This window comes from Falco rusticolus, chromosome 2 (assembly GCF_015220075.1).
Source record: "Falco rusticolus isolate bFalRus1 chromosome 2, bFalRus1.pri, whole genome shotgun sequence".
Lineage (NCBI taxonomy): Eukaryota > Metazoa > Chordata > Aves > Falconiformes > Falconidae > Falco > Falco rusticolus.
The window spans coordinates 45,918,008-45,978,955 of NC_051188.1; the positions used below are offsets into that span (position 1 = coordinate 45,918,008).

Here is a 60,948-nt window from a genome sequence, read left to right on the forward strand (position 1 = left end):
ACCTGGACAAAGGAGCACAGTGCGCCTGCAGCAGGTTCACAGAGGATACAAAACTGGGCAGACTGGCTGATGTTCCAGGTAGTTGTGCCATCATTCATGGGGACCTTGACAAGCTGGAAAACAGGGCAGAGAGGAATCTCATCAACTTCTACAATGGTAAAGCTAAAGTCTTACATCTGTGGAGTAATAACCCCAGGCACCAGTACATGCTGGGGGCCCACTGGTTGGAAATTTGCTTTGTTCAGAAGGTCCTGGGAGTCAAAGTTGTCCAGCAAGTGGACAACAAGATGACCATGAGGCAGCAATGCACCCTCCTTAGCTGCCTTAGTAAAAGCATTGCCAACAAGTAGAGGGAGGTGATTCTTCTCTTCAGCATGGTGAGGCCACACCTGGAGTACTGCATCCAGTTCTGAACTACCCAGTACAAGAAATATATGGACTTACTGGAGCAAGTCCGGTGCAGAACCACAAAGATGATTAAGGAACTTGATCACTTTTTATATGAGAGGCTGAGAGAGCTGGGACCATTCAGCCTGGAGAAGAGAAGGTTTACAGGGATCTCATCAGGGGAGGGAATGAAGGAGAGGCAGCCAGAGTCTTCTCCACAGTGCCCACTAAAAGACAAGAGGTAATGGACATGAATCAGAAATCATTAAATTCCACCTGAACACAAGAAAACACTTCTTCACTGCAGGGTTGATCAAGCACTGAATCAGATCGTCCAGAGAGGCTGTGGAGCCTCCATCCTTGTAGATATTCAAAGTCCAGCAGGACACAATCCCAGGCAAGATAATCTAGCTGATCATGTTTGAACAGGGGCATTGGACTACATGATCATAAGAGGTCCCTTTGAACCTCAAAACTTTTGTGATTTTGTGAATTGAACCTATTATGTGATTAACGGTTGTGTTGTGGGTTAACACCAGTATGCAGCTAAACACCATACAGCCACTTGCTCACTCCCTTGATGGTGGGATGTGGAAGAAAATCCGAAGGGTAAAAGTGGAGTAACAGTGAGAAAACTCATGGGTTAAGACAAGGAGAGTTTAACAGGTAAAGCAAAGCTTTGCTTTGCGTACACAAGCAAAGCAAAATAAGGATTTCATTCACTGAGCAAAGAGCATTAGATTCATAAAGATTCATTCATCAAAGAGTGTTAATATTAAAACAAACGCTGAGATCATAAAATGTTATTCCATATGGAAAGGAAGATGAATGGGTAATAATTGGCAAATTATCCATATTACCCAATTATATTTTTAATAGATTTTCCCATATGTGTGTGAAGAGATTTGAGCAAGGTGTGATTTGTAGAAGAGAGGAAAGCCAATGGAGTACTTCGAGAAACTTAGAACATACTCTGAAAGTGTTGGCAAGTCCATTTAATTGAAAACCTGTAGCAGACTTCTCTTGTATTAAAAAATCTGTAGCTGTTAGAGCAGGGAAATCACTGTAGTGAAGGGAAATAACTAGTAACAATATGCGTGAATTTACAGAGAGGTTAGAATACTGATTCTGAGGCATGAACTGCCTTTTTGTTTCAGTAGTTGCTACATTAGGATGGTAACTTTAAGAGCTGATTTCCTGACGTGTACACTACCAAATAGCACACTACAATGATGGGGTGGTCTTTCCCTACCCTGTATCTTTTTTTTTTTTTTTAATATGCTTTTTTTCAGTTCTTTGGATCATGAGACTTGCAGTGAATTGGATCATGACATTTGCTGATCTGACAGAGGAAATCTAAGGGACTAAGGAGGAAGCACAGGCAAGGGCAGGACAGGCAAAGCATAACTGTTCCTTTTGGTGGGAATGTGGTAACAGATCAGTTTAAACGCATGACGAAACCACATCCTTGCTGTTCACTGCAAAACCTATTGTCAACACCCGTTTGCTGGATCATTGCACTGTACAGTTACATAAATGACAGAGATGTTGATTCATGACAATCTCTGTGGTGCTTCCGGAATGGGTATCTCCTGCAGTTACACCTCTGACTGTTTTGGAGGCTGACCTCACAAAACCCTAACAAAAATTGTATTAAGAGGCTATGAATGAACTTGCCCTTCTGCATGAACCTCAGAGGGTTGCTCGTTTGTGGTACTGTCTTCAAATCCCTTCATTCCCTTGTTTGCAGCTGAGCAACCATCCTTTCTCATCCTGTGTGTTTGCCTTTATTTGGTCCTTCTGCAGCATAATTCAGATGTTAATCTGTCCCAATCACAAACCATGTGGAAGGAATAGCTGACATGCCATGCATTGTTCATGACATAGTTTTCATGCAACATCACTGCTCATCCTGCCTCTCTTAATTTGATTGCAGTTTTTCTAAAATGTAAGATTTCTGGGGAAAGTGTTGTTCTATTTTTTATACAAACACTTCTATCATCGCTTAAAAAATAGTAGGAAACATTAATCTTCATATACATGGATACAGTTTCAAAACCCTTCATGAGCACTGCTCTGTAGGATTTACATTGTCAGTATATGAGATCAGACAGATCTTTGACCTTCTATATCCTTTTCTGCTTGCATCCATTTTCTCTTTGACATCTTCCTCCTTCATCTTTATTTCAGCTCCTCTTTGGTTACTTTTCCAGCTACTTTCAAATTTCAGGCTCTATCTGCTCTGCTTCTTCCAAACAGTGGCACCTGCAAGTCATGTTCACACTCTCTTCTTCTAATGAACTAAATTTTGTTCTGTCTAACAATGATTTTTTTACGTATCATGGTGCTCTCTTGTTACCTTTGGAAGGGGGAATTTAAAAGTATTTTCTCAAATAACTAAATACTGGAACTTTTGGCATCAAATGTTTCTATTATACAGCACAATGTATACCACTGTGGGTTCTATAGTGTAACACCATAGGAGAGATCCAAAATTTGACATACTTACCAGCAGGGCAAAAAAAAAAAAAAAAAAAAGTGATTGAATCTTTCCAAACAAAGACTTCAGTAATCTTTGCAATAATGGCAGGCTGAAGTTTGTACATACATTGTGCTCTCCTAATTCTATGCTCCTATACTAAGCAAGGAATTGAAATGAATATTCCAGTCATCTCTTGTGAAATCTGTTGAAGAAAGATTGCTCTTTTTCAGTTGCAATTATCCTTAGTTCCAGCAGGATACCCAGAAGGGGAAAATACCCAGCAGTTCTCCAAGGCTCAAAGCCAATGCTATGTATATAAAAGATTTTAAATTATGTCTGTTCTCCATGCAAAACTTCTGAGAAACAAGAAAATTCTGGTTCAAAATCATGTGACCTTTTCCAAGATTTCTAGGAACTTGCAGCCCAGACATTGGGCTGGGGTATTTCAGACCTTAAAGTGGTGGCCCCAGCAACACTAGGAAATAACATCTGTACCACTTTGAATGGAGAAGTAGTTTGATCCAAGTGTTGCTTGTCCACAACACAGCTATTTTTTAAGAAAACCACAAGATTTTACTGGCTGAACTTGATGGCATGGTTGTCTCACAAATGGAGTTCATTACCTGGTGTGCAAAGACCCAATCTCACACAGAAGGCCAAGATAGCATTTATTGCAAGTTTGTGTGCTAGGGTTGGTCAACTACAGCATGTGAATTCTGCTCTCCAAGGAGAGCAAAGAACAGCAGTTCTGGCAGTTTCATTTCCTAACTGATGGCAAAAAAAAAAGGGGAAAAAAGACAGAGAGAGCAATCAGTGTGACACATAACTGCTACACGGGATTTTGTGGTATCACTTAAATAGAGAGGCAGGGTGCAGCTCAGCTGTTCGTAGCCACAGAAACAGAAAATGTTATTTGGAAGGAAGAAGGAAGTACACCAAATCTACTATGTCTCAAACCTGACAGTGTCTCTTTAAAATGTTCTTAAACCTGTTTAACACACCCTTAATTTTCACCACTCCCTGGGAACATGCACCTCTTATAGTAACTTGTAAATCAAGAAAAACCAAACCCAGCAATTTATTCTCCAGTGTGTGGTGGCTATTTTCACACACCCAGCCTGGCCGTATAATTAAGCTACAACATAGCTTGCTAACTTGGAGCTTTTTGCTTCAACCTAAAATGAGTTTAGCACTATAAGCTTAAAAGTAGTTTAGCACTATAAGCTTAAAAGTTTCAAGTATTCTGGAGCAGAATTGCATATTTCAAAATGAAAATTAAATGCCCAGCCTTGTTTACGTGGCACTTAACAACAGCAACAAAAACAAATGGAAAAATCTTCTTTGTGTACTGAATATTAAAACTCATGTAAAGGATTGTTTCTACTAACATTCTTCCTAAAGTACTCACAATTTTAAAAACAATTATTCAGAAGAATATAATTTACTCAGAATAAAAGGGAAGAAAGATAAAGAATTCAAAGATCATGATTCAGGCATAACACTATGGAGGTTCTGCTCAGAGGTTCATAAAAGATGCCAAACCTCATTTATACTGGGTTGTCTGCAGCTCAGTGATCTGAACAGAATGAATACAGTTATCTACAAGGAAAGCACCTAAACCCCAAAATTCAAGTCTTACTGTTGCTATAGCTAAAGGGTTCAAATCCAGAAAGATCCAACACACTCCTTCTAAAAATAGAAGGAATACTTTGTACCAATGAATGAAAGGGATGGAATTGCCAGGAAAGCACAATGATTTTTTTAGTTTCTCTCTCTCCTCTTATCTGGCAGTTTCTCTGTGGATCAGATTCCCACATGGCCAGATTATAATTTCCTTGTCATACTTTTTGTGTAATTGGCCACAGCATACGGAAGCTGTGTTTTACAATGCATCACAGTACATGCAGTTTGCTTGAGAATTAGACAAATTTTGATGTTGTATAGATGCAGTGCTGCTGAGGCTGCAGAATGAGCTTTGCGACTTGAATTTTGGCCAGTCACAGAGAAAAAAAAAAAAAATAGCTGCATGTTTGTTTCCTTTTCCTTTTAATTTGGCAAGAAGTCATTGCATTCTGCAAGTGGAAAAAAATTATTTCAAATCCTGCCATTACATGGGATCCATCTGACATGTCTAGGTGTTTACAGTGTAGATGTCTACTTCTGACTTGTCATCTTAGGCTCCCTTTCAAGACAGTGGAGAGAAATAGTAACTTCTAGAGCCCAATGCTCTGACCTACTTTAGTCATCTACATTAGAGCGAGATTACATTAGGGATGTCTTGGGTGACAAATGTGGTAGGAGCCTAGCTTTTGATGTAGCCTAGCTTTTTTGTTAAATAGGGCCCGCGATGGAAAGTCTCGCCCAGCTCCAGAGGAAACAAGTGTTTGAAAATAGCTGCCACCAGTTTGACTTATCCTTTCATTGAGTAGAATTCAGATTATTTACTTAGACGTTAATTGGCATTTAGTTTTCTCAGGCTAATAGACTGGATGAGGATTCAGAGCAGCCCATACTTGAAATTACCAGGTTCTTCACAGTATGCTCTTAGAGCACTGTGGCAGCATCTGGAACTTCAGAAACTGATCTGGGACTCCATGATTACATCCAGATAATTATAATAATTCTGTTCTGACTCTTTCCCTTGTAATATCACACAAATTATTTTGAAATCATCCTGTTTTAAAGCCCAGCCTTGTTTACATTGCACTTAACAACAGCAACAAAAATAAATGAAAAAAAACCAGCTCAGTTCTTTGTGTACTGAACATTAAAACTCATGTAAAAGATTGTTTCTGCCAACATTCTTCCCAAAGTACTCATAGTTTTGAAAACAATCATTCAGAAGAATATAATTTACTCAGAATAAAAGGGAAGAAGAAGTTGATATTTAAAATGTACTATCTTCCTCACCATTGTAACAGTCTGTTGGCCAGTTTATATAAAAGGACAAGGATTTTGTAAAGACAAGATGAGAGCTCATCGTTTTTTCTGCTTCTCAGCCCATGCAGCCCTACTTGCAGATGTGTCAGTTTAGGAAATATGTTCTCCTTTCTTTCACATAGTTCTGTTCGTGATTGAAATCTGCACCTGAAATGTATTCCTTGGCACGTGTTTGGAAATGGTATGAATCCTTCTACTTTACTCAGATAAAGGAGGACAATGAGACAACTGAGTTTTCCTCCAGAGAAGCTGGGAGGGGAACATGGAAGGAAGATGCCACTTCTGTGATACGATTTTCTATTTTACTCCTACAGATGACCTACATTTCAACACATATCATAAATCTGCCTTGCTATTTTATTTATTTGAACAGGTGAGCAATTTTATTTGACTGCAAAGGTATTTATTAGTAAGGAAAGGGTCTTGAACATGTGCAAACAAAATACAGTGCTCTCTATATTTACATATATACATGCTTTCCACATTTGTCATGTAATTAGAGAAGAACTTCAGTCTGAAGAAAATAAAATGACAATGCTGAATGACTGTCAGCTGAGGGGCTGAATGACAGCCCCTTCACTAAGGAGACTGGGTTATTTTAATCCCTAAAACATCAACATTCTACAGACATTTAATATCACCTAATTGTTTACATCAACATCAAAGAATTAGGAAATAATTTTCATGCATACAAATTTTGACCATAGGGGAATAACATAGGAGCAGCAGTCCTTGTTCAGCCCAAAGGTCTATTTAGCCCAATATTCTGTCTCCAACAGTAGCCAAAAGCAGATGCTCAGGGAAAAGTGGAAGAACAGGGAAAGTATGTAAGCTGCTTTCCCTAACTGTCCTTACAGTCTCTATCAGTTTGCATGTTAGGGTCTTTTGTAACCAAATGTAGTTTCGGTTTACTTAGTAACCATCAATGGATATCTCTTCCACTAGCTTGCCTTCCTTGTCATTGAACTGTTTTATGTTTGGGTACACACACATGTATACAGAAGTATTTATGTACATACACACAAGTACAGATATACACATTATAAATAAGCTTTTGCATGTCATAAAATGTTGGAAAAACAGCTTCCTGCAGCAAGGACAGCTTACATACATATTGTAGGAAGAAACACCTCTTCCCCCCGCCCCCCCCCCCCCTTTTTTTTTTTTTCCCTTCCTACTAGGTTAATTTTGATGCCACATAGCTCTTGTACTGGGAGAGAATTGAAATACACCCTTCTCATACTGTTTGTGATTTTTTAGACCACTTATACGTCCTTTTAGATATCCCTTCACCACACTAAAAGGGGCTTAGCTGATGCATTTGTTCTTTATGTGGAGAAGTAATTTTGTCTCTCTGACCATCTTTTTTTTCCTTCTCTGAACCTTTTTAAGTTCAATGCCATACTTTCTGATTCCCATTTTTGGCCTTTCTCTTACTTATTTTGGAACATATTTCCTAACAACTCTTCTACAGGAAGCCATTCTGTGCTAACTGTACCACAGCCTGCATCTTCCAGGAATGCAGAAATACCTACCTTTCTTCCATGCTCATATTCAGCTTTGATGTGGATAGAGAACAGGATCACAATCTGTTACATTTGGCTGGCATGCAGTGCAGATATGTGTGCCGATAACACTAGTGTGGAACCCACCTGTCATTCATTAAATAGGTCAGATACTGGTTCACTGGGTGTTTTTTTGATTTTTCAAAATGGTAATCAAGGTTTTCAAATGGTAATCAAGTTCTCAATCAATTAATTTGATCCAAATAACAAAAGAAACCATCATTGCAAGAGAAAAGGCTGCTTAGCCCTAGCAGATAATCCCAGCACAATACCAGGACAAGGAGAGAAACCCAGTCTTATCAAATAAGTGTAATTTGAAGTTCCTCATGTATATAATTTTAAAAGGCAGATATATCTCCTTATTTGCACCATAAAAATAACATCCTGTTGGGTTGTCGCCTATGTATTAACAGTGCCTATGATCAATTAATCACTATAAGAAAATTTCAGATAGGGAGCAGGAAGAAACTTTCCTCCCCTTAACTTCTTCTCCTCTAACATCTTTTAATAAGATGGCTTTCCCTGAGATCATCACTGTTGGTTCTTTCTCAGAGCTCTCTCCGTGGGGATTTTTAAGTGATGGAGATATAAAGTCTTTCTTATTCTTTAATGAAAAAAACACGACTAATTCTAATTCTCACACTCCCACTACTACTGGTCAGAATGTGATTTTCATTTTTTTTAGCCACTCAGATGAATATTCTTGGTTAATTCAGATGGTGGTAACACATTAACAAATAAGCTATTTATCAATAACATAAGCTACAGAACTGGTTACAGCCATTCAGCTGGTACCACGCAGATGTCACTTGACCTAGATTTACAGTACAATTTTCCTTAGATAACTGATTTTATCAGTAACTCTTTGTGTTCTTTAGTAAGGTGGTAATGGTACTGATGCAGCATGAAGATACACAATTTTAACATACTATGGACCAGACTTTCAGGGAAATCTGCAAGATATTTCACTCATTTGCAGAGTAGAGAGGTATGCAAATTGTGGGAAAATCAGGCCCACTAACACTGAAGATTATGTAGCTCCATGAAATGTGCTGGCATCTGCTATGATTAGCATTTTTCTCTGCCAAGCAATTTTAGAGGAAAACATAAGACACTGTTCAGCCATTTTCTGCAGCAACTAGAAGCAATAAAAAGATTTAGACATTTTGCATACTATTTATAGCAATTTTTTCTTCCTTCTTTCGTGTATGAACCTTGCCACACCTTTTGGGAGAACAATGGGCTGCCAAATACATCTGCATTGTCACTAAGTTTTTCTTAGCATTTAAAAAATGCATACAAAAAATCTCTGAGAGTGTTCCTTCCTGTATTCAGGAAGGTGTGGTTAAACAGCCAGATTGCATACCTTACTTTAATCAGCTGAAAGGTCTTCCCCAGGAACAGCAACCTGCAATGGCAATAGGAAATGTGAGTTGGGCTGGTAAAAATTAATCCGTAAAGCACAACATTATCCCTGATGCATTCTGGTATTTCATATCAGACTTACTGAAAAGTACTCACTTTAACGATAACATAATCTAGTGAAAGTGGCTTTAAATTGTTCTGCCTCTGCACAACAGCTGTTGCTACATGATATTACAGAATTATTCTTCTATCTGTTTTAATCACCCAAGTGATAAAATTCTGAAAAATACAGCATAAAATGAAAAAGGAGAATTCAATGTATAATGTCTAAATATTAATTTAGACTGTGGTGAGACCAATATCTTTATGTCATAGTAAAAGGGCTGTAGTGTTATTCTCTCTCCAGTAAAATATTTACATTTTAGGGAGGTAGAAAAACTGTGGTAATTGTGTTCCCTCCCACAAAAAAAATATCTTATAACTCAGTGGTAAAAGTAGTCTGCTGGTAAAAACGGGCTGCTGTCAAAAGGGGGAATTATTTGTACTTGTGTTTAGCCATAGGCTAAGTGGCTCTTCCAATTGGAAGGCTGTTGCTTTCTCATCCTCTCCTTTGAAAGGGTTAGGCATGCTTGAAGATAAGCTTTGCATGTGGATTAGGCAAAGGAATTCTGACTTTTTGAGCACCAAGGGGAGAACAAAGTTGTTAAAAAGGACCCCAGGTGCTTGGCATTGCCAGTAGTTGCCCTTTGCAAGGCTGCACAGGACATTGCTTATCTACATTTAAAACCCACATCTCAGTATGAGCTAGGATGCCCATGGAGAAAGGGGGTTTCCATCTCACATCAGATCAGTAGTTTATTTTATTTTGAGGTGTCTCTCTAGGAGCAGGAGGAGCAGAATCTTCAGAGGAAAGTTACAGAAACCCCATGGGAGTCTAATGATAGAATAACCCGCCTGCGGAAAAAAATCATAGTCCTTACTTCTCCCTCTCCTCTCTGTTGCAGTCATGAATACTACTGCAATTCACACAACCGTTTCTAGTCTGAGTCATACATACCTCTTGGTAAGGGTGTACCCATAGGCAATATGTTTCCTTGGTTAATTATTTTGACCAGGGGTGAAAAGTACCTCTGTACATAGAGGCAGTGCAAATCCCAAGCATTCCCTTATTTTATGTAGGGCTGGACCGGGAATTAAGGTCCTTGTGTTAGTCACCTTCAAGGAGAAGGTGTCACCCTATACATGAGTACCACTTCCTTTTCTATGTTAAGTAGTAGTATATTTGCTGCAGTGGGTTCTTTTTTCCCTGAATGACCCTTCCCCTTTTGACTTAACCTGTTAGAACTGCTGCCTACATATATAGGTGATCTTAGATCAAGCTGAAGCAAGAGAAATGTATGGGCGGCGCAGATGCGCAACCCACTTCCCAGATAAATGTTAAAATAACTAGCTGAGTCTGCCTGCTAAATGCTGCCTGGCAGCTGGCCATCATCCACTGCTGACACCTATGTTTTAGAGTGTTTAGTTTTAGTCATCTTTTGACATGAGTTATGTCAAACACAATTCACTTTGGAAAAATCAGGTCCAATGAGTAGGACTATACTAGTTAAGTAAGGGTAGGACCTGGGCTTGAGCAATATCCTCTGTTTGCCCGTGCTATTACTGTGCACGATCCTTGACACAGTTTTGTTATTTCTGAAAAAAACCTTGGGCATGGATCTCTCTATCACAAACCCAGGACTGTTTCCAGTAAGAGTGTGGATGAGGCCACATAGTTCTTTTTGGAAAGTGAGTTTAGTGATACAGATAAAAACCATGCTGTGCCACTTGTCCTCAGGCCAGAGGCTCAGCTTTGGTATGTTTAACTTAATAGGATAAACGTAGCTTTTTTATCTATATCTTGAAACTAAAAACTTTGCACAGCATTTGCTAGAATGTCTTTAAATATTTTGGGCACAACAGTTATAATAATAGCATCTTCTAACCCAGAATACAATAGTTTACCAATCTTACTCGGAAAGTCTGAAGTATTAAAGGATTTTTCATTAGGGGGACTGAGTGTATGGAAAAAATGTATTCAGTAGTATTAATTCCTTTTTGGGAGGAGTCACAGAATGGTATTTGTCCAAAAAGTGGCCTGATGAGTCATTGTTCATTCCCATCTCTCCCTTGTGAATCTACACAAAAACTCAACAGGGCTAGGTTACATTATGCTATTTTCATGATTGCCATCTTTATAAACCTTAAAAAGGATGTGGAGGTAGCACAATATTTTGCAATATGTTATGCACATAAAAATGGAAACTCAACAAAAACTGAGGAGAAAATCATGCAGAGAAAATGCATCTTACTAGCTATCAAGGGACATAAACTTTGCAGAAAATTATAAACTAAAGCTAAGTACACAGAACACAACCATGTTGTTCAGAGCACAGCAGGAATTGGGAAGTATGATAATGTATGGCCAATGTAAGGTGCTACATGTGTTTGACTTTAGCAACACTGAATAAGCCAGTCAAATCTAAGTGATGGCATTTATGTACTCGTTATGTTCACTTTTCTACCACTGCTATTGTATTTTAAATGTCAACATCCCATACCGGCAGTTTCTTAGGAGGCATTTTAAGAATTCTTTGGATGACAAAGAAGCATAAGCCTCCATTGCTCGTGGGGTTATTTAAATTGAGATGGATAGAAATGGCTCCTGAAATATGCTGCAAGTCTAAGCAGCAAGAGACAGTGACCTCTGATTACTAATCAGTAATGTGTCCCTATTGCTTGTTATTAAACTAAAAAGAGGAGTTAATGTAGGGACGAATTCTAAGATATTGTTTTCTCTCATAAATCATGTCAGGCCATGCACTCTGCAATATAAATCAAGCTATCAGCATGATTTCAGTGGCATTATATCCCATTACATCAGCTAGGGATGTGACCATTTATGTTTGCATCTATTTTTCAGAGAAGTTCCTTATTTTCTTGAGAGAATGGCAAGTATTTAACTAACTCCCAAGGAGGAGATTACATGGACATTTGGTGATAGGTAAATATGAAATGAGTTACTGTCATCACCAAAGCACCTTTATGGTTGAACTAAAAAAAAGTATTCCTTCAACTCTGATAATAATAGTAAAGCATGGCCCAATGCAGTGATTAGGTAAATTACATTCTTTGATTAAAAGTCATTGGTTGTCAATGCAGAGGCATATACTCGCTTGTATTTTTTGTTTTGCTCTTTTTTTGACACTGCTGAAAAATATGTCCAGAATACTATCTGTCTGTGCTTCAACTGGGGAATTTTCTGGGGAGTGAGAAAGGAAATAAGGGAGGCAGCATTCAAATGTTGATATAGTATGACCAATTAAATGTCACTGTTTCTATATTTCTGTCCCTTCTTCAGTTAAATAAGGACTTTAAACTAGAGAATGAAAATAAAACTGTTCTCTAAATGTGACTGCTGAACAGTTCACACAATATGGGGATGGCTGGATTTGTGATACATTTTACCTGTTATACTTAGATCCAGAGGAAGAGTTCGAGTTCCCCTGAATTTCTGAAAGCTGAGTTTCTTCAGAGTATGAGAAGTTTCTTCATGGAAAATAGTTACAGCTCACTTTCACTGTATGCTTATGCTGAAATGTTCTATTTCTGATACATGGCACTGCATCATGTATTCTTTATTCACCAGGAACAACACTCGCATGTGATTACCATACAGAAAATGAGACAGAATGATTAGGAGTAAGTCAGATTTGCTTTAATCTGGGGGGAAAAAAAAAATGTTTTACAAATTTTTTCCAGCTTTGAAATATTAAGTAATCAGCATAACTAACAAAAAATTCACCATACATTTAATACACCGGTTGTTGCAGATCAGTCAATTAAAGATAGCTGGCCTGCTTTATTCTTAAGCTAAGTAAGTACCATTGTTAGAATTTCTTCTATGTGTGCATTTTCCTGTAGAGGGTCTCTTCTGTCATGCCAGCCACTAAAGAGTTAGCCATGACTGTCATGGAATAAGCCTCAGGCTTACTTGGAGTAGCAGAACCTGCTTGCTGGGCCCCATAGTTTCTTCTCTGTGTTCAAAGGTTATAAGTACAGGAAAATATCAATTTAATTTGTCCAAACTCTATTGATTGCATCTCTATTTCCGTTCCTCAAATATTTTAGCTGAAGAAGGCGGCATTGTGAGACAGGCTAAGCTTATCTCTGACTTACAAGCAGAACTCTTTTTTGTTGAATATAAAATGATAACAAATTAATATCATCTAACATCTGGATTGTAAAAGAAAAATGCTTCAAAAACAGAAAGATGTTCTTAGTCTCAGGTTTTCTTATTACAAATCAAAGCTATATGTCCATTTCAAGTCAAAGTGTATGTAGATCTTTTTTAAGCTAATTCCCATGGGCATTTCTCATGAGGAAAGACATCTGTTTCATTTGGGCGGCATGTGTGTTAAAACTGTAAAATCCCAATATGTCTGTAAAGGGATGCATTCACAAAATTTTCTTCTTTGTCATAAAAAGATAAACATATAATACGGTTTACCTGAATATGCCAGGACTGCTAGTAGTTAGTAGTTTATACTTTGTGTTTTCTTGTCTGCTGCTCTGCTTCATCAGCTGTATTTCATCAGATATAACCAATGTTTAGACAATAACCTCATGCTGCTAAGTACCAAGCCTATGAAGAGGTAGCCATCAGCAAAAATAAGAATTAGAAATATGGCTAAAGAGACATGTTAATTTCTGTCAGAGTTTTCTTTTTTGTTGTTGAAAGAAATTCTTAACTTTCACAAAAGACAACTGGGCTAAATGATACCTGGCATCTCACATAACGGCGTCTCATGTAATTCATTACCAAAGCTCCCCAAATATAAAATAAATGTTGGCTTGTATAAGATACATTAGAAACAGACTCTGTATCTTAAACAGAACCATAGGGTTGTATGCAGCATTCCTATAAGGAAGTTATTGATTCCATGCTACTTTATTTATTAACAGTAAACCAGTTCTTAGCCTACACAGAAACATATTGCAGCCATTTTAAAGGGAAAAAAGTGAAGGCAGTCTCTTCTTTCCTTGCTGTTTATTACTCGCTGTACTGAAGGAGAACCCAAATGTGCACAGATAAGAGAGACTTGTAACAAGATCTCATGTGGGAGGGCTTTCCCCTCCAGATTTTTGTCTCTGCCCACATACTCAAGCAGCGCAAACAATGTGTATCAGATTCTGATGTGTGTTCCCCGTGTAACATTTCTGCAGAATTTTCCTCTGATGAAATACGGTGTTTCTTCATGTTCACCTGTATAAATACCTGAAACCCTGAAGCTGAGAGGCAACCCTATAGCTCTGCAATGTATATTTCTGTGAAAAATCCAAATGAGTGTAGTATATTTTTTCAAATAGGAATTGCTTGGGTTTCTGTTTCAAGGACTGCAAAAGCATTTCATTCCATGAAACCCAGCCCTGCTGCACTTGAAAAGTAAACCAAGCACAGGAGTGTAACAGGTCACTGGTACTTTTAATTGATCTGGTATTTCTACAAGGTGCCACCCTTTTCCACACCTCCTACCTCCTCCTTAAGTGACTCAGCCTCTAAAGGAGAAATCTCTTGACTTTTCAGACAGCTGTATGGGGAAAAACAGTTCAGCTCTCTGACTGCTTTGGCTGTACCTCACTTCCAGGTGTCCCCAGGTTGACTTATCACACTGAGCCACACTAGGACACTAACTTCTACCATACCCAGGTAAGGACATTTACTTTTCCGGGGTTTTATACCATGTATGGAGAGTCCTATATTTTCAGATGTTTTGTGATTTCTTCGTGTTCAATTTAGGGTCCCGCTCCAAAGGATCTGATTTTCAAGAAGTGTGGAGAACTTGACTATGAAAATCCAGCTCTTAAAATGTTTTAGTTTAGGTGTTCAGATTTCCTGGACCTTTCTGAAATCTCTTGTCCTTACTATCTTAATTACTTCACTATTGACAATATATTGCTAATCCTACTTTATTCTAGTGCTATTTTTCTGATGATAAACTCACTGTTCAGACCCCTCTTCATGAATGGCTGTTTTAATATAATTTCTGCTCTTTGGTTGGTTTTATTGTTTCTTTATTCTTTCTTTGGATTTTTATCTGAAAATAAAGAGTACTAAAATCTCATTTACTTGAATTTTCTTCAAGTATATTATTTTGGAAAAAAAAAAAAAAGCAATACTTTGCTTTCATTTTCACCTTTGCAAAAGGTGTAGCAAAAATACCCATTCTGGTTTGATACAAAGACTTATCTATACCACGAATTTAAACCATGTATAAACAGGAAAAATTCTTCATTAAAAATCTAGCAAAGTGAAAGGAAAGAGTTGAATAAAAAAAATAATTAAATTATTACCCCCTTACCCCCTTCTACAGTCAGTTAAAAAAAGAAGTCTTTTAAACCTCATATGTTTCTAATTTGAAAACACTACAAATTTTGGTTCCTAGCAGCTGATTTTACATTAGTGACAGTTCCAAAGCTTAATTTCGTTCAAAACAGAATCTCCTCCACCCACGTCTTGAAAAACCAGTTTTGAGAGCTCTTTCAGCTACAAATAGATGAATGATTTCTGTTGTACGTTCATGTGTTCTCTAGTTCTACCCTGCCTTTTCTAACCTTGCCTGTTTTCTCTTTTACAAACATACACATTATTCCTACTCTCTGTGAGAGTTGTTATTAATTCTGTGGCCTAAATTTTAGAGTGGAATACTTATTTAAACACAATGTATTATTTATAGACATTTACAAATGCATTATGTAGTTATTGCTCTGATACATAACTCTTGAAAAAAATTTCATTCTAGGAACATGTTTTTGTTGTTCTTTGATGTCTGTAAAATAAATGTAGATATTTTTATATGTAGTCCTCAGCAAAAGGATAAAAGCCTAACTAATTGCCAAATAAAGAGAATTGTGTTACTTTTAATTCTGTTTAACTCAAGTGTTTATTCATTAAGTTCTGAATACACACTTGGTAATGTGCTGAGTTAGCAGCACCACTGTTCTTTCTATTTCATGTCCTGACCTAAAGTCTTGAGTGATGGCAGTGGATACTGTTGACCATTTTTTAGGGAATAAAGTACAGCACCAGTTATACATACAGATCTGCACCTGACAGAGTGAGCCTTTAGGGCTATTGTGGAGATCATATGCTTGACTGAAATAGCAAGGTTGGAAGTGTGAAGGATGGTATGGCCTGGGCTGTTGATTTGAAAACCAGCCTTTATCTGCAATCAAGAAGTAAAGCAATGCTTAGAAATACAAATTATTATTTCAGTTGAAGTATAGGTGGACAGATCTGACAGCCCAGTCACAGCACTTCTGATATTTGAGGGAAGAAAAGATGGATGTAGAGAACAGCAAAATTGGTATTGACTTCCAAACAAGAAAAATTTCACCTCACATACTTATGGAAGTCTATCTAGAATAACTGTAATGATGTATCTTCCCAGTGCCTTATTTCTAAGGCTTGGAGATCTTCATCCTGTACCAATTCAGAATTACTTTAATCAGTTGCTTGCTCACACATCTAGGTCTTACTATATTCAAGAGAAATGATGGAGAAAATAACAAAGATTGCTGACCTGACATGAAAGTAGTTAACTGAAGACAAGGAAATACTGTAGTGTGCTTCATAATTGTGATTAAGTAGGATCAAATGTGTTTTTGTTTAAAATGTCATAATCTCCACATTCATCTCATAAAAATGAAAGATAAGCCATGTAGTATAGAATTGACATTAACAGTTAAAATGGAAAAAAACCCCAAGACCAAATCCAAAAAGTAAAGCTGAAGTAAGCCTTCATTTTATTCTCTCACTAATAGTTATTCTATTCAAAATTCCTCCTGGACTGCAGTGAAAGCAAGCAAATGGGTCAAAACACGAAGGATGTGGAAAATTATTTCCTAACCTTTTATTAGCTTTGTAATGGAAAAATTCTAAAATATTGAGCTCTGGTTAGTCACAAGATAATGATGTTCAGCTTAATTTAGAGCAGAATAGTCCTTCTAAAAGATGAATTTTTGGTGGAAAGTTTCATATTTGGGATAAGGAAAGAACAAAGTATGTCTATTTTCTTTTTCATATGGTAGATATTAGATGTTTCTGAAAAGCTGGAACTGTAAGGATGAGGAGCAAACAGTAGTGAGCAAGCTGTGGCTATGCAGTACCATGTATAAGAAACCTGTTTGTTCCAGCTGGCATTTTATGTGGACATGCCAAACTCTGTGGTTTCTATACCCCCCAGGCTGCTTTAGCAATGCAGTATGAGAATCTGGAAGACAGGAAAATTCTGGAACTTTTTTGTTTTAAACTATTTGTTCATCTACAACGTTTTGTATCATCCAGTTCATTAATAATAGTAGGAATGTTGATATGTTAGATGTTTGGCAATGCTTTATATGAAAAACTCCCCTATAAAAACAAATGGTTTGACTTTTAAGAGAAGGTCTACCTTCCTTGACACTCCCTCAACATCTACTGTGTTGAATTACCTATTATACAGTGTGGTGATATGCGGTACCTCTAAGCTGTGGAAAGAAATATTGTTTATTAAAAGCAAAATATATATAAACTGAATATTTATAAATAAGATCTTAATCACTGTTGTAGCTAGAAGCCAAAGAACAAAGACTTGGTTGTTAACTAGTTCAATCTGATGTGGAAAACATGATTCTTACAGGAAATATTTGTATCATTCTTACAGATTTTTTTTTTAATACAGCAATGTATATATGTGAAACTTAGTAACATGGAAAGCTACAGCCAAGAACAGAAGAAGGAAGGCAAGAGGACTCTGTTGGAAGAATGGGTGTGTTCAGACCAGCTGAAAACTAGAAGGTCTAGCTTTGAGAATTTAAGGCAGGTGTAAGGTCTTCTGCTGATTGGCCACTACAGGATGTGGAAAGGAGATGTAGAAGTGTGAATCTGGATATTTGTGATAAAAATAGAATTGGAGGCCTGTGCTGCTTTCTGAATAACTTGCTACCAGTTTGGAGGGGCATTTCGCTTTCCCTGAAGTCATGTCTGAATTTTTTTCTGGATTTCTTTGGGATTGTATTTGGATTTCATAAAAAATGGGGGAGGGTCTGAATCCAGGATTGCATGTCTTAAAACTTTTTGGGAACTGCTCATCGGACTGGCTGGGGCAGTTTTAATTTTCTTTTAAAGTTTCCTGACGCTGTTTTTAAATTCAAATTACACTGGAGCTACATTCCTGTTTGTTTTTGTTTTGCATTCCAGCTGAGTTGTTTTGCTTCAGTGGCTGAGTTCTTATTAAGAATGCCAGAGCATAATTTACTACTATAGTATACTATAGAAGCCTATAACTCCTTTCTCACATTTTCATTTACAAAGTTAAAACATATTTTTTTTATCTTCCTTGAACTATCGGCTAAAGATAAGCAGTTCACTGACCTGTGTGAATAATGTGACGGTTCCAGTTTTTTATGAGCTGAAGTTTTTAAACTAATGTGGTTCTCACAGTCTTCTGTCCATTTCCCTTTCCATGTACACAGACACACACACAAGTCACAATAGTGAAGCCCAAAAAAAGAGTGCTTGGATGAGTTGTATCTGCCTCTACAAAAGAGTCTTTTTATTTCTAATATCTGAAAATTTAAATCTTACCCTGACGATTCTTGATTGTCTGTGCTAGAGATTAAAGTAGGATATTTTTTAATGTGTGATTTAAATTTTAATGGATTAATCTTTGATATATAACTTGAAAGTTTGGAAGCAAAAAGTCAACCTTGAGGACAATATGGCAGTATTCTGTAGGACTAAAATGTCTGGGTGTAAAATTTCAGAATACCTGGCACATTTGCAGTGTTGACTGTAAAAGGGAGTGTGCCTGTTTTTTATATTCATTTACAAATACTACTTGCAGACTGCAAGACTAGGTAGTAGTTTATTCTGGATGCTGTACATATGTGCAACAGAAATCTTGTTTTGCTCTAAAAACATTTAAAAATGAATATAGGATAAGAGACAGAACACAGTTTTAATTAAATTATGGAGGATGAAACAAACACAATTGCTGGACTTTCTTCTGTCATTCATGGATAGAAACGGCTGTTGCAAACCTGCTTTCCAGTTGCTTTTCAGGGTCTTAGTGTCATTAATGAATCTGTGGTTATTCTGTACATTTTAAAGACAAGCCTCAAAATGTATGGCTTTTTTACTTTGGTGAAAAATTGTATTTCAGAACAAAAGTCTGAGGCTTTCTTGTTTAATTTTGACAAAGGTGTATGATACTACCTTGCCAGTTCTGTGAGAAATTTCTGTTTCCATCATGAATCTATAAAAAGGAAGGCTATAGTGTAACATGAAGTCTACGTAGGAGTTTCCTGTAATTTTTAATGACAAATATTTAAATTGCAAAATGTGTATTTTTAACAAGATATTCTAAGCCTTAGAATGACCACATTTCATTTAATTTCAACAAAAGAAGGTTTCGTTTTCAAAAATTCATGATTCATTTCTCTTAGGAAATAGCTTTAAAAGTCTCTGTTAGAAAATAAATCAAAGTTCCTTCCGTACAAACTACTGCTTCTTCTCCAGATGAAGAAGTGCCAGCACTCGTTGCTTGTGAAACATACTGAAATGTCAAGCTATTATCCTGGGACTGACTGAAATAAAAAAACAAACAAACAAACCCCCCCAACAAACCAGTATCAAATGTCCAGCTGTTGCTAAGCTGAAAACATAAATAAATCAGAGTCCTATCTATCATGTTATGACAGTTCAGGAAAATTTACAGCAAGATTGATTAAACTGAGAGGTTGATAACCTTCCTGAAGAGTTTCCAGGAAATTCAGTGCATATCTACTTAAAACCTTTTGTCAGTAATTTTAAAAGATATTTTATAACCTATTGCAAAATAAATAAGGCTCACCATAGCCCTGAGCATATTTTTTTTTGGGTAGGAACCAGATCCAGCTATCACATGTTTTCTACACAGACTGTGCCAATGCATGCTTGATACCAACAACTAAGTTTAAAAGAAAGGAGTGTGGGTCAGAGCCTTCCAATCTACATGCCAGAATATTAAACTCTTATAAACATCTGTAATTTCACAGCTGGGTAAGATACATATGGACTTTTGGATTCAAATATTAGTTTTGTGTTTGTACCTTTACTTTTTAGAAACGTCTGTATTTGTTTACATCCAGGTTTTGGTTTCTTGCTTTCTTTTCTTGGTAATCGTCAACTTTTTTAGCAATTGTCCAGCTCTAAGTGCAATTCATTGTGGCATCCACTAGTTTTATATGGTTTATTATCAGTATTACTTTTAGTATTTTTGCTAAGCTTTTGTCAAAATTCAACATCTTCACCTTCCACTGGTAAAGAAACAGCCACAGGCTCCAGTCTCTCAATCCACTCTACCCTACGTGAGTGGCCAATGCACCCTACATCTGCAAAAAAGCCAGGACAACTGTGTTACCCAGAGAACCAGGAATGTTTGATTTTTAGTGACTGCTTCTGTCACAAAAACTGTTTTCTGGTGTTTTAGTAAATTTTAGCAGCCTGACCAGTGGAGCTGAATGGGAGCTTTCCAGCTTAACTTTTTTTTTTCTTGGAAAATGCTGCTTTTCAAAAAGGAATCCATTTGCTAAGGAGTGTCAGTTTTGTTCCCACTACTAAATCAATATTAGGATTGCTTTTTTTTTTACTTAAAGGGGAATTTCTTGTCATTGAAATGTCATTATGTTCTGCTTGATGTTTTTCTCTGGGAAAGCCAATATTCAAAATGCAGTTTCCAAGCCTGAAGTGAAATCTTTTGACTGGCTCACCTCCCAGATAATAAATATTATTTTTTCTAAATCAGCAGTCTTGGGGGCTCATTTTTTAACCTGGCTTCAGATAAGGGAAGAAGTCAGTGACTGGAAACCTGCTGCAGGGCAGAAGGACCGCATCTACTCGGGACCCCCGTTCAGCTGCAGGCCACCGAGCTGTGAGATCAGTCGGTGGGGCTGGGTGAACCCGCATGTGCTCAAGGCACGGCTCTGAGCCACCGGCTGATAACATCTTGCCATTAAGCTAAACACCTCACCCCATTCTTTATTACTCTGTCTTGCCCTCCAAAGGCTCTCACCACCCCTCGTGTTATCAGGGAAGGAGGTCCTGACAAGGATCAGGAGGGAGAGGCAGCGGCAGGCAGAGGTGCAGGGTAGGTGTACACGTAGTCATCACCAGGGAAGGGAAAAGCCACTGCCATGCCTGAGCTTCAGTTCTAAGAGGGCTGCAGCTAGCACGAGGTCATTCCACCCTATCGGACTAAACTTGTGCGAAGAGGTGATCAAAGTGGCAACCAAACTTAAACTGGCTTTGGGGCTGATTCTTAATCTCACCGCCAACTCTCCTTTTTTTTTTTTTTTTTGTTTGCTTTTAGATTCCCACAGAAGGACAACCCGCTGAACAAGATGTCAGCTTTCAGCATACGAAAACAGTCTCCTAATCAAAGCGGTAATACTCCTTCATTTTCTGCTCTCAGGGCACTCAGATGTTGAGGCACGGCCTCTCTGCTTTCTAAGAATTGCCATGCCCATTGCACAGCTCCCTCTCAGGGCCTGCTGCCACTCTTTGGCAGTGACAGGCAGGTTATTAGATCCACAGTAGGACCTGCTTCAGACACAAAGCTAGCAGTGTTGAGCATAAACTTTTACTGGCAGGGACTCAGGCCAAAACACCATGCTGGGCAGCGTAGTGTGGTGGAGCTGGAGAATCAGGCACTGTGGTGCAAGATGGTGGCTCATGCTGCTGAGGCCCATAGCTGCTGTAGAAACCTGACAGGAGCACGGTGGCTGGCAGCGCAGTGGGCAGACAGGGCATCCATTGATCTCAGCACCATATCTTTGACTCACTCAGGGAAATGAGGAGAAATTAAGGAAAATTAGAATGAGGGGAGGGTAGGGGAAAGCTAACCACTGTCAGATGTGTTCGTTTGTTCCACTGGAGGGATGAAACTTGAGGAGTGCTGGAGTGTGGTTTGTATGCAGACAAGTGACCAGAGGGAAACTGGAAACATGATGAAATTTTCCATTTGCCCGTAACCTACAAAATACTTCTAAAGACTGAAAGGTTTTGAGGCACATGAGGACATGGTTTGGGTGGGATGTGCCAGGTTTAAGTACACCAAAATGGCTGCAGCCACAGCATGGAGCTGCTTGGCTCTACCATGTTAAGGGCATAAACTGTCTATTGCCAAAATAAGAAAGGGATAAGCTCTATCTGACTGTGATCATGTGACCTGAACTGTTGTATCAGTTCTATATTGATTTTTTTTAACCAAAACTTGGTAGACAATTAATTAGACCAGAAATGAGTACTCTTCAGCAAACCCAAGGCCTCATGCATTAGCAAATTAATTGTGATGTTTCTTGAAAAGAAAACAAAATATGTATTCCTTGGCTACTGCCTTTGAAGATTTGCCAAAACCTTGCTTGCGCGAAGCATGATTTCTGTGAAATCCGAGATTTTTGCATAGGTAGTAACTTTTCCTAAAATGCTCTTGGAAAAAAGCCAGTATTGCACCTGCAGGATTAATTTTAATAGTTGGATATATACTGAGTACTTCTTGAATATACAGAACTATTTATGTTATGTTCGCATCATTGAAGATTTTTTTCTTCAAGATTCAGTTTATGGCTGACACTAGAGCACAGATTAAAACATACTGCAGACAGTTGAAAGCATCTTTGGCTAAAACTGTTAGTATGAAAGGAAGGCTGGAATAATTTCCACCCCATGAGCTGCCATCAGCTATCCTTGCTGTAGAGGTATTATCTCTGGAATGTATATACTTGAACTTACCTTTTTCCTATTTTTGAAAATTAACTTATTTTTCCCCAGTGCAAATGACTGCACAAAATTAAAAATATCTAAATATTTATCAGAATGGGAAGGAACAGTTTTTGCTACTGGATCTTCATTCAAATCCTTGATTATTGAATGTTGCAAAGTTTTTTTCTATCTATGTATGTTTATCCGAGTTCCTATTATATCCCAGTCATTACTCATAGTATCAGTACATTCAAAACAGCAAATACTTAGAGCAAATGCACGTAATGTGGTCTTGTTCACCAATTGCAACTATCTCCATTCTTGACAGTGACTAAAAAACAATACTATTATTTAAACTGATGGAGGTCCTACCTCTTTTTGGTTTGCAAGAAATGTTTATTTTAGTAGATATTTTTATGAACCACTGGAGCTATGTAGGTGAGGTTAGGATGCCTTCATTTTTTGGAGTCTTTAGAGCCAGGTTTTAATATATATTTTTAAAATAAAAAATAGCTCAATTGGCACTGAACAGGCTGATGCAGAAATCATGAAGTGAGGATAGACTTTTTGTTCTTAATCTACTATGACTGTAAGCACGTTCTTACAAATCTCATCTTTGATGTGCCTGCTCATTTCTTAATGTCTCAAAGGGCTGTGTTTACGCTGCTTAGAAAAAGAAAGCCAAACCTTGGCATTAAGGCCAAGAGACAGCAAATGTACAGCCATGCTTCTTAAATGTTTGTCACTTCTCTAGCAGCTGTCTTGGAGAGAGCTAGTCTAACACAGAGCCACAGATTTTCTTATAAATCATAGCAGATTGCCAAAACACAGCTCTAACTAATAACGTAATACTGACTGCATGCATTTTCTGTGGGTGGTCTTTCTATACACAATCTTTATGGTCAAATGTCCTTACTGAACATCAGATAGTGATATCTCCTGAAATCTGGTGGTGTTGAACTCCTTTTGCGTGAATGCTCAGAGAGTGAGGAATTCATGGAGAAAACCATTGAGGTCTCTAAAGGAAAATCTGAGAAACTCTATATTTTTCATCAGTCAGTGTGTTGATTAATTGGCTGGTATTGACAAAGGTTTTGCATATTTAACTTTACACCTTCTCTTGTCTAGGAAAGTCTGGGGCAAGTCTCACAACTGAAGTTTCTGTTTAGGCTCAACTTCCAGTCTTCCATTTTAAAGGAGAATGTTAAAATGATACAACAATATTCCCCTCACCTCAAACAGGCTGATGATATGAAACGTAGGTGAGAAGAAAAAAAACTGAGTACTGGAGAATAGTCAATGGATATTTTTTTGCTTACTTCTGGGCCAGACCCCTCATAAAGGGAAACCAAAGCCGATAAACATCAGACTTCTAACACAGTGAGGAATATATATTCTCCAAAATCAAGTCAACATTGTATTGTTAGTTCCTCAATATACTAAATATCAGTGTTGTTGGGCAAAGATATTTTAGGCTGATTTCATAAGAAAATAAGGCTTCCATGTTCATATCTTGTGTGAGTGTGCATGTCTGTCTGTCCCTCTTAACAACCTTTGAAACCATACACCAATTTTAGTTAAATTTGACATAAAGACATAGATCTTGAAAGTATTGCTTTATTGAAAGTTCAATAAAACTAGGTAGCTGGTTAGAAAAGAGACTTTGTTCATTCAGCCACTGAGGAAAAAGTTTCAGAGGGAGTCTAACCCTTTTGAGAAACCTGAAATTCCACACATGTTTGGCTGGATGTAGGTGGAGGACCATGTGATCATCTCATGAAATTTGCATCCTGTCACACATCTGCAAACACAAAAACCACAGACAACACCCCAGGAAACAGGATTCATTAGTTTGACTTTCCTGGAATTACTGTTGTCTGTATATTTCAGAATTCCTTTATCAGATCTGTAATATTTGTTTACATTAAAAATATACAAAGCTGTTTCATGTTAAAGATGAAACTGAATTTAGTTTGGTAAACAAGGCTTGTGCAGTCCCTTCAAAGTCAAAGGGATCAAGCCACAGACTTTGCAAGCAAGTGGTCTGCACTGGAGTGACAGCTGAAGATTCAATGTGTGTTAAACTTTTACATATTTCAACCTAATAGTACTTAAGTTTCCAAAGTTAACTCATATGTTCATTTTCAAGACATACTTACTTGCATTTGCAGAAAATAAGAGCCCTTCTGTCGCAATTAAAAGCAGACAACAGTCTACTCATGACATTAACAAACGACGGACCCTTTTGCAAGATAACAGCTGGATAAAGAAGAGGCCTGAAGAGGAAAGGTAAGAAAGATATGAAGTACATTTATTCTGTATTCAGTTCAGTATGCCAAGTATATTTCTTGAAGTGACTGCTTTTTCATGAATGGTATCAACCAGAATTACATTAATATAATCAAATAGCTATTATTTGTTTATCTTGATGAGGTATTGATTGCCTTTTGGAAGTATTAGTTTGCTGGACTTTCACTAACTATGTTTTTCATTTAATGAGATGCCAGGCTTCTGCTCTACAAGAAAAATCCCACATTTCATCTATTTAGGTTGCAAGACTATGATCTGACTTTTTCTTTTTACAAGCATGAAAATTATAAATCTTGGCAAATTCTTTTAAGGAGCTTAGGTCAGAATCAGTTGAAATCTAGTCTAATGCAAACTAGCATTTGTGCTACAGGAGAAACTCGACCTGGAGACCAGACCCTCAACATTTTGTCCATGAAGAGCACATAGGAAGAGGTAATTCTTACTGCAAAATGTCTGGAGTCATCTAATGCAGAGATCTGTAGCTGATGTGGTTACGGTGGTAGTGGACAGCTGTGCAATCTGATTAAGGACAGGAATCTTTTGCAAAGAAATAATTTTATGGTTTTAATGTTCAAATTTTAAATAACTACTGTCTTTCTTTTGCTTGAAGTGCTGATGAAAACTATGGAAGGGCTGTACTTAATCAATACAAGTCCCAAGATAGCCTACACAGGTAGAGTATCTGAACACCTTTCTAATGATATTGCCAAAGAAAACTACGTACTATAACCCATTTATAGCAAAAGTTTGCTATGTTCCATTCTAGTCTACGCATGTTTCTACTGTAAGTCTGACTCTGATGTCAATAATTCTTAAGTCGATCATTGCAATCGATGTAGCGTTTAATCTGCTGACACCCGGATTGTCTGAAACCTGTATGATACCTTAATTAGAGACTTATATATTGTTTTATTGGTGATGAGTTGTTTAATAAAAACAGTGACCAAAGTGGCATTTCTAATTTTTTTTATAGCAGTAGCACAAATGAAAAGGAAGATCAGAAAGCTGTACTTGGACGATACAGGTCTGATACTACCTTGGACAGGTAGGGCTTTTTTCTGTATATGTTGCATTTTGTGATTCTCATACCCGTGAGAGGTCTTAAAAATGGATGACATCAAGAGATTTTAAAATTTTGTATTTATTAAGTGTCTAAGTAGAAGACTTCAAATGATTTTTGCATGAATTGTCAATGAGACAAATGGAAATGTGATTTGAGAAAAAGTTCTTTTGACATCTTGCTCTTCTTTTTCTGTATCAATTTCTGTGTATTCTGGTCCTCATAAATGCAAGTATCTCTGCACAGATGTTAACCACTCCTCCCCAGTTTCTTGCTTTTTGAACTATAAATCAAAGTCCTATCTCCAATGGTTGAGCACAACATGGCTAAACCCTTAGTTCTTTGCAAATCCTTGCTACCACTTCATACCATTATCACTACAAATAGCAGAATTGTATGCTTATCATATAGGTGCTTAATCTTAAAGTCCTCTTCAGTCTTGACCTCTGGTGAGTTAAGACATGACCATGCTTGTGTTTACAGAGTCTTTCTGCATTGCACCTTCAAAATTAATATCTGATATCTACAATACGCTGAGACTATGAGTACTAGCACTTAAATGCACACTGTGGGAGAAGTGCACCTGTGTGGTTGGATCTTAGCACTGTTACTGTGTTTGATGATCTTTACTTCTGCTGTAAGAAACAACAATAAATTGTTACATAAAATTTACCTTCTCCATAGAAGTCCGGAACAGAATAGACTACAGAGCTGTGTGATGTCACCCCTCTGTCAGTTCTTCTGCAGGCCAGTGAATCCTGCCGTATTTGTTCACTCGTCACGAGGAAGCCATTCTATAGCTTCAATTTACCTATTTCTCTTCTTTGTATCTTTTCTATTTCCATATTAGTCTTTTTGATCTGGGGTCCTAATCTCCACACAGGCACTTAAGATGCGTACAGACGTTGTATATATAGGGGAGTATAACTGATTTCTGGTTCATTTCCTATTCTTTCCCTTGTACTTCATAACATTGAATTAGCTCTTTTGAGTGCTGCTGAGGATAGAGCTTTCATTTTCATAACATTATCTGTATAATTCCAAGACCTCTTTCCTGAGCAATAATTGCTGGTTCAGGGATCAATTATTTTTCTTGGTAGGCATTACTTTGCTTCTAAGAAAACTGAATGTCATCTGACATTTTAGAAATCTGACATGTTAGCAGATGACTTCTGAAAGCCTTGCCAGTTGGCATTTGACTGCCGCGTTAGCAACATCTTCTCACTCTCCTTTTCCAGAGAATTTGTAAATATATGAAAAAACACAGGTCTTGTACAGATCCCCCCTTACACTCTGAAAAAATGTCATCTATTCCAAACCCGTTTCCTACTTTTAAAGCAGTTATTTATTCATGAAATGACCTTCTCTGTTACTACATGGGAGATCAGTTTATTTAAGAACCTTTAAAGCAAATTTCTATGAAGCTTTTTGGAAATTCAAGTAGAATATATCAGCTATGTCACTCTTGTCCACAGGCTCACTGACTTCAAAACAATTTTTAAGGCTTGATTTTTGTGCATAGAAGCCCTGGTTACTAATTTAGAAGTCATAGGACAATTCCAGTTTCTACAGTATCCCTGAACAGCATTGTCCTTTTGTACTCTATATGGTTTTGCTTTATGCTGAGATACTAAGATGTCTGAATTATTTTAGGTTGCAAGTTGACTGTTTTGTGTTTTCATATACACAAATACCTAACATAAAAGGTTCTTAATATGCAGCAGATGACAGAGAATACAAAGAAAAGGTTATATAGTTCTGATAACTAATGTGGAATATGTCCATAAATGGAGTGAATAATGATGATTCCACCTTAAAATTACCACAATGAGGAAGCTGCAGTCATGTTCTTTATTTTTCCTCACTCTTTACCGGTCTTCTCAAAACTGTGGAATAAAGCCATTCCAGGATTAATTTGTCCACACCCATTGCCAGCAGGCACTTCTGCAAGGGATGACCACGTGTTCTACATCTCCTCCAACTTGCAACCTAAGGCATAAAAGGGTGTGGTGATGTCTTTTCTTTTAGCACCTTTTTATTCCTTGCAGTCAAATTTGGTAATTCTGCATCCTCTGTGAAGGATATTCTCCACCCAGTACGATTCCCTTATTTTCTTATAAATTATTTCTGGCAAGCATAACCATAGGACAGAAGTCTCCAAGCTTAGAACATATCAGTCTGCAGAACAGCTATATTGTTTAGTTATCTGTGTGAAAAAGCATTCAACCTTTTTCCTGTTCAAAACTAAAAGGTAGAGTTGAAGATGGAGCATGTTCCTGGAAAGCAGAATACAGTCTAAAGGACTGCTTCTAGTAGACAGTTCTTCAGAAGAATTACCTTGGTATTTGAAATCTCTCAGAGCTGTTTACAGAATTATTGTAAGTCATGTTGTCTATATTGAAAGGAATTTTTGTCTAGCTAAGACACTGTAAAATGGTAGCTTTCTATCCTGCAAAAGGTCTTTAGGAGTTACCTGTTTTCAAGCTAGATTTTGGAACATCTTTTGACAATTCTGCTTTGCATTCCTCCTGGCCATAACTGCAATATTCCAAAAGACAAGAATTTAAAGAATTTGGATCTATCTGGAAGAATGTCTCTTCAATAACTTGTTTTCAAAATGTCAAAATAGTCACTGAAATTCTAATTTAAAAAAAAATCCAAAATAAAATATTTGAGGTGTATAGGAGTAATTTTGGGTTCTTCATTGCACATGTGAATGTGACAGTGAAGACATATCTAAAAGCCATATTAAGTATAGCTTCTTGCTTCTTGGATACTGCCATATCCATGGTCAAAAAAGGTATTGTCGATACGAATTCTGCCTAATCCCATATCTACAAAATTTGGACATCAGTTTCAGTATAGGAGACCTGAGAGAGATGCTGCAGATGACTACATGCAATTGCACCATTGGCTGCAAGCACAAGAAAACACCAGATGTTGTTAACATAAATCCATAGCTTGATGGCAGCAGATGCACATATACTTGTACTGGCATGTAGATCTACATAATTCAGACAATTGCACTGTGCAGATAATCACAACCAGCCTTTCTGGTTAGGAGGAAAAAAATTATTTATCCTTTTTTTTTCTCTCTTAGTATTAAAAACTAACTAAATATTTGACAAAAGATGGGAGAAAACTTAAAAATCAAACAGTGACCATGAAAATTACCTTTCTGTTTTTCCAAGTACTAAATGCTACTAAGTCCAGAATAGTTTCCAGCAAGAATAAAACCTAACTGCATTTGTGGCAATTAGATCTGAAGAGATAGGACTGAAGCAAACAAGACACTTCCATTGTTTGCTTTATTAATAATCTAAAAAATCCTTTACAATGGTAGAAATTATTAGAAAAGGAACTGAGACCAAACCAAAAACATGGTATGATCATGTTTTGCACATCTCGAACACTGCATGCAGAATTTCATGTATGTAAAGAAACTACAGTAGAACCAGAAAAATATAGAAGTTGAGAAAGGAGGATCCCAGGGATGGAATAGCTTTCATATGCAGAATGTCTGAAGAGGCAAAGATTCCCCAGCTTCAAAAACTGTGGTATAGGGAAAGTGAGTAAGGAAGGAATGCTTTCTGTTTGTTGCACTGTAAGAATGGGGAGATACCCTATAAAATGTTTAGGTAATGATTTTTTTTTTTTTTTTAAGAGAGAGAGAGAGGAAAAAAAGAAAATATAAAGGAAGAAAAAAAGAATTATTTTTTGCCTTAACACATATATTAATTGTAAGAGTCATCACCACAGGATATTGTGCAAGCCAGAAGTTTAAATTGGTTCAGAAAAACATTAGGTGGGTAAACAGATCATTGATACAAAGGCATCTGTTGGAGAAAGCATTCCGTGTGCACACAGAGGGTATTGTTTGACCACTGCTTATAAGAAGCTGAGAAGTTTTACAAGAAGTTAATATTATACTTAGCTTTCTTCTTTCACTTTTTTCAAAGCTTCTGCTACATTGGGGAGCAGTGTAATAGGATGCCAGATGGACCCTTTAAGTCTTTAAAAAGGGAAAATAAAGAACTACTTAAAGTGTTGTGCTGAATTTTGAAAATATGAAATGAAACACGAAAGAAACACTGGTTCATTCGGTAGCTGTGAATTAAAAGAAACGCTGGTGTTTGTATCCACAGTAATGCTAGCAAGTTTAGCGAGACCTCTAGTGATCTTCTGAGTAACTGTAACTGCTGGTCACAGTCACGAGCTGCCTGTGACACGACATAGTCATTTGCACAAGTAAATTTAAGGTCAGAAGAAAGCACAGAGCATGTGCTGGTGCAGACTGAGTCCCACAGCAACCCTGAGTGTTTTTTATTAAAAACAACAGTATTCTGTGATACTTGGCTGAAGGCAGGATACAAAATGTTTTGTACATGTTATTAGATTATAGTTCTAGGATTGATTATTTTGTATCTATAGCTTCCGTTCATAGAAGGAACTAAAATTAAATAATTTATATATGTAAAAGAGTTGTAGCTCAAAATATGTTTCAGCTCTTTTAACCAAATATTTAAGATATGTACATCACTATATTTGTGCTTTTTGGAGTCCCCCTGTTCTTATTAAAGGATATTCCATACATGAGAAGAAAGTTGGAATACAGTAAGTACTTAAGCTGTTTCAGCTATGATAGCTACATGGTATTTTCTGTGAAAATTTGGAAGGCTTTTAGGTAACAAGTACAGAATCCATAAAGGGCTTGAAAAATCATGTTGTTGTTTCTTAGTGTAAATTTCATGGCTTAATAAAATAAATTCAAGCACAAATAATGTAACATCTTTGATACGTGTTATTCCTGTAGGTCAGTACCATGCTTTGTCAGGGATTTTACACCAGAGTATTTTCAAATCGCATTGATCTCTAAAAGCTGTAAAGAAAACAAGACCGTTGCATCTCCCACAGGATGGTGAGGGACAGGAAAATTGTATAGTTTATGTACTGCTTGCCTGAACATTGCTTTCTTTCTAGTATCTTGATCTAATTCAAAGGTGTTGTTATAAATTAACTGTTAACAATAATGCTTGATACAGTATATCAATTAGCATTTGATAAGTGTTTTAAAGCAGTTTTTTCAGTGAGCTACTCAGACTCTTCAGATATTAATGAACTAAATTTATATTAATTCAGCTTCTGTTCATACCCATTTTGATACTTGGAATTTTTAATCTGTACCCAGGGCAAAGTGATACTCCATCTTTATTGATAGTGTTTGTTGGGGTTTTTTTAAATATCTAGAGTGTGCATTGTAAATACTTTCTGTGTTTCTGACAGAATTCCAGCCAGAAGTGATATTGATAAAATAAATACATCCCCAACTCTGAATAATAAGCAAAGCAACAGGTATGAGTTTTGGAAATTTTATCATCTAAGTATTATGTATTAGGATTTATCATGTATCATGTATAACTTATCAGGCATTATCTTCTAAGCATTATATATTATCATAACTTCTCAATAAATGCACATACTAGAATATATAGAGAAGTTGTTTGTATCGCATATGGCCTAATAGGCTTCATTTCACCACCTGACATCTGGAATGCAGACATCTATATGTGGGTTTTCAGAGACTATTTTTATAGCCAGAGAGGAGAAAAAGGGTCTTTCAGAGATATAGCCAGAGAGGAGAAAAAGGGTCCTTCAGAGGACAATTAATCTGATGTCTCTCAGATATTTTTTTTAGAATAAGAGGAATTTTCCTTAAAAATGCCTATTTCTTCAACTCAGATTTCATATTTACTCAACATAGCAATTATTTAAGAAACACAGTATTTTAAATACAAAAAACAGTGCTTTGAAAACAGTTCGGTATGGATATGTTCTAGAGCTCTACACTTCTCTGCATGAATTCTACATACATACAATATGTATTTCTGAGGAAAGACTACATGAAAATATTCTAATTAATGTTTTCAGTGGAAAATGTCACTGAAAATTGCCAATGGAAAACTTGAGTACCAAAAGATAGAAAATACTTTTTTTCATAGACAGGCTGATTTTTCCAGTGGAAAACTTCTATTTTGTCAGAAGGTCAGTTTTATGTTTAAAACAGCTTGAAATGAATTTTAAATTTAAAATAAGTTGGCAAAATTTTTTTGACATCTTATTAAAAGAGTTGTTATGATTCAAAGATGACCACTTTATACATGTAATATGACTACACAATACTGAAAATTGATTTTCTAAAGAACTTACAGCTCTTACCTAATTGAAATTTTTCTTTAAAAAATGAAAGTCAGAAGAGCTCAGCCATCGTACTTATAAATGTAAAGAGACAAATATATCACTTTGTGCCTTTATCAATGTCAGTAGTGTTTTATCAGTAATAAATTACACTGAATATAGTTGCTAGTGAAGACTGAGCACTGCAATTAAATGTCATCTTGCAAAGTGTTGAGATATTACTCTGAAGAGCAAATGAGTCTCTCTGGCGTTTAAAGTTCAAGTGAGGTCATTCTTTTGAATTATGATTTTCACCATTATGTTGTAAATCATGGTGATGATGACACATGAAACATCATATAAATTGGATTTTTTGTTATTTTGTCTGGAGCTGATTTTTTAATAGACCTACCGTGAATTCTGAATTGGGACTTAAGTGAGACTTAAATGGTATATACCTTTCCCTGCCAGAGAGCAGTAAGATGATTTGTAAAGCTCTGTTCTTCAGTTACTCTCATTACATTAAGAGCTGCAGAGGACAAGACAATAACTCTCTGACAAACTGTGTGAGAAAAATCACTGGCTTGGAATTTATGTATTTAGGAGTGTGAGCAATACAGTCTCCTTTTACAGGCATAATGAAAATAAAGCAAACTTGACATAACTGAATAAGAAACATAAAATTTAAAGCATGAAAAATAAAAAAAATTCGTGGTTTAGTGGTTAAAGACTGAAGTGTAGGTACAGAAGTCAAGGTTTTAGGAAGTCAGAAATTACTTTAGATATCAAGTAAAAACACATCTATTCTCCAAGCATCAGAATCCCTTAAGGTGTCCCAAATCTTGTATCCTTTGAGATATTTCCAAAATTTCAGTTGACATATATAAACACAGTCATACCATTTACCATACACAGTTGTATCATTTTCATAGTAGAAATACGATTTCTTATCAATTTTTTCATTTAAAATGATAAACTTATTGAAAAATAATTAATTATGTATATTTCTTTAACAGACAATCTTGGACTCCTGATGCAGCATCCGAAAACACTACTGCAACTTCTCCAATCAAGAAGAAAAGGTATTCATTACCATCACTGCACTCCATTACACTACAATAATGTATCACAATTACAAGAAAAAACATTACCAACTTTCTCCTCTAGTATGCTCTAACTCCTCAGCAAGCCTCAAGAACTAAACTTTTACATGCTCTGGCTTTTTCTGTAGGAGTACTGGCTGCCAACTGGATTGAACTCCGTTCAATACCACTCTTTGGGCTTGGCCATTCAGCCAGCTTTTTACCCAGTGTAGAGTACACCCATCCAAGCAGTCAGTTTCTTCAAGAGAATGCTGTGGGAGATAGTGTCAAAGGATTTACTAAGGTCCAGGTAGACAACAGCCACAGCCTCTCCCTCATCCACCAGGCAGGTCATCTTGTCGTAGAAGATCACATTCGTCAAGCAGGAGCTGCCTTTCATAAACCCAGCTTGACCCCGTGCTGTTGCAGTACATATGAACTACAGTGTTTTCTGCATGCATGATACACAGCTAGCTTTAAAAATTTGCATTTCAGATAGTATTGTCTGAGCAGGAATAAAAACATGGTGTAGAACAAATAACTTTAATTTGTAATTTAAAATACACTGCTGGTCATAGCTGTATTTTTATGCATCCTTCCCAGCCATGAATTTTGTTCATTTGTGATTTTCTCTTCCATACTCCATGCATAATAATTGTAATCAGTAGAATTATGAAAGCAGAAACTAAAATGTCATCATTTTCATATTAGCAGCCTGCTTGTTTGGTGGCAGTTTATGGTGTAGTAGTTCTCTTCAGGCTCTTTGAAGATGTGAAAGGCCACCACTGAATTGCACTGTTTATGGTGCAATTGCTTCTTTTTCCTCACAAACAATTGCTGGATTGATAGGTCTGGGGGGGGGGGGGGGGGGGGCGGGGGGGAGAAGGAGAACTGAAAGTGCTTGTGATGTTTATGTGACCTCTAATACCAGCCTGAATGTGTTTCTTGGGTTGATACTTGACACTCTTTCCTTTGTGCATTCCATCTGGTTGTCCTTCCCATAAATGATTTGTTTATTTGTACCATTCAAGTTGCAGAACAGACCACCTACAGTCAGACAATGCATTATTCAAAATAATTAAAATTATTATATTTTCAATTCCATTCAGTTATCTGGAAAAAAAAATCTAATTAGTATCTACATGGATTATTTCAAAATACTAATTTAAGAAAAGTTCCAGGTATTTCTACATCAGCTTTGACATTCTAACATTCATAGTATGCTGTTCAGCCCCATATCATTAAACTAATACTCAAAGATTTATTTGTTAACACTGACAGGCAATCTTGGATGCCTCCCCCTGTTTCGAGTAGTAAGACCATGACAGAAACAGTGGAAACAAAAGGGTAAGTACTGATGATTACTAGTTATTTCCTAATTGTTGGCTGGAGCTGATTTTGGGAGTGAGTTAACAGAGTGATTCTTTGAGGGACTGTGTTTGATGAGTAAAATGATATGGCAAGAGAAAGCACCTCATGTCTAATTACTTCCTTGGGTTCTTAGCAGCTTGACACCCAGCATTGACTGAGGTCGGAGTATAAGAAATGCCGGCCACTTGAGGTTACATAAGTGCTCCCCATAATTTTTCTACCGTGCTTGTACGCTTTCTTCATGGTTTTGACTATTTCAGTTAGATCTCCACAAGACAAATCTGATATACAGCAATGAGCCATAAGGGCAGGAATCTATTGCTGCCCTTTGGTCTGACGGCCAGGACCTAACCCTGGGCTCTTTTGGTTAACAGCGTGGACAAAACCTCAACATCTGTTTCATCAGCTCTCAGTAAGCTGTCCAAGAAATAGTTTAGAAGAAAATCTCAGGCTAAAGTTACTTGCAGACAAATGTTTAACATTAATTTCTAAAGTTGTTGTTGCGTTCTGACAGATCAGAAAGAGAACAGACAACATTTCTTGTGCTCTCATCTAAACGCATAATATGGATGGTTTAAAATATTAATGCCTGAGCTTTCATGATATTCTTTGCTTAGGTCCTCTTCTGGCAGCAGCATGGCCTTTGTGCTTCTCTAGTTTTAATATGGGAAACTTCCAACATGAGTCTTACGCATACCCATGATGAAAATTAAATGAAACTGAAATGAACAGATACATTGTCATGCTAGGTGTAACTCCTTGGTAGATGATTGCTAAGGGAGTTTATGGAATCTTTCCCACTGGAAGACATAAATGCACGAATCCTTAAAACCCAAGTTTAGCAATTATTTTTAATCTTATTCTGTGTTTAGTACTGTCCATCTGTTTGGCCAAGATTCAAAGTCACTGACCATTTAGGAGAAAGATAACTCCTAGATGCTAAAGTTTATTTTCTAAGTCAGTGCTTACTAGATATTTTTGATATGCCAACTATGATGAATTTATTTGGCTTCATTTCAGTGTATCACTATGATCATGGTAATTTTGAAAGCACAGGATAGGATGCATCCTCTATATGGCATCTGCCCAGCTTCTACAAAAAGCTGGGATTCCTGTGTCCTCAGTACTAATTATCCGGTTACTCCTCTGCCCTCATAGTTCAGAGAAGACCAAAATACAGGCATATTCTTTCTGAAGCTTTCATGACCCTTCCTGGATCACCTAACAATGATGTCACCAAGGACAGCCGGTTAAACAGTGATAGGCATTAAATGATTTATTTATCTTTTAAAAGTGCTTTGAAGATGTGAAAGCTATTTCAAATTGTGACTATTATTGTAACTAATAATAGTCACTAAAGTAAAGCCTTTTACTCACCTCTGAGTTTCAGGAAATAGTGCTTACGCATAGATGCTAATAGCCACAGTTGTAAAAGGTCACTATCAGTCTTAAAGACATGGAACAAAATGCTGAGTCTTTTCTTCAAATATGAGAATGGCTGATTATTCTTCTGTCCTTAGGAAGAGAGTTCAGCAGTCATAGGTTTGTGGGTATTTTTAGTCAAGAGTTTATTTACTTACCTTTTCTGATTCTGAGACCTGATTCTAGCCTTCTATAGTCAAGCACGACACGTAAATTTCTAGAGTGCTTTGCCTCAGTTCTGAGCTGATTAAGCACACTTTACAGAACACTTAAAAGAAATTGCAATCGAAGCTAAGAATATAAGTAGTTCACTGTAACTGAGTTTTTTGGTTGTGAGTTGTGTGCTAGAAAACAAAACACTATTGAACAGAGTGATTGGAAAATGTTAATTGAAGAATGATTGTCTTAGTAACGTATCAAGAATATGATTAGAATTTAATATTGTGCTAGTTGAGTTAAACATGTTAAATTCCACATTAACAAACAAAAATACCATCTTGGAAGGATGGGAAAGTAAAATTCATGGCTGTTGATTGATCAAAAATCTGGCAAAGTGCTTCGATAGTAGCATTTTGCAACTTGGTTTCTGAAATATTTACTCTTTTCTTTCTCTAGGACCATTTCAGAAAATTCAGAGGCTCCAACAACGTATGTCTTGCTTAATTTGCTTCTTAGTAGATTTAGCAATGCAACACATTCCTATGCACAAACCTTGATTATTATTTTACATGTATTTATAATACAAAGACTGTATAATTTACCTGGGAGGGTTCCTTGATGGTCACAGAAGTGCATGAAGAAGACTTCCTTTCTTGCAGAAATGTAATTATTTTCACATAGTTTAGAACATTTAATTGGACATTTATTCAGATTGAAAAAACAACTGTAACTGCATAAAAAAATAAAAACTGCTTCAGAATTTTAGTTCCACAGTTATATAGGTTGCTAATGCAAATATCCTTTATACTAAACTGATACTGTAGAGAGCAAAAAAGAAAGTGTGAGCAAAGTGAAGGAAAAGGAAGTGATAAATTAAAAAGCTGGCCAGATGCAAAAGCTTGTAGTAGAATGCATTAATGTAAGATGAATTGATGTAAAGCAAAATTATTTGAGTGTCTGCAAAGGTTGCTCTAATTTTTGAAAATAAATTTATTAAATTAATTCATTAATTAAATGCACATTTCACATAGTCTAAATTAGAAAAAGATTACTTAACCAACCTGTAATTTCATGGTTGATAATTAAGACAGATACACAACTTCTTATGATTTAGTTGCCATCCTAACAGCAAGTTTCTCTAAAGAAGCATTTAACTCTCATTTCCAGCTGTACCAGTCACCAGCCACCTTCTTCCTTTCTTATTTCAGTATTGCTGCAATGACCAATCTCACTGTTCACACAAATAAGTAAAAATAGGAAAGTATAATTATTTACTTATTTAGTTTTTAACAAATCAGTACTTTGCTAAATAAGTAAAATGTATTTAATAGGAAGTAGAAAAGTATACAAAAGTTCCTTTACTACTAAAATAATTTTGAAACAGTAAAAAAGCTCCACTTTATTTCTATATCCATACTAGCAAAACAGCTAGTCTTGGAATACTAATTTTTCAAAAGGCTAAGTGGATGCAGTAATCTAGTAAACTAAAGCATTGCATAGCTCTTTAGATAAGTATTCTTTATCTATATCTTCTATATGTATAATTATTTAAATATAGTATATATTTATATATTATACATATAAATTTAAAGAAAAACAGAAAAAAGTTTCTGAAAGAAAATCCTAACTCACTGTAGTTACACCTGTAAGAAATACATCTACAACGATAATCCATTTAAATGTTATGTTTCCAAATATCTTCCTGTGCCTTAAGTATGTTTTTGCATTCCTGTTGCAGACCTGCCTTTTCATCAGAACAGGTGACCCCTCAGAAATCAAGGATGGATGTGGACAATCCAGCTACAGCAAGGTAATGTAAGCAGATATATTCAACACAATGTTTTGATAAACATTGATTAATGTGATATAAAGTACTCAATTTGTTTGAATTCCATATTTGATAGCTCATTTGGAGCACTCATTTGGTGAGTGATAAATGTAGCATTTATCTATTCCCAACCATTGGCTTAGAAGTACAAACCTTGAGTTCCATCTTATTGACTTGCTAAGTTATTTCAGATGTTTCATTTTTTATTCTTTCAGACTGTCTAGCCTGCATCTTGAAGAGCAGCATACATACATAGTTGCTGCAAATATTTGGAAACAGGTGAATTGCAGTAGTACAGATTATATAGTACATTTTCTTTGGTCTTCAATAAATTAAGGGAGAGGTAATATCTACATTCTAGTATGTATATAAAAAAACCAACAAAACTTGTGCATTGTAGTGTTAACATTTTAAATAGTAAAACCCCATCATATACCATTTAGTGTGACAAAATTAGTACATTTAAACAGATGGACTTGTTCTTGTAGTATGAGTCAGATGGCATATGTACTAACGTATCTTGGAAAGTGTACAGAATACCATGAAAACTACTGGTGGAAAAGACATAAAAAAATTATTTTTTTTTACTGAAATTCCAGAAAACGGTAAGGTTCTCTGCTGATGAAAATGTTACATTTTTCAAAACAACCAGCAATAACCATGCAAACATTTGAATCTGTGACTTCGACCAGAATATAATGCCTGAATATGCAATTAAAAAGTGAATGAATTAATTAGAAATAGATTTCTAGATATGCACTGAGAATTACAGTAGCTCACTGCACAATTTTTACCTGGAAATATTAAATGGTGCAGACACTAAAATTAGATTACATTAGCTAATTTTATTTAATTTGATTCATAAAGTACAGTTTTCTGTGGTCTGAAGCCACAGCCTATATTATTTTGAATTATTCCTCCCTCCTCCAAAGCCCCCAGTATGTAAAAACGGTACAAAATGATTAAGAAAAACATCCAAAAGATGTCTGACAGTGTAATCTGTAGGGGAAAAAAAAAAAAAGCAGGGCTTCAGTGAAACGTTGTCCTGTCGATAAATGTGAGGGATCTCAGAGAATTAAATATACCACTGTATTAACTAGGGAAGTCACAGCCATTCTTTACTCCTAAAGGCTTGTTAAGGTTTTACTTAATCCCCACCCTCAATCAATTCACGTTCCTCATCCCCCGGTGGCTCTCATTACCATCTGAAGCTTTGCATTCTTGTCCCTCCATTGGTGGAGAGCTGGAGGAATATTTTACTGGTCTACAAGTTTCTATGGTAACATTGCACAGTTACAGCTATTTGTGTCAGTATATAAACTATAAGTAGCCTGTAATCTTAGTGGGCAAAATTCAGCCCTCTTTACTCCTGCTATAATTCCTTTACATTTGGTTGGTGCTTCAGATGTCACCTATCTGCTGCTCATATGTTAGCTTCACAAAACTACAGATTTTTCTAGAATTTATGCTTACCAAAAATGTATTAAGCAGCTGTCAGCAGAAGTGCCTTTTTTCTATTAGAGATGTCATATAAATGCTATTTTTTTGACCAAAAATTATTTTGCCACACAGAGGAAGTAAACAGTTACACAAAAAAAGTATTTCTAGTAACACCAACATTCATTAGAGTAATATCCTTTAATTTCCTATATTTTTTCATAGAATGGAAAGATTTTCGAGTCACACTTTTTAAAGTCATACTTAATTGATTATTTGACTCACTCAGGATTCTGATAGGGATGTTAAAGGAATAATGAATTAATTTCAGCATAAAATTAGTGGGAAATAGAATTGGTTTTCTACCAAACTGGTCAGCAACACAAGGAAAATCTTTCAGAAAGGATTTACCTGAAAAGGTTGCAGATATAATCTCTTTTGGCTAAAAATGTAAGCTTCATTGTGTACTGTTCCATGCAAGGCCTAACACTGATTCTGTTACATAAAAAGCATTTTTTGCATTGTTTTCAAATACAACAGATAGATGTGGCATCCATTTTAAAACATAGACTATACAATAATTTACATAGCATATCTGGAGGCATGGATATACGGACCACCACCTTTTGGATATGTTTAACAGAACGGAACAGGCATCTCATCATTAATTTGGGCACCTATAGATACCCTAGACAGCATAAGTAGGCTAGCATCCAGAAAAAGTAAAGATAACCACTGTCTAATAACTCTGTATTTTTCAAAGCATAATAGGTCATTCTCAAATCAGGTCTCTTGGTATCTAACAAATGCAGCAGCATATGAGCACTGCACTGGATACATACAGAGACATTTTCCTGATTTACTCAATGGGTCTTTTATTCATTGCTTATCAAGTACTTTTTGTGTTTCTTTTTCAACTCAGTGGAGATCCCAGATTCTCCCTCTGCGCTTTTCCATTACAGAATTGTAGTAACCATTAAATGCAGGTCTTTAAAAAACTGCATTTTTTAAAGAACCATGTTCTGTGGGCAATCTTGTTAAACCAAACTTCTCGAGGGTGTTTAACACACCTTTAGTCAATCTTTCATTAATTATTACAGTTAAGATGCTAAAATGTGTATTTTTGTCAAATGCTTTTATATGGGGTTCACTTGTATTCAACTGTGCTGCTTCCTTGCATATGATCTACAAAGAAAGTAACAGTACTTGGTACAGGGGACCACATTTACCAATGCAGTAACAAAGGTATTACCACCAAAAGATGCAGCATAATCAAAAAAGTCATATTTCCAAGAGTTCATAAATAGTAGAAGTAATTAATTGATCTTTTATTTTGCTTAGATATATCAGAAATTGTGTTGGACATACTTGAGGAGAAGTTTTTGTCACTCAAAAAATGTTGGAAGCAAGAATACTAAAACAGAACTCACATGGACATACCCATAATTCAGTAGCTGTAACTGCAGTCAGATCTTGCTTTGGCTACCATGACAATTTTTTCTTTATGGTAAAGTGAAATGGCTTTACACTTTCTAAATTGTTTCTGATAGTACAAATTAATAGTCATTTTTGATGATATATTTTTGCATTTAAGCAGAAGGCACTTCCTAGTTCCTAGTGATGGGGACCTTCTGCCTCCCAATCCTGACTGATTCGGCATTCAGTGGAATGATGGTTTACAGCTTTTCTGCATGTTGATATAAATGATATGCTGTTGCAGAGCTTATCTGAAGAGATCCAAGCCCATTATTCCTAACTGAAAAGTTAATACAGTGTTTACAGGGTCATAAATATCCTCCAACCAAAACTAAGTTGTGCTTTTTTTCAGTGATCTTTCCCAGTCTACCTCCTATAAAACATTCTGATCAACAGCTTCTTCCTCTGTATTTAACTCCAAAATCCTCTGGGCTAAACATTACACTGGTTTTGGCACAGTATAAATTGGCTTTCACAGTTGACTGCAGACCTCTTCTGTTCCCTCATGTTCGGTTGTTACTGATGAAAGGTCTGAATGAGGGCTCCTGGCACTGATTAATGAGCATAGCGGTGTGGAAGGAAATGCACCCTGCTTCAGAATAAATGCCACTCTTTTCTCAAAGAACTTCTTTATTCATTCTTAGTTATATATGACAAACTCTGATATAGGGACAATAAAGCAGCCATGGATGGCAGATCAAAATTCAGCTGCACCCATGATGTTAAGGTTTACCCAGCGAGATGCCTGACATACTTGATTTACTCTAGACCAACCCTTTTAGTTCAGGTTTGGAAGGTCCGGTTGGAAATGTTGTTTGCTGACATGACTAGATCAGCAACCCTTAAGGTTTTAGCCAGGGCTGGTTAGTGTGGTCTGTGTGTATTCCATCATGTCAGAAGAAGAATCTGTGGATTAGAATCCTTTGTAGGAGATCAGCTGGGAGATATCACTGAAGAAAGGACAACAGATGCAACTTGTTTGGTATCCCATTTAGAAACATTCTATATATCTTATAATCTATTAGAAATAGTGAGTCACCTCAGTAGTTTTTATAATTCTGGTCAGGTCTTTTAATCAGAAAAAGATGGAGATCTATTAAACATACTGTGTATGGCTCCTTTATAGATCTGCCTCTTTTTTTTTTTTGGCTAACGATGCTGATGATGACAGAGTGAGTAGATCTGAAGCCTCACTGAATATCCTGGGATTTGACATGAAATGCCCCACTGATTAAAGACTACAGCAAGCCTTCTGAAATTTGTGTGGTCTGTCAGTTTTGTGGTCCATGAAAGAACCTACAATATTGGTGTTTTGGTATTATGTGAACTGTTTGTGTATCAGCAAAGATGGATGATCGAATTCTAAGTAACAAGGCAAGAATGCCTTCAGGAATTAGGGAACAGCTGTAACTAGAAATGGGCTCAGCAAGACTTTTACAGGTTAAGAAGCATTCACTGAATGAATAGGGAGCTGTGGTCACATACTCTCCTGCCCAATACTTGTTCAAGACCATGGCTGTTCTGTTTAAAATTTTGTTTCTCTCTCTCTTTCCCACACATGTCCAGGATCAACTTCAATTTGGCCTCAGCATTAAGGACAGTCAGAAAAGTGTGATCAAACTTATAAAACCTATTGTTGTCGATTGTTTTCTTCATTGACTTCAGAATATGCAAATACATTAGAAATGTTTTCATTCCTTTCATCAAACAACTAATGACATCACTAAAGTTCTTTTATAGGCATGGTTCATGTTTCCTGTTTCTATGTCACTTGAAACTTTATCTGAAAGTTTTCAAGATAAAAAAACCAAACCAAGCCAAAAACTAAAACCAGACTAAAAACTATTAGCTGTGCTTGAATGTCTGGATGGGATTCATCTGTGTTTTCTTTTCTGATGGTGATCTGACTTGTCACCAGTTAAACCAGAATTACAGAACTATTATCCACTGAAATCAGTGAGATGCACAAACACATCTCACAGAGCAGAAGGACTGAAAAGTATTAGGTCTTTATCTTAAGTGAACTGAGTTAGAAATCAAGTGCATACTGAAAGTCAAAACAAAATGTTAACAATCTATTTCTCTAAGTTTTAATACAGAGCATAAAAGAAAAAAATCATACTTTGCCATCACATCATACATTCATTTTTATACTTTTAAAATTACTTAATGAACTTGTCTATAGGTCTTTTGTACATTATATCAAGGAAGACATTAGATAGCTAACATTCAGAAAATGAGATAATGCAAAAGAAAATTATTCTGTAAATGAAGAACCATTTGCTGATATTGATTCAGGGTCTGAGTTATTAAACTTTTGTAATTTACCTAATCTCTGGAGAGCTTGTCACATAAGCCCTAAATCATTTCCCTTTTTGTTTGTGTCTGAGAGGCATAGAGGTCCAAGATATGGTAGAATAGGAGTGTCTGCTTAAATTAAGCCAAGATTTTGCATGCAGCCTGCCTTGACAGCTTTTTTTAAACCTACTTTACTTATCTTCTTTGCTAACCCTTATTCTGATGGACTGTCTTCATCAGTTGTCAAATTTCTAATCTTATTTTACACAAGCAGCTAGAGGCAAAACAGCAGGCAGCAGCAGCAAAATTCATGGTTAACAATTTTATAGCATGAGGCCCTCAGTGGTCCAGTTGCACATAGGTTTTTCTACCCTTCAGAGTGGGGCTTTCTTGTAGATTCATAGTGCTATTTTAAGTATTTTTCTGCAAGGGGATGTTAAAGGGTGAATAGACTTCTTTCTGGAGGTGGTCACTTACAAAGGGAAAAGTAAATGAGTCAACAGAATTGTCTTCCACACTTTAGTGATGATAAGTACATCTAGGCCTTAATCTAAGTCTTCATGTTTTTATTTTATAATAAATTAATTTTTTTCAAGGCTTGATCCTTTTGTACAAATTGTGATACAAAATCCTCTGTTCTGCTGTTCCAAGTATTTTTATACAGAATACAAAAATTTGTATTTGTTATCCTGAATTAGGTGCTCCTAAAAAATTCCAGTCATGTCCTGTGGCTGTATTAAAATATTTCTTCTTCTTGAATGTATGAGCAAACTATATATTCTCCTCCTGGCAGGCTGTCTGACCTACCTTGTTCTCATCCATTTCAAAAAGTACTCACCCTAAGCAGAATGTTCACAGTGATGTAACAGCAGGCTCTGAAAATACTGTGCTTGGAGGTGGCATCCTTTGGAATGACCTATGAAAAATGTCAGCATCTACTACAAGCCATCTACCACATTTGAAAGCTATTTCGCCAAGTTTGTCTAAACTGCTTTGTGTAGAAGTTTTATGCTGCTGTTTTCCATCATCATCTGTATTTTTTTAAAATGTTGACAAATTTAAGAAGTATGAATTCAATTCAGCCAGCCTTGGACACTGAAATAGTTCCTTTTTTCAAATGACAGTTATACCTGGAAAGACTTCTGCACAACAGCCTTTCACTGCATCTGATATTCTGATATTCAAGGAGCTTCTTTAATGTATGAATATATAGGTTAGTCTCTTCCCCACTTTAAAACTTGACATTTATTTTAGAAGTATTAGAAAAGGTATAAGTTGAATAGCTGATCTTTAGCATGCTAACAACTCTTAAAGGAAACCTAAACTGAAATTCTCTTTAGGTTCTGTATTGCACATGCACTCTATTTTTTAAGATTGGGTTATGTGAGTGATATCAACACTGGTGTCACCTGTGTGCTTACTTCTAAAGTAAATGTAGCTTTGATAACAATAAGAGATTAAAAAATGAGTGAAAGTGTGCCCTGAACCTAAGCAGATACATTCTGATTTATCCACTATAACCTACAGCTTGCCCTACTTTACATTTTTATCCTTTCACAAATAATAGCTCTCAAATTTTAACTTTAGTTGCTAATAACCTGAACTATGGTTGAACCAGTAGCTTGAAGTTGCATATCCTATGACCTTTCCTTTGCACTAGCCAGCCACCTCAAGGTAAAGAACTTGCAAAATGTCAGCCCTGACTACTTGGTGCAGTCATGTCAAGCAGATGTTTCATGTAGGTGAAAGTTCGAGAAGTGTTACCAGTGCAAGAAATTAATAACTAAAAGGGTTACGTTTTACAGAAATTTTGTTCCATAGGTACTATAAAGCATAGCTGAACAGCTTGGTCAGCATGTACTTTTTGTAATCTCAAAGAGTATAAAAGACATTAATTAATATTGCCATTTTTAATAGTTATGTTGCATTAATAAATAACATGTTTAATGTTAAAATATTGAAAAAAGAAAACTAATTAACCAACAAGATCTAATTCAAGGAAGATTTTGTTTTTCCTTACATCACATAATAATAGTGCATCACATTCTAACTCTTTTACATAAGTTCAACAATCAATTGATGTAATTAGTTCTCAGCATTCCTCAGTTTAAACATGAAATTTCTTGTGAGAAGGGAGAGTTTAATTGGGAAGAAGCTGGTCTAGATAACCTACTTTTTGACTGATTTAGCCAGACTTAGTCCCTAATTACTTTTTAGGTATGAAATTGTTCATGCATATAACAGGAATACTTGGCTGATTGTATTATCTGGTAAAGATATTTGTTATATCATAGCATACTAGAGGTCAGGCAATCTCTGAAGTTGTCCATGATGCATATTCAGTAGGAATTATCCTTTTTGACATAAGTATTAGGTATAACTTGTGTTTCCACACATAATTTGGTCCTTTTATTCCAGAAAGAGTGTGTGCAAATGTGCATATGGGGGGCATATGGCTGTGTCTATGAATATATTTGAACTACTACAATGATGTAGGCTTTGAACTTTTAATCAGTTTAATTTTGTCTTTCATAAAGAATGTGTCAATTATAATTTCTTTTTAAGTGAGTATTTAATTCAGCTAACTGACAGCTGGCCATACTAATTGTGGTTTCATCTGGGTTTTGTTCTGTCTCTAAAGGAACCAAGATCTCAATAACCTCATCAAAGTGAATCCAAGTTCTTTCACAAGTGACAAGAAGTAAGTCTTCAAAGCTTCTCAGGCCCTGCTTTTCTAAGGCAGTGGTAGTTTGTAACTATGAGAATGTCAGGAAAGGTAATGTTGCAAATCTGTAAAATGTTTATAGCTCAGTAAGTAGCATTCCTTATCCAGAATGATGAATATGAAAATACAGACTAATTATCTGGCATGTGCACTATCAGCTGAACAAGTAATACATAACAGCAAGCTTCCACACATGCCTTATACGCTTCCCTAATGAAAAAATTAAAAAAATATTTTAATATTGTTAGAGAAGGGGTGTTAAACAAAATACTGTAGAACTCATGGATGATGTGTTGCCCCAAAAGGATGTAACAAAGCATTTCAGTCACCAAGGGCAGTGATCCATAAAGAACAGCTTGAACTTACATTTTTGAACAGCACATCAGTTCAGTGCATTTCAGGCCAAGTTTCTTGTGGTCTGTAAGCAGCCCTACAGTAAACGGAAAGTGAAGAACTGCCAGGGTACTGTGCTAGTAAGAGCTATGTAATATTTGCCACACCTAACACTGAAATTCTACAGATATCTTCAAGAATGATGTTCTAAACAGAAGCAGCACATAAATGTTGCCAACCTGTGATCACCTATTTTAGACAATCTCATGTATATGCATACATACATACATACGTATGTACACTTAGCACTAACCTTTTAAGTTGAGTATGATTTTTTTACAACTTTTAATTCACCAAGAATTTATTAGCATAGAGTACAAGACTTTGAGACACTACTGAATTTTAGGAGGCATACAAACTTTTAAGATGAATAAACCTATTATGGACTGAAGTGACAAAGTTTTCAGTTTCACAGAGCTAACTTAAGTCTTTTGCTTTTGCTCCTTTCTTCTAGCTAAAGAGAATCAGGGTTTTTACATTAGTTAGAGTGCTTTTCGTAGGTCATTCCATTCTCTAATTCATTAAACCTTTTTTAAATAGTAAAAAAAAAAAAAAAAAGAAAAACTAGACACTAGTTTAATTGTATTTATGAAATTTAAAAAAGGTTTCCTTATATATGTAAAGGATGTTTCCCTATATGTGAGTCTTTGGAAGCTTACATTTTCATTAGACGTGCAGACATAATCAATGCTTTAATTGTTAACTATGATGACATGTGGAGGTAATTTCTTGTCATTCCAGAAGCAAAAATATGTGGACGTATTTTCAGGTATCATCTTAAGAAGTATAAGTTTCTTAGTTTAAATAAAAATATAGGTTTTGCAAATCAATTGTGCAAAAAAGGATTAAGCTGCCTCAACCCTGTAAATTAATACTACGTTCTTTGAAAGTCCATGTTTCTCCTTCACTGTCTTCACTGGCAAAGAACAATCTTAAACTATGACATTGATATGATTATACAAATCCATTTTATTTTCTTGGCTATACTAGACAATAAATTTTTTTTTTAATTGTACAGAACATTACCTTGCTAGTGGAAAATTGTAAACATATTTTCTTGTTATGGTCAATAATGTAAGTGTCTGCAAATTGTGAACATAAACTTCACTAACAATTTACATTTTTCCTTTTTCTTTCTTTTACTACACTTTTCCTCTTCCCAGATAGGGGGAATATTTTAACAGTTGTATTTGTTTGTTTTTTCAGAGGAAAAGACCTGGAGGATTTTACTGAAATAAATACTGCCGGTCAGAAAAATGAGAGGCAAGGGTGTCATAATCTTTCTCATATGCTTATAAAATGTTCTTTGTTGGATATTAGTATTAATTGGTTCTGTTTTGTAAAACTCATTAGAGGAGTCAAAATTAATATTGTTACTTTATTGAAACCACAGAACTTGTAACATTTTTAAATTTGTCATTAAATACAGTCTAGTAGATATAAATAATTCAGTGTGGAAGAAACACAGGTAGTACCTGACTTTACCTTATTGGAACTCTAAATAGTCAGTGCATGAGCACTGAAGTTGTTTAAATAAATGTGAAATGCTCTGTCAAATTAAAAACTGTCCTTTAAATACAAGAGAGGACTATCATAAATAAATGAAAAAAATCCTTTTTTTTTTCTTAGCTTCATTATTCATTTTCAAATGAGAACCAGTGTGGCCCATTCTTCAATGGATAACATCATTATTTTTAATCACACACCATTTGATAAAACTATTAATGTGAAATTATATTAAGGTATTATATAGATGACGTGATAATTTATGAAATTTATTCTATGAAGTCAGCTTTTTCACAGCCAGTGATTTATGAGTTAATAGTATAAATGTGGTCATATGGTCCTGGAGATTGTATACAAACCTAGATAACAGCAGTTGTAAGAGGAATCTGGCCTGGACATAATGACAAAGCGAGCAACACTCTGTGGCAGCCACTTCCATAGTTCATGGTGCTGGTGCCATTACTGAACAAAATTATGTTATCAAGTTATAACGACAGAGCCATAGTCAGTTTAGAAAATGTAGGCAGGCCCTTTGCCTGTTGTAGGGCGATACAACACAACACAACGGTCATAAACTGAAACAAGAGACGTTCAGACTGGTTATAAGGAGGACTGTCCAGAAGAGGGGCAGGTTGCCAGAAGAAGTTATACCATCTCCATCCTCTGAGTTTTTCAAGACACAACTACAAAAAGTCCTGAACAACCTGGTCTGATCTCAGAGCTGCCCCTGCTTTGAGCAGGAGTTTAGACTACTGGTCTCTCCCAGGTCACTGAATTTCAACCTGAATTATCCTACCATACTCTAATGAACTTAGCATTTTCTAGTAGCTTGTTGTTCTTTTGTATTGCAGCACTGGAGAGAAACTGAAAAATATTGAAGTTTGAACTGATAACTATTACTTCATAACTAACTAAACACATGATATGAAACAATTGCGATACATACCCAGTGTAGTTAGGAAACTTCCTTGTGAAATGCATATAATATTTTTCTTCTTCAACATAAAAAAATCAAACTATTTAATAAGTTTAGGTTGAATCAAATAATTTGATTAATTCTGAGGGTTTTCTCACTTTCACAGAGATAAGGACCTTGGTGATCACACTGAAGTAAAGTCTGCTGATGACCAAAGTAAAAAACGGTGAGACTCAATTCATAGTTCTCTAAAATTTAAAAAGCCAATATCAAGAGTTGTAGCTGTTTAGTGTGGTACCAGAAAATGTGAATTCCTAATAAAAGTAATCACAATTTCCATAATTTGAGTAATGTATCTGTATTATTTCTAAAGTGTGCCTGATTAACCAATAAAACAATATAGCTGCAAGTATTTTAATAATAAGCAATGACTCAAACCTATAATCTCTTGTAGTCAAGTATTTTTGTGCTTATCTAGGTGTTTTGTGAACTCAGATGTTAGCATCTCAAAGAAATATAAGGAAACACATTCCTAGTTAAAAAGTTTCACTGCTATGAGTTTTCATTATTTGCAAAAACTAAGATCCCTTTTGGACAATTAAAGTGGAGTTAGTATTACGTTTTTAGGCACCATTCTGATGGTAACTTTTGAGTCTTCCATTTAGCTGTATATCTAAATGAAGAGGAAGAACTTAACTATCTGTATACATAAGCAGTTTTGCTATTTTTTTAATATAAAATACTTCTATACTAGCAGTCCCATTTGACAGTCTGACCAGAGAACCACGTACTGAGTATCTATGGTGAATGAGTTTCTCTTTTAGTTCTGAAAGGGGGCCTGCAAGATTAGGAGTCAAGCACAATACAGTGCTGCTTCATGCAACATGCTATGCATATAAAACAGTGACCAGGACTGAGCAAGGTTCGTTTAGCAAAGGTTCAGACCTTGGCAAGCTCACTGAGAAAAATCAAACTGCAGCACAAACTCTGAGTTAAGGCTTATAATCATCAACTTCTTTCAGAATATAACCTTTGGCAGAACCAAGTAAGAGCAGCCTTTCTCTGAGCTGCTTTGTAAAATCATCAAAAACATTATTAACACTTATTACTTCAATCCTATATTTTGTCTGAAAAGGTTTATTTTTATGTTTGGTTGCATGTCATGTTTATGGCAGGGAAAACTGCAGGAGACAAGGTTTCTTTTTCTTGAATCGTAATCCTGCTTTTTGAAGTAAGAGTCTATGTATCTGTTTAGCTAGTCATTTCTAAAAAAACCATAACTGTAGTATATCCAAAAAAAAGAAAACTTGAAACTAAAATATAGTAAAAGAATAAAACATTATCGAATATTGCCAAGAAAATGCAGAATGCTATCAACCACTGAGACATTACCTTACCGCACAGTTGAAAACCTCAGTGGGCACCTTGATGAAACGAAAGTTCAATTAAAGTTAGATGAAGTTTCTGATATAAATATATCTACAAGCATAAACAAGAGGACTTAAAATTTTAGGTCAGTGATTACATTACTTTCTATTTAACGACAGTAAGAAAAAGCTAAGTTTATTTTATCTACTCATTCTAGCCAAAGCTTCTACATTTATGGTTGTAAGTGTAACAGAAAGCTGTGTAGTTGCAAATTATTCCTAAAAAGTGTTTGTTTTCTTTTTGTGTGGTTTCTGTTTTTTTTTAGGGTAACTGAGCAAGCATATGAAAATCCTCCAAGGTCTCCAAATAATCTCCCAGAAACAAACTACTCCAGTGACAGTGGAAGAAAGACCAGGTATTGTGGACAATGAATTGAGAACCGTAATGTCTAAAGTGCTATTTCTTGCAAAAAAAATTAAGAGAAACCATCTTTATGCAAGAAATTTCAGGGATGTTTAGAAACCTCACACTGGGCTCTGGAATTATGCCAGCCCCCTTCCAAATTCTGCTTCTAGGATCCCACGCTTAAAAGCCCACAAACCATAGCTCCAGTGCACAGAGTGGGAAGCACAAGACATACCCTGTGTAGCTCGAGATATAGCTGAGGCATGAAATTTAAGAAAGCAGTTAAGCCAGAATTCTTATATAATCAATAGAGGAATGGCATTTCCTGCATGTTAGACACACTGAGCTCTCAGGCAGCTTAGTTCTTGCCGAGGCTGTAAGGAAAACATTACACTCTTCACTCAAGTGTCTTCAGTTCCTAAAACTATATGAGATTAATCTGAACACATCTATCATCTCTTATCCCAATCACTGAAACTGTAACATGGGTTTCTGATTTTTGGCCGGGTACAAATGATTTTATAAACCATTTCTTTTGCAATACTCTTGCTCTAGCTGGATTCTGTCTCTACAAGCACACACATTGCAAATCTGAGTGAAAAAATGTGATGTAGGGATATTTAGTAGAACTAGCTAAACATCAGGTCTGTTGGTAACAGAAAATCACTGAGATAAAGGAAACAATATATTTTTCTTCACAGTCAAAATATATTTTTAAGAAATAGAACAACAAAAATTACAATATATAATTCTTGAATGAAAGACTTTTTTGGATTAGGAAAACCTCTCCAGCACCAACCCACCCACCTATGTGGATTAACTCAGTATTAGTGTAGACAGGATTTTTTTAAAGACATATTCCTATACATATGATGTTCTATTGGTAGACAGGATTTTTTTAAAGACATATTCCTATACGTATGATGTTATATTGACGTATATTGATTGTGAACTGCCTGAGCCATGGCTGATGACATGGAAGAGAGAGGAGAAATCTTCTGTTGAGCCTTACTAATAGGGAAAATAGCAGTCACAGTCTGGTACGTCATGGAAACTATGGCCAACGTCCCAGTCCTTAAGCTTATGCACACCTGAGCCTCGGTGTGGGTGTGACTGGGCACTGGGTCTTTGACCTCTCATTTTCTTACATTTCCTGTAGGAGGTTGCAGTGCAGGTGAAATTTGTGTATTTTGAAATTTCTGCATGTCCTTGAAGGCCAAGCCCATAAATTGGCTCAGAATAAAACAATATCCAAACAGCATGCAGTTTTAAGACTCAAAATGAATATTCAACACAAAAATTAATTAGCATTTTGTATAATTTTCAAACATACAGCTTCTGATGTGTAATATTCTGATTATCTTTGAAAAAACACAAACAATAATACAAGAATAGCAGTGCAAAGAGTATGCTTCAATATGCAGTGTTACCTTACACTTGACAAAACGTATATCCCCTACCTGAAGCTCTAATCCCAATTTAATTTATGAAAGCTTACTAAATGAATGATCTTTGCAGGTCATTCTTTCAGGGTTTATGTAATAGGTTCTACAGAGTATTTATTATTGAGTAGTTTGCTGTATAAACAAGTCAAACCCTAGCAAGTAAAGGAGTGGGTGATATGAACTGAAAGAAGGGACTTGATCAGTTCTCAGGTTGCAGTGTGGCTCAGTTTTTTACTTAGTGTTTTGTCAAGCTGTCAGACTATGCATTTATTTGGAAAGGTTCTGAGTTTCCTCACATTTTCTGTTGGCAAGACTAGAAACTGACGTTTCAGAAATATTTTTGCTCTAGCTTCATAGTTTTTTGTTCTATATAGTAAAAAAAAATAAAGATATTGTTATATATATTTTTCTGTATTTCAACCATAATACTCTAGCCAGTTATTAAAATCCAAGGGACACTGTTCTCTACACTAGGACACTTGAGGAAAGTGTTTTTCTGTATACATTATACTTTCTATAAGATAAACAGTGTATTTTCAGGCATGCTGCATCTAAATACCCGTATTATGTTGAGTGTGCAATGCACAGTACTCACTTTGCCCTCATCTCAACCCTGATTTAACCACTTGAAATGTCAGCCTGACTCAGCACTAGATTCTGCAGCTAAATACAATGAGTTAAATGGAAGATTTGGGGGAAATAAGCTTAAAAACAAAAAGAAGCACAAACAGGCCCGTACCTCATAGGAATAGAGAGGTGATATTCCTATGCCACTTTTCACTATAGCAAGAAACCTTAGGCACTTGCACCATCAATATACTCCACCCTGTGACATGTGTTTGGCACATCTAGCTTCGTCGGGGGAAAAATAGCCAGAAAAACTCTTTCAAAAGGCAATCACTTCACTTCGCTTTTCCACTTAGTAAGCTTATTTCCCTCTTGCCTGAAATGTGAATGCAGCACTGGGCATTCATTTGAAGAGATACCTGGCCAAATCCAGGTTTGCCACGTTACTATTGAATAGCAATCATATTGTTATGTTCTATGAAACATAAATAAAACACATTTATCATTTAAGCTTCTCAGTAACTGTTCAATTTTAATACATTTTGATGTTGCATATAAATCAGATAAGACATATACACATTACAAAAGACAGGTATGTAGAAAAGTGTATCTGGGCTGTGTAACACCTTACACAGGCATGTTACCGCTCTGTTGTAACTTCCCTTTAAAAAAGACATGTTCTGCAAATACACATGACTATAAAATATTGTTCCTAACATTGCTAAATATTATTCAAGAGTGATACAAAACATGTAATAATTACCATATACCTTATTAATTTCTGGAGGAACAGGATAGCTGAATCAGTTCAGAAATGTTCAAAATGTGTGGCAATATGACTTCTTCAGCTGTCACAATACATGCTCATCCCTTCCATGCAAACAAAACTGGCAGTTAATCAACTGTATTCAGTTCTAAATTCAGTATATTCCTCCCTACTCTGATACAAGGAACAATACAGTTACTGTAGCGAACTCAAATCGCACGTTGAACAGCCTGTATTATAAAGGCCCTTACTCCACTTCTAGGGACATGCTGTAGTTTTGTTGGGCTGACAACTCTTTGAGAAGTAATGAAAGGGGGGGGGGGAAGGGAAAAAATGCAATGTGTCACCATTTCCTGATATGTATTATTTAGGCTGGGATATCAACATGGGCAAACCCAATACTGTCATGTAGATTTTGCTCAATGGGCTTGTGGATTTAGTTTTGAAATGTTGAAGAATCATTCGACAACAGAACACAGTCTAAGGACACTGTATTTCTAATTGATGGTTTTTTATTTCATATATTTTTCTTAATGGTTGTGAAAATACAGAAAAAGAACTCACCACCAAGTATTAAAATTTTATTACAAGCATGTTACATTATTTTAATTTGCATATTATCATCACTGTAGTGAAACCTTTAAAAATAAAAAGTACTGTTCAGTGATTTCTGTGCACTCACTGCTTCACAGCAAATCATCATATGGTGCCTATGAAGAAAATATAACTGGAAATACTATCAGAACTGTTTACTCTACTTCTGATCGGTAAGTACACACTAATAACATTGTAGAGTATTAAAGGACACAGACATTTTGCATAAGCATTCAAGCGTTCAGACAAAAGAGAGCAGTGGAAGTCATGATTATGCTCATCAGACAGCTTTTCATACAGAGCTCCCTTTCTGTGGGATCTTGCCATCAAATCATTACCACAGTTCAGCAGCCTAATATTATGTTAGGCTTGTCACAGCTGACACTTTTGAAATATCTATAGAAACAATAGCCAATGCCTTAAGTGATAGAGTTGGCTTCATGGTTCTGTAAGTTTTTCAGTTGGGCAGCTGCTTACTCTGCTGAAATTGTCTTCCTTTCTGAGAATGGTGTCTATAATGACCAACTTTAGGTACAGATGTGGAGGAATAGGGTTACATGACAATGCTGTTAAAAACTCCATGTTTTCACATCAGGTAAGATATCCCCAAATATAAAAAGGATATTTGCTCAATCGGTAATATCTTACTTCACAGGGGGGGAAAAAAATTAAATGTGCCCACTATTTTCAGTTCAGATAATTTGGACAGCTCCATTACTCAGAAATACCAAATCAGAAAAACTCATACCCTTTCCAGCGTAAGTATAAGGAACTCTGGGAATGATTAAATATTAGTACAATGGTTTATCATTGAGTGGAAAGGAGCAAAAGCAGTTGATTTTGTGGTGTGAAACCAATACCAGCAGTTGTATCTAGAGAAAGTACAGATCATCACATAAGAATACAAAAAGAGCTGAGATTTTTTTTTAATATTATTGTTATGAATATGAGGTAGGCTGTTCTATACATGTGTTCGGTACCACTGCCATGAAGGTAGGATTTCTCCCTGCAGTGCAGAAAATTAAAAGTATTTTCAGGCACTTCAACAACATAGGGGAGATTCTATATCAGACTGATCAAATGATGGCAATTTAAATTCAACTACCAATTTACTTTTGTGATTAAAACATTAAAATCATTACCCTCCACTTCATTCCCATTTAGCATACATGCTCCCAGACATTCAGCAGCTTTAATACGGTCTCATTACTATTTGAGATCATTCAGTTAATCAAAGAAGACCATTCTTTCTATCAAGGTATTTTTGCTACTTGATAATTATGCTCAGCAATTTGCCCATCACAGGAGCATGTATATTACACCTGTCAACTAGAATGGAAGGAATACACACATGACATTTTTCCATTTATGGCCATTGTACAGTACACCTGTCTTTCCTATGTACTGCACTAGGCTTATCAATTTTCTCCTTGAGATTTCAGTGGTAGCTTTTTTTCTGACAGCTGATGTTATATTATATACACAGGAGTATAATTGGAAAAGATATATGTACATACTGCAGGAAGCCCTTGGGCATCGATGCCAAAATGATCTTAGATGCCTTGCAAATTTGCTGTCATTCGACTTGCTTCAAGGTAAGAAGATTTCACCTGCTACCAAGAAATATAATTTGAATGTAATACCGACATTATATTACATATATAATAAGAGAATATTCAGGCCTTAGGCCTTCTCCACCTGGGAGAAGATGAAGGCTTGCACACTGGAGAAGATTAATGGAGGAAATACTAGTTTCTCTCTCTCACCTCTACACAATCCCTTCCTCTTTCTTTCCATCTCTGTCTCCTCCTCTACTCTCCCTCTCCCTGCCTCTCCTTCCTTCTTGCAACCACAAGGAGGATAAATGATGCAGTGGAACGTATCCTGAATGTCCTACCCATTTATAGGCCTTCAGTTATACACACTTCCAGTCTGATATAGTGAAATATATCCTACTTACACTTTCTTCAGATTGGAGATTTTTTTTCTATTTTTTACAAAGTTTTGTAGATGTTTCTGATTAAGTGACATCTAAAACCATGGCTTGTGCCAAAGGCATTAGCAAGAAGTATTTGAGCCATAGAGGTGAAATAATTTTACCCACTGTCACCAAAGATTTGGTTAAAATTTGGGTCTTATGGGTAGTTTCTGCTGTACGATAAAATAGTGTGGAAATTAGATATGTCTTTGCCACAATCTTATTTAATAAAGGTTATGTAATTATTTTTCCCTGATACTAATAAGAATGAAAGGACAGCAGATTTTTTTTTTTTTGTCATTCCAAATCCTAAGCCTCAGCCTAAAATTTGCTCTTAATTTTTTCTCAGGATATGTCTACCAGCATTGAGCTCTCTAGTCTGTTTTCTTTCTGCCTCACTTGTATTAATTCTGCTTGCATCTCCACACAGTTTGTTGTTCTAACAAACAATACTTGGCAAAATCACTGCATTAGCATAGCTCATTTTTTCTGCCCAGTCTTGCATAGCTTTTACTTCTGCTTCTGACAGCAGTCCTTTTACATAGTTACTGCCTGAAAAGTAACTCAGAGCAGAATAGAGCACTGAGGTTGTACCTAACATATATGATGTTCCATATGCTTTTTGTCTCATACGGACTTTCTGAGCTCTGTGAGCACTAGAAATGCAATTTCTTCCATAGAAATCACTATGTAATACCTCCTCAGTACTATTATTGCAAGTAAATACAAGATCTGGTTCGCTTGCATTCCTTTTAGATAGATCAACCCACATAAAGAGGAATGGGCTTTTTATGCAATTAGGATTGTTAATATGTTGCTATTGGCTGAATTATTTGTTAAATATTTAAGCTTATTATTTAAATTATATTCTTTTTGCTACCTATTCCCAAGTGGGGACCTGTCTGGCTAGCAAAATTCAGCCTAAGTTTTGTGTAACTACACATTTATGGAAGCACTGGCAAAAAATTAAACAACTAATGGAGGTCTATGGTTCATGCTTGCAGTTATGCATTTAGCTAAGTAGTGCAATTTCTCATCATTAATATTCATTTAGCTCCTTACAAATACCCTGTATCCATTATAGATTTGCATGTAGCTGACAGCAGTATAAGGTCTTTGTTTCCTTATAAAGGTATATGCCGAAAGTTACGTGGGTAAATAATCCAAACTGTAGGGTTTTTTCTCTGTACAAACATGCTAGCTAATCTTAGTAATCAAAGCTTTGAAAGCATGCTCATCCTTTTGCTGATTTATACCAGGAAACATAAAATGAGTAAGAGAGCAGACTGTTTTAATAGTACCCTAATACTAACAGCTTATGTAGAAATGATATAGAAAAAGCATAGTTATGTAAAACAAACAAACAAACAAATGTCTAGTACTTTAACATGTTATACTAATCAGTACTGCGTGCTCAGTTGCAAATTCATACTAGCCCTAATAAGCATGTGTAACATAAGGCAATTGCATATTGTTTGGATCCTGGAGCTAATAGTTTACACTGCCTTGTGTGTTGTTATCTGTGGTGTTGACATCACAGAATTTCTTTATTCATTTAGCTGCAAAGGGATGTTCTGGGTAAGACTGTTAATTTTAATAAAGATTTTCAGTCCAAATTTATCTGAATAGACAGCCATCATGAAAATTACGGAAAGGCTCACAGCTTTTCTGGGATGACTGGCAATTTGGTTACTGAATTGCACTGTAAAAGTAATGCTGCTTTTCACTTATCAGAGGATAAAATATCCAAAGAAACTGGAATGTACTATTCTTTTATTATATTGGGGAAAAAAAACCCAACAAAAAACCAGGATGATCTGGGTGTCAAGATTCTGGTTTATACAAAAAATTACTTTGCTCTTTGATCCACTGTAGGCTTTCCCTATGATTTTGGGAAGTCAACCTCTGTGTGTATCTGTGTATATTCCTATGTGAAACTGGGCAATGCTTCTCTATCTCAAAAATTAGCTTGTTGAGGCATTTGTGAAAGCATTGTCCAGATTCTGCAACCTTGGGAGACATAGTTAATGGTTAAGTGTCACAAAATATTTTGAAATACACATTTAGATTCTTTAAGATCTACTTGAAGTTGGATGATTAAGTCTGATCATGCTTCCTTTACTCAATGAAGAAACAAAAGGATCTCAAAAGGGTGAATAATCTTATTTTAGAATAAATCTTTAAGACACAGAAAGCACCTTTTGGAAGTGTCTGGGGGAAGGAAAGGTTTAGTAAGTTTAATGAGAACCTACAGAACCAGTTGAGACTTAGGTATCTGATTTTTAGATGTCTAAAGGTGAGATATTCAGATGTCTAATTTACTGTTCATTAAAACTACCCTTTCAGAGCTAAGATTTGATGATATTGCAGTACTCATAACCCTATTATGATCTGGGTTGCTTACTTCCTAAATGACAGCATGCTAGGAATGAATATTAGAGAAGCCTTTCATTTTAATTTTTCTTGTTACTTTTACTTGTGTGTTGAAGTGTGAAGTATGTAAAAGACCACTGGAAGATTTGAAAGCAGGAGACAGCATTTGGATTTACAGAAAAACTGTGCATTGTGAGCCTTGTTATTCCAAAGTTAAAGGTAAGATGCAAGATGTATTATACTGAACATAAGCAAAAATGTAGAAAATATTCAAAAAACTCCAATGTATTACAACACAGCTGTTGCGTTTGCTCATTTCTGTGTACTCAAACTTTTTCAAACTATTTTATTCAGTAAGACTGGGTTGATTAGGGTGATATCCAACCCCAGGTTCTAGACACAATAATTATTCTGTACCTGTGAGGGAGATTTCTTAAGATCTCATTGTAATCTGTTCAGTCCTACCTGTGCAGTCAATGGAGCAAAGCAATGGCATCTTGCCCTGGAAGTGACAAGAATAAATTGCAAGGTCATCTGAGAATCAGGCTGTTCTACTGAAATGAATAAGCCAGGGTTCAGAGGTATTTTCATCTAATGTAGTTGTGACTAATGAAGAGAAGGTACAAAAACCTATTAAATCATAATGAAAATATTATCCTGTGAGTACCATTCTTACCTTTGTGAGGAACATAGCAAGTAAACAAATGTGCATGGCAGTGAAGAACGAAGCTCTTTATTAATTTTCCTAGAAGTTGCTAGATTTTAAGTCTTCTCAGCAATTATACACTATATACTACAAATCAGTACCTCTGTACCAGATAAAGACAAATGGAAACGTAGATGAAATGTTCTGATATACTTTGTGTTATTATGCCATTGCAAAATTTGATGGGAGGTGAATTTTGCAATGAATCAGATTTTAAAATTAAGTCATTGTGACAGTTATAAAACTGTAGGAAGACACACCAAAGACTGTATAATAAGAATTATAAATTGACATATCTTATTTCAGCAAATGACAAGATGGGACAGTCAGACTTTGGTAGATTTTCTAAAAAAATTAATTGATCTAAAGGTTCTTTGTGTAACATTTAGAGAATACTGATTTGCTTGGCATTTCTGATCAATCTTTTCTCTCTTGCAGAAAAATGGATCTACTAATTTTGACATACAGAGAGAATGATAACGAAGTTCCACGAGTGTTTAGTTAAGCGTATTGGCCTGTTAATTCAAACCACTATGGAAAATGATTAATTTTATTGCTAGGAACAAATACTCTAAATTCAATTCTACTGCATGTTTCCCAAAGGAATTAATTTATGATAATTTAGATGCTTTTTCATACACACATGCCAGGAAGTAAAACAAGATATTGTTCAGTATATTCATCAGATCTGTGAAACTGCTAAACTGTATGTAAAACTAACAATTTATTGAAATTTTCTGAACAGAAGGACGTACCTACATGTATGTTTTGAAGGAGCTGTGTTCTCTTTACTGAAAACACATCTCGGATATAAAGATCTGTTATCTCTATATAACATGAATGGGATTGATTGCATCAAAGATTAGTCATTTAAAAGTCAGCTATTCAGTTTAAACTACTGTTTTCATACAGAGTGAGGTGGGTTCACTATGTACCTCTGAGAAAAGACATCAGTCTCCAGAGGAAGATTCTTCCCAAGTAACTTAAATGATAAAATTAAGATGGAACAAATCATCTTTGGAAAATGCATCTCTATTACTTTAGTAGGATTCTAGACAAAAATTGTTAGAGGGTTTTAATTAGAAGCATCTTGCTCCGTGTTTGTAATTCTGGTAACCATTGTATTACCATTTTTTTAAGAAGTGCACACTTAATAGTGGCCATGAAATCATGAAATACATACTTTGCATGACATTATGTTGTTGTATTTATCTTTCCTACTTTATTAAACTGAATATCTAAACACCTTGGATGGATTCATCTTGCCTAAATTTAAACATCTGCAATGTAGACATCTACTTCTTAAGTTACTTGATCTATTCTGCTTTCAGAGTCATACAGAGTAGTAAACATTTTTAGGAAGCGATTCAATTGCTCGGATTGCAAACATCTATTTTACTATGATGTTAACCATGCTCTGAATGTACATCTTACTTTACGTGGTTTGCAAAGGAACCTGGAGTGACTAGCTCAGATTTCTAGACGTCTGCATTAGGGCAGATAAACTCCTTCCTTTGAGCCTACAGTGAAAGCATTATTTTTTTTTCCTTTTGGACAGTGTATGCGCATTGAAGTATACAAACTGAAAGAAGAGTTCATGCTTTGTTATTTTTCTGCAACACTCAATTGTTACCTGCCTTATTTGCCTAAGATAATAAATAGTTCAGCAGTTTGCTGGACAAACAAAGGTGTTGACTACCAGTCTCTGCCATGAAATGGCTTAGAAGATGGTTATTCAGAAGTGATTTTTCTCCCTTACATCTCAGCTTAGAAGGACTTCATAGATACTACCATGACAAAGCTAGAGTGCTTGAAGACTGCTGGACCTGAGCAAGAGCTTAGAAAGGGGAAAGTGCCAAAGCCACAGATTAATATTAGACTGTTGAATGGCTGTCCCAGCCAAAATTTCTCTCTTTGTCTGCACATTCAGTAGTTTGCACATGGATGTGTGTCTAATTTAAACCATTGGGCCTGCAGCTGAATAATGATGTAATCTGTCTTGCCTGACTTAAAGGATGTTCAGACTGA

General features: G+C 36.0%; 1 protein-coding gene and 1 long non-coding RNA gene across 2 annotated transcripts; both read left to right on the top strand.

The window, feature by feature from the left end:
• Window positions 1–14,372: 14,372 nt before the first annotated feature.
• On the top strand, window positions 14,373–48,687 carry SCEL (sciellin). Its single transcript, XM_037376601.1, has 13 exons — window positions 14,373–14,488; window positions 21,171–21,244; window positions 24,733–24,850; window positions 25,482–25,544; window positions 25,845–25,916; window positions 31,215–31,283; window positions 33,122–33,187; window positions 34,469–34,534; window positions 36,596–36,628; window positions 37,878–37,949; window positions 45,820–45,879; window positions 47,503–47,559; window positions 48,654–48,687. Exons 2-13 carry the CDS (start codon window positions 21,202–21,204, stop codon window positions 48,685–48,687), a joined length of 753 nt encoding a protein of 250 aa, XP_037232498.1. The 5' UTR covers window positions 14,373–14,488; window positions 21,171–21,201.
• A 110-nt stretch (window positions 48,688–48,797) lies between these two features.
• Window positions 48,798–60,724, top strand: LOC119143241. The gene is made up of 6 exons (XR_005102635.1): window positions 48,798–48,944; window positions 50,412–50,501; window positions 53,962–54,036; window positions 55,350–55,458; window positions 58,331–58,433; window positions 59,359–60,724. It is a non-coding gene; the product is annotated as an uncharacterized LOC119143241 (long non-coding RNA).
• The last annotated feature ends 224 nt before the right edge of the window (window positions 60,725–60,948 follow it).

Coding starts and splice junctions, on each gene's coding strand:
- SCEL (XM_037376601.1), top strand. CDS start 21,202: ATGTCAGCTTTCAGCATACGAAAACAGTCTCCTAATCAAAGCG. Junction 36,629..37,877: donor AATTCAGAGGCTCCAACAAC/GTATGTCTTGCT, acceptor TTCCTGTTGCAG/ACCTGCCTTTTCATCAGAAC. Junction 45,880..47,502: donor TCTTTCACAAGTGACAAGAA/GTAAGTCTTCAA, acceptor TTGTTTTTTCAG/AGGAAAAGACCTGGAGGATT.